The sequence below is a fragment of the Lottia gigantea genome, assembly GCF_000327385.1.
Source record: "Lottia gigantea unplaced genomic scaffold LOTGIsca_75, whole genome shotgun sequence".
In the NCBI taxonomy this organism is placed as follows: Eukaryota; Metazoa; Mollusca; class Gastropoda; family Lottiidae; genus Lottia; species Lottia gigantea.
Window position 1 is genome coordinate 973,118 of NW_008710508.1, and position 72,089 is coordinate 1,045,206.

At 32.2% G+C, this 72,089-nt stretch overlaps 5 protein-coding genes across 5 annotated transcripts in view; 2 read left to right on the top strand and 3 right to left on the bottom strand.

Moving 5' to 3' along the window:
• Window positions 1–2,765, top strand: part of LOTGIDRAFT_196436 (hypothetical protein) — a 3,711-nt gene extending 946 nt beyond the window's left edge. The window contains exons 3-5 of the mRNA XM_009066335.1: window positions 1,054–1,212; window positions 1,633–1,733; window positions 2,041–2,765. Of these exons, the coding sequence (XP_009064583.1) occupies window positions 1,073–1,212; window positions 1,633–1,733; window positions 2,041–2,198 (399 nt within the window). The 5' untranslated portion in view covers window positions 1,054–1,072 and the 3' untranslated portion in view covers window positions 2,199–2,765. The remainder of the gene's footprint in view (window positions 1–1,053; window positions 1,213–1,632; window positions 1,734–2,040) is intronic.
• A 654-nt stretch (window positions 2,766–3,419) lies between these two features.
• Window positions 3,420–6,890, bottom strand: LOTGIDRAFT_54612 (hypothetical protein; the record flags this gene model as incomplete). The annotated part of the gene is made up of 7 exons (XM_009066267.1): window positions 3,420–3,513; window positions 3,658–3,752; window positions 4,048–4,183; window positions 4,766–4,880; window positions 5,133–5,228; window positions 5,613–5,836; window positions 6,634–6,890. Coding segments are annotated over 7 exons (1,017 nt in total), but the record flags the coding sequence as incomplete, so codon positions are not given.
• Window positions 6,891–7,744: 854 nt separating this feature from the next.
• LOTGIDRAFT_196439 (hypothetical protein) lies at window positions 7,745–12,787 on the top strand. Its single transcript, XM_009066336.1, has 8 exons — window positions 7,745–7,804; window positions 8,216–8,326; window positions 8,736–8,896; window positions 9,151–9,292; window positions 10,184–10,280; window positions 10,689–10,845; window positions 11,009–11,097; window positions 12,244–12,787. Exons 2-8 carry the CDS (start codon window positions 8,224–8,226, stop codon window positions 12,284–12,286), a joined length of 792 nt encoding a protein of 263 aa, XP_009064584.1. The 5' UTR covers window positions 7,745–7,804; window positions 8,216–8,223; the 3' UTR covers window positions 12,287–12,787.
• Window positions 12,788–33,277: 20,490 nt separating this feature from the next.
• Window positions 33,278–33,517, bottom strand: LOTGIDRAFT_80256 (hypothetical protein; the record flags this gene model as incomplete). Its single annotated transcript, XM_009066272.1, has 1 exon — window positions 33,278–33,517. A coding segment is annotated over one exon (240 nt), but the record flags the coding sequence as incomplete, so codon positions are not given.
• A 21,324-nt stretch (window positions 33,518–54,841) lies between these two features.
• On the bottom strand, window positions 54,842–55,015 carry LOTGIDRAFT_80254 (hypothetical protein; the record flags this gene model as incomplete). Its single annotated transcript, XM_009066271.1, has 1 exon — window positions 54,842–55,015. A coding segment is annotated over one exon (174 nt), but the record flags the coding sequence as incomplete, so codon positions are not given.
• Window positions 55,016–72,089: the final 17,074 nt, after the last annotated feature.

A 72,089-nucleotide genomic window follows, 5' to 3' on the forward strand; every position in this document is an offset into this window, starting at 1 on the left:
TAGATTGTCTTTGGGTTGATGAAAATGCCAACCATTGAAAACAAAATTATTTGAAACTATGATTTTACAGAGGGATATTTTCATTTCAAAATGCGTGTCATTTTCACATGAAATTTCTTGGAGAGAAGTGTGTTCATTTCAATTGCAAAATTTTCAAAACTTATATATTCATGGACCCAAAGGCAATTTAAGACAATTGGTATGTACTTGAAAATCATATTTTGAATATTTGTGACATGAGAGAAAAAATTCAATTCAGAGAGTAGACTAGTGTTAGACAATTATGTTTCTCTTGGGGAAAAGTTCTTTAACATCAATATTATGATAGAATGTTGACTACTGTCTTGTCACATTCGTTGGAAAATCAAATTTTGCTGTTTTGAGAATTTTTTGAATTAGGACCACTCTGTTGCATAAATTTTCAACTGTATGCCATTTGTATAAGAATGTCTTCGGGTCCATAGAAATATAAGGTTGAGTGATTCACATTTGAAATAGACACACTTCCCTCCCAGAAAATTCACACAAAAATGACCTACTTTTCAAACCGAAAATCCTGCCTGTTAAATCATGTTTACAAATGATAACTTTTCCAGTGGTTGACAATTTCATCAAAGGCAATCCAAGACTCTCTGTAGTATTTTGTAATTGATATTTCAATTCATATGAAAATGATTGTCAAAATTCAATTCAGCAAACAATGTAGTCAGAGATAAGCCTCTCTTGGTTCAAAATTATTATACTTTTTTTCTAGTGGATGACAAAATTGAAAAGATAACCGACAGTTCAGTTTGCATGTTATGTTATCTTTGGGTCTGAGGGTTGATAATTTTAATATAATTGTGGATAATCACACAATGTGACATATATTCCATTGTGAGATAATATAACTGCAGTGGCCTATTATATCACAGGACACAGACATATTCAATTGTCTGTAGATCTTAGTTGTTTTCATAGATATTATATTACTACAATACCACTACTTTAACATTTGAAAAAATCACATTTATTAGATCATATTCCAAAATATTTATTTTGTATTTCATGTAGGAAATATAGAGAATGAATTATGGCTAGTGTTAAGAAAGAAACAGATAGATTAATAGACCATCTCTCAGTTATAGAAGAAGCTGCAGAAGATATTTTAAGTGATAAACAACAGATAATAGAGTTTGATTTAAGACGTAATAAAACAAGAGAAGCTCTGAGGTCAGACTTATACTTAAGTCGACTAGAACACAATATTTCATCTGCCACTATTTCCTACAAATTTCTGATCTGCAGCATAAGTGTCTTGTTAAAAAGCCCATACTGTGCAACAATTCAGTAAAAATATATATTGTGATAATTAAGACTGTCATCCAGGATGTTTTCAGCATTTACTGAACATCATCATGTTGATACTTTTAAACAGCCTGAAAGTGATGACAACCTAAACTTCTTTCTACAGTAGGTTCTTTTTTTAAATGTAGGAGAACCATATTTCATATTCTAATTCTGAATATTGATACAAATAGCTAGATATTGTTTTCTTTTTCATCAGAAAATATTTAGATGACTGAATAAAAAGGGATTAACTGATCTTTCACTTAGCCGATTGCCCAATATTGTTTTTGTCTGATGTTGCAGGAGTTTACAGAAATCAAACAAAGAAAAGAAAAGCTGGATATGTATTGGTGGTATGTTTATTAAAATGCCTAAAAAAACTGCAGTTAAAATGTTAGAAAAAGGTGAGCAAATTGCAAATATATATGCAAACAGCAAATTTGTTTATGATTCAAATTCTGATTTATTTACATATACAAAGTGTTTATTGTTTGTTTCATTTACAATTGCATACTACATAGTAAAACACATACCCATTTAATAACCTACAATTTTCAGGTTTTTTCTTTATGAAACTATGAAAATTATAATTTAACTGCCAGAATGTAAAATAAAAATAGAAAATATACAATGATTGAAATTCCTCTCTTATCAGACTTGATTTGAAGTTAAAGTACTATTATTTTGTATCATGATCTAATTATATTACAGATTATGATGAATTAGAAAAAGAAATAAATGAAACAAGAACAAAGTTAAAACCAAAAGTGAATAAGTTACGAGATCTACAAAATGAAGATGATATAAAAGGATTTGGTTTAGAACCATTGAGTCAATCTGAAGTTAGGGCTGTAGAAAGATTATTATGATCTGTGATGTAATAAATGTGTATATGGAACCCTTTGACTATTCTTATAATTTGTTAAATTGAAGTGACTTGATACAGTTCTGAACAATAAAAGTATAAGCCACAATGGTTTTTTTGAATTAATATATGCTCACAACCCTTACAAACCTTATAAAAGGCAAGTAACAGAGCTATAGGACTGTCAAGAATGGTTGCAGTTTGTGTGGATTGAAGATTTTTAAAAGCAATGATAACAATAGTTGTGTAAAAATTTTGAGTAGGTCAACTCAAAAGTGACAATAAAATATTAGTGCTTTCAATGAAATGGTAGGAACTAACAAATGATATCTCTACTTTATTTACAAGTTATTTCTCCACTTTTGAGTCTAGGCATCTGTGAACATCTTATACCTGAACTTTGATGCAATTACTAGAACATTACAAGAGACAAAATATTTTTTTAATGGATATTTTATCAGGTACACAAAAATATTTTATTTTGCAGTTTATTAACAGTCTTAATTGATAACCATGATCACATTGGCATAAACCATGTGTCAGCTTTCTTTAAATAAAATCCTGTAGTGTCAGCATATGATTGTATTTAACACATATTTGGTTTTGCACAAAGTCTATAAATTTCAATGTACGGGGGACCAACAGGTGGTCAGGCCTTAACTCCATGTGATATTCTTATTCTTAAACTGACATAGTGCAAAATTTTCATTATCAAAAAAGCCATAAAAAATACCTAAAAATATTTGTTAATTATGCTATTTACATCTATTTATGTACTCGATCAAACTGAATTAATTATCAAAGGGTTAATTAAAAAGGGTATGTACCGATTGTTAAGTAAGCAACTTAAAATAGTTTTAGTGTTTTAGTGTTTTAGTGTTTTAGTGTTTTAGTGTTGCGACTCGTAAAGATTCACTATTTGTAGTTGAAACCTTTAGAGACTTATTTCTGTTCCATTTGGCATTTATTTTACTTAACTAAGAACATTTGTTTCCTTAACCCTCCAAGGAGGGCGATATAAAAATTAACGGCATGATTTTCTTAGTTTAAACTTTCAGACACATTTCTCTAGATTTTGGTACATAAATTAGTGCAAATATTTTGTCCTACAAAAAAAACCAAATGCCACTGTAAGTCTTATTCTTTACATAAAACTGACATATATACACATGTACAACACAACTACAAACTAGATTGTGTCATCTTCTTTCCATCCATCCCATGTTATAAACCAGTCAGGAAGGAAATTATATTGTGGATCTGTTGTTTTCTTTAAAGTAACATCAGAATGTGGACGCCATTCTAACAGATACACAGTCCTTAAAGAAGAAAATTTATATATATACAGTTTTGAATTCTTACTCTTGGGTTATGTTGAAAATCTTAGACATTAAGACGTTTATTGTAAGTTAAGAAGCACTCCAGTAGGTACCAGATAAAGGGAAAGTATTTATATTACTTACTTAGAGTCATTTGTTTTTATAGAACGTTTTATAAATCCTAGGATATCATTCAGGAAGTTCATACATACATTTGGTTTCCAGGGATTGTACAGGATCTGAAATAGCCATTAGACATTTACTTATAATTCCTTATAAAATATCAACTTTTTAAAAAAAAAAACAGTCAGTAATTATAACCAGTATTTGATCTTTTATGATGATTTTATAAAACACAAACATTCTTCTTATGTTAACCATGTAATCAGTCTATAACTTCACATCTGTAACCATGTACAGATGACAATAAATATGTTGGGGTTCAAAAGATACATGAATTCAGTGCTTAAAGCAAAATGATTTTAATGTTATATGAAAGTTTCATAACTTACAAGACCTAAAATAAGCTTTCACCTTTAAATTATTTGGTATCTCTTCTGTCTGGAATTCTTTTAATTCATGAACAATACCATAATCATCTCTAAAACCACATATTATCTTACTGATACCAACAAGGTGACTTTGAGCCCAGTATTTTATCAACTTGTGCCTTAAAAATTCAAACATTTATTGTCATAAGATCCAACAGTTTTCCAGACACTTTTCACCTACCATCCCACTTAATTTGTTGATCAACCAAATATCACAGCATTCCAACTTTTATCATCATCTTGTCAAACCTTTATTTAAGACACACTCCCTGGTCTAATTTTAACATTTTCAACTACTTGATTCAGACACACCAGAAAGGTATAGAATCATCTATGCACCTCATTTATAAGGCTCTATAATATCTTTCACTTTTCAAAATTTAACATTAAGAGGGGTGGGTGTATAAAATTGTAAATATGACCTTGAAATGGTCCCAATATGACCCATTCATGTTACACTTCAAGTACCAAGGGTAGGAAGCTATCAATAATGTATGGTACTAATGTCTATTTCAGACGATTTATCTAGTTATGGTACCACAATAGAGGTTATTGAATAACTTATGCACAAAAAAAGATCAATTCTGTTTTTTTTTTTTGCGTTTGGAACACAGATGATCTTGGGAACCAAGACTTTGATCAAGTGAATTTAAATGTTTGTATAAAACAAGATACATGAAGTGAAATAATGGATCGTTTACCTGTGGAAATTAATATTTTGCTTTTTGTATTCTATTTGTCTAGATGTTTTAAACTCAACATATTTACTGTTACTTTGTAAGGAATCATCTATACCATCTATTTCTCCTCCATATACTGAAATCCAACAAATTGTCAATTATTCATCATTAGGACAGAACTAGGATCTGATTTTTTGTGACATTGTCAATTTGATCCAGATTTTCCCTCTCTATATTCTTAGTCTTTGATTCTCTCATTCATAGATTTAGTCCTATCAGACAAATACATGTTAGCAATTAATTAGTTGACTCTAAATCTCATGTAGTAATATTTGAAATAGGTCTTCTATATTTGCAGACATATAAATTAAAAAAGAACATATTTTACCTAAGGAATGTTCACCTAATCTAGATCTAACAACAGAGCAAAAAGCTTCATTGGTGTTTATAGGTCTATTTATATCTGGAGTACCACCGTTCTCTGCTGTAAATGAAGAGAAACTTCGTAAAAGGGACAGACGGGTTATAGTGATCAACTAAGATAGAATTTTAAACATAAACTATTAGAAAATGTTTAAACAATCAAAAATAGAAATAAAGAAAGTAAGTATAAGGGTATCAGAAAAAAACAAGTACAAGACCACAAAACAAAACCATGACATCCAACATTTAGTTTGGCAATACACTGGTTTCTGCAAAAGAACTTTTAATAGTAGGAAGTGTAGCAATAATAGATGAGGATGCATTTCATAATAAAGAGTATATACAATATTTTTTTTTGATTTTCATCAGAAAACAACAGCTAATAGATTACTCAGTCCTTGAAACATGCATAGCCTAAACAGTGTACTAGGTGTATGAAACTTACAAGAAGTGATATATTGTTCAAACTTCCAACCCCAATAACTCATCTCATCTTGTCTTGGTGTTGTATTGTCAACTTGTTTTTTTCTATCTTCTGTCATAGATTCACACAAAAAATAAGTATTTCTAAAACGAATCACTGCAATCTTCCAATCATCCCGATATTCATATGGTGTACAAACAAGCCTGGTTAATAAACCTCTCCAACACACAAAGTCTGTATTTAAACTTAAATAAATACCATTACCAAATTAGTAATTTACATATATCATGTTAAGTAGTTCTTAATTACTAAGAACAAGGGCAATAACTTATACTTAATATTGTTCGATTTTTCTGATTTTCGATAGAGTTCATCCTCGGGTGATTACAAACACTCAAACCAAGTTTCGTCAAAATCCACCAAGAATTGTGCCTTCTAGAGTGTTTACATGCTAAAAATTGAACACATTTTCAAGAACAAGAGCAATAACTCATGCTAATCATTTTTTGATTTTTCTGATTTTCAATAGGGTTCATCTTTGGGTAATAACAAACGGTCACACCAAGTTTCGCCAAAATCTGTCAATAATTGAATCTCCTAGAGTGTTTACAAGCTATAAATTGAACGTGTTTAAAAGAACAAGGGCAATAACTCATGCTAAATATTTTTCAATTTTCTGATTTTCCATAAGGTTCATCCTTGGGTGATAACAAACACTCAGACCAAGTTTCATCAAAATTCCTCAAGAATTGCGCATTCTAGAGTGTTTACGAGCGGTTCAAGAACAAGGGCAATAACTCATACTAAATATTTTTGGATTTTTCTGATTTTCAATAGAGTTCATCCTTGGGTGATTACAAACAACCATACCAAGTTTTGTCTAAATCAGTCAAGAATTGTGCTTAATAGAGTGTTTACCAACATTTCATGTAGGTGTATAAAAATTAGTATAGGGTACATTTACATTTACTGTTGCATTTTTATCTAAACTGACATTATGTTTACATTATTTTTGAGTACCAACCTTGATAATTTACTTGACAGGTCCTCGAGTGAAGGTTTTTCTGGGTGAAGTTTGAATTTTTCTGGTTTGTGCATTATCCATCTCAACAAATCATTGATTTGCTCAGGAGATATTTCATCTCTCCTGATCATTTCTTTATAGCCTTTATTGAGATCAAACTCAGTTTTAGATGGAAGATTTATAACATACTTCAGTTGTCTTTTATCAGCATGAAATTTTCTTTCAAAGTCTTGTGAGAAGCAACCTATTTCACGTGGATCTCTAAAACTTGGCAACTTTTTATCAAACTTATTAATTGGTTTTAAACAAAACTTGCCACCGTCAACATCTGCTCTTGATTTCTTCACAGTTGGTTCAATCTCTGATTTAGAACCATCTTCAAGAGATGATGATCCACGTTTCATCTTGCTATAATTTTATATAATATATTTATATTTTTATAAATGAATAGTATGAAATTCTGTGTACAAATTTGAAAACAATCATATACAAATACATAGCACAAACAAAGAATAAATGCATCTGTTTCACTCTTTCAACGACAAGAAACTGAGATGGAAAATCAAGTTGTGAGATGGTCAAATAAAATCCTGGGTTGAAATCATGCTTTCGTGATTTGATAACAAGGCAACCAGACTAGAGCCCACTAGAGGTAAAGGCAAGGACATGCTCACATAGCTTTTAATTCCAGCACTAATTTGATTGTGCCGCATAAATTGTTTTTCTAACCGTATGCAGAACTCACAAAATAAGAGGTTTGTTGATATTAATAGTGTTATAACTTTATATTATTTCATCAATAAGGGAATAAAATATACTTCTTGGAATGTTTACTGAATAGACTACTTTTGGTTTCGCAAGTACATGACGTTTGTCATAAACCAATCAGCGATCGGCTGATTAATATTTGTGCATTGAACTTCAATGTTATTGTGATAACGATGAATTATCACGAATAAAAGTTAAGGCTTTCATTAATTCTATTTTTCAAATCTCTATTACAACAAATGGTTTATAGTAAATCTTTAGCTAACTAGAATTACCATTTTTAGGGTATTTTCGATAATTTCCTTTAAGGATTTTAAAATTTCGTTTCGGTAAAATTGCAAATTTGTAAACAATCCTGAGTGACAAGACAAGCAAAATAAAAATGTTGCGACATCAGTTATTAGTCGATTAGAAGTTAAATGTAATCATAACTCTGTGTATATGTTTGATGTATTTATAGACTTCCATATAAATTCAATTTATATTTATTTTGCATTTGATAAGGCTTTTACTTTAGACTAGGCAATTGTGTATAGTAGGCTAGTATAATAAGCTATGAGAACACTGTGTTGGCCTGTGTCTGTGTGTTATTGTTGTGTCATCTGATCACAATGTTTACATAATCAGAATTATCTGTATGGATTGAAATATCAATTCCAAAATAATCCTGAGTCTAAGTCTAAGACTGATTTTGGGTGATTGAAAATGCCAACAACTGAAGTTACAATATTGCTATCTATTGTCGAGTACTATAGAAGTTGGAACCCCCATGTTTTCTCTTTCCATCTTTCAAGTCAATTTTTAACTTGCAGTGTTTTTCTTGACATTTCAGATTTCAGTATGAATCGTAAGCGAAGCTTGTTACCAAAATTTTACAAGTCAAAAAGAAGATGTTTAAATCCAATCAATGGAGATGTCATTGATCATTTTGAAGGAGAAAATGGTGAGTAACCTATTGTAAATGAGGAATTGATTTACACAATTTTAATAGCTGTTATGGATTTTCAGAACATTTAAACAATTGCTTGACATCTTTATTTAGATATATGTATATTGGAATGATATTTGTAGAAGAGAAAACTTTCACATGTTTTTAACTCTTGTAATATGCGGAACAAATGGTATAAGCTTATTGTTAAGTCAGAAATGAAATGAAATGAATGGAGTTTTACGTCCTACTTATTGTTAAGTCAGAATTAAATAATGAAATAATTTTAGTTGGTTGATTGATTAACATAAATATTGGCATAATAATTATACTTGATGATGTCTGGTAAGGACTTACAATTAGGTATTTCCATTTTGATGTTTTGTCAGAGATTCTTTATGACTGTGAGTTGTTTCCCTTTCAGCTTTATCAATAAATGACATGCCAACAGATACATCCTTCTCATTACAATATTTACGTCATCAGTTTCCTGTGGAGAAATTTGAACATCAGATTCCACCAATTATGATGAAGCATCAAGTTTATTCCATGGTTGAAAATCGCACTATTGTTGATAAGCATTTGGTAAATTTTTCTCATATCTTTTTTATTTTCTGTTATGAAATTTGATAAAAAGGGGGGAAAAATGAAAATTGAATGACTAAAATATCTATTGTTTTGAACTAAGATCATTAGAATTTCACCCACTCCAATCTTTATTTTTTTGAAATTAGCAAGAAAATGGCATCACAAGATTCTATGCATATATGACCGACTAAGCTACAGTCCTACTCTAATTGAATACATTTGCCCTTGAATGGAGATTATCTATATTGTAGAATGATTTACGTGAAGAAGGAATGATAAAGATACTAAGACTGGGAGCCAATGCTGATGAACTGTGTATTGTTTATACTGAAGATTATACCAATCATTGTTTAAACATAATGAAAGATAAAAATATAGAGACATCTATTATAGGTAAGTATTTCATGCAAAGGGTTATTTCATTCTGCGGGAGTATTCAAAGCTATTATCAAGATACCAGGCAAGGTAATATACGACCACTGGTAGCTTTGAATTTAAATAAAAATATTTGGCAGTACTGTAACAATTACCAGTATGAAATAATCAACCTTCAAACATACACTTCTTTTGAACTTTTTGAGGCAATACTGTAAAATATTACTGGAGTGTTTACAGGCTAAAACTGTAAGGCTAAGAACAAGGGCAATAACTTATACTAAGTATTTTTCGATTTTTCTGATTTTCAATGTGGTTCATCCTTGGCTAATAACAAACACTCACATCAAGTTTCATCAAAATCCATCAAGAATTTGTGTCTTCTAGAGTGTTTACAGGCTAAAAATTGAACATGTTTTCAAGAATAAAAACAATAACTCCTTTTGAACTTTTTGAGGCGATACTGTATAATATTACCAAGTTTCATCAAAATCTGTCAAGAATTGAACCTTGTAGAGTGTTTACAGACTAAAACTTTAACACAATTTTAAGAACAAGGGCAATAACTCATTCATACTAAATATTTTTCAATTTTTCTGAATTTCAATAGGGTTCATCCTTGGGTGATAACAAACGATCATACCCAGTTTCATCGAAATCAATCAAGAATTGTGCCTTCTAGAGTGTTGGCAATATACGCCCCCCATTTCATGTTGACGTATAAAAATCATGTGAATGATATTTTCTACCTTGTTTGTTGTTACGCATTCAAGATATTACATCCTTTTGTTGAGAATAGACTACAGTTTGTTGAAGGGAAAAGGACTTGGAGTTACTACTTGCTGTTTTTTAATGTACGATTCAGTATAGTATTATGTATCTCTGTGTTAATATATGATAGTATTGTAGATAAATGTAAAGAAACCATTCTAAAGACATGTAAAGATATCAGTGTAGATACAGAAACTTTAATGAAAGATTATCTGTTTACAGACAAAGAAATAACGTTAGTATATTTATTACTGTATAATTTATTAGCTAGTTCATATATTTGTAAGTGATACAAAAATAAAATCAAATGTTTTTATACATTCATATATACATGTTCTTACTAATACATATTCATTGTCATAAAGGTAATCAATTCAATTCACATATTTTAATGATTAGAATAGAAATATTAATTTGAATTAAATACATAGAAAGTATTAACAACTGCTGATTGTATTTTTTGTTGTCAGAATTTAACTCATTGCAGTTACCCCCCCTAGACTGTTATATATTTGAAAAAAGAAACTAGAGCTTTCATTTCCATTTGTCCTGTTTGTGGTATGAAAATATAAAAATAAAAAAGAATTATGTAAAAGTTAATGAGTGGTGATCCTATATTTTTGTATTGTATTCTATATTTCAGCCACTTAGTGATATCTTCAATATTAACTGCTAGAGATATAGGTTCATACTGGATTTCAATACCTAATGCTGGATTCTTTATGAAAACCTTCATGAAAGGAAGAAAGGTTATTTTGACTATGTTGCGTAGATGTAAATATAAACAGATTTTACAAACGGTAAGAGTGATACCAGGTCATAATGTTTGAAGACTTTTGGAACCTGGCTTCCATCAGTTCAGCAGGCTTAATTAGATGTTTTGTGTTTTGAATTTGTATTGCTTTTTCATTTGATACAATCTTTATTAACTATTATATGTGTATTAAATCTGTTCAATTTTAGGAAATGGAACAAAGAAAATGGCCAAAATTAGCTCGTTTAGGGATTATGTATCATATAAGTGATATAATAGGTGGAGATTTAGTTCAAAGGTATGTTACAATGTTGTTTTTTTTTCGTTTAAAACACAATTTAGCTAATTATAAGTTATATTAGGATATGTTTTTATTGAATTTTATAGGAGCAAACAGGAATAGACATTCAGAAAAGAACAGGTGTTAACAAAAAAACTCATCAAAACAATTTTTATACGGCCACATTTCCATTCCATATTGCCATTGCCCCTGTCCGTCTGTCTGTCAACATTTTCTTGTATGCACGATAGAGGCTACAGGTTTTATCTGATCTTGATGAAATTTGCGATGCATGTTTATATTGATGAAATTTATGTCAGGTTCGAAATTGGTAATAATTGGATGAACAGTTTCAGACTTCTTGCCATTGCCAGTAAAACGTGTTAAATTTGGCTTATGCATGATATAGACTAAATTTTTTTTATCCGATCTTGATGAAACTTGGTATGAATGTATATATTGATGAGATCTCAGTCAAGTTTGAATTTGGTAATAATCAGATGATCCATCATAAACGTGCCAAATTTGGCTTGTAGGCACATTAGAGACTGCAGTTTTTATCCGATCTTCATGAAACTTGGTATGCATGTACATGTTCATGAGATCTCAGTAAAGCTTGAAATTAGTAACAATCGGATGAACGGTTTCGCAGTTATTGCCCTTGAGTTTTTAAGAAACGCAGGAAATTTGGCTTGTAGACGCAATCCATGTATATAATGATGAAATCTCAGTCAAGTTTAAAATTGGTAATAAGTGCACAAATGGTTTGGAGTTATTGTTGTTGTGTGTACGTCGATGGGACATTGTTCATGTTTGAATTTGATAATAATTTAATAAACTGTTTTTGAGGTTTTGCCTTTACTTATAAATATTTTTAAGATTATTTGAAAATTTATTATTAAGCCACTAAAGATTTTGTTATCATTTCTGACAGCTGGTTGTGGGCGTGTGTTACCTTGTCTGGCAAGCTATTTTTTTTTAAATTAATTTCCAAACTGACTATCCTGGTTATAGATTTATTATTCTAGGGTCCACAGTTTGATCGGAGCAAAGGATGGAAGAGGCTAAAATGGAAAATTTTCTGTTTGAGAAATTGAAAAACATTTTGCTGTTAAATGTTAAAAGCTTAATGATGACATTAATATATTTCTGTTTTAATTTCAGACATCAGACTACCTCAGGATATTTATTAAGATTAAAAGATTAAAATAAGATCTTTGTTACACTGAAATCTGTGATATTGTATGCTAGTCATTAATATCATAAAATCTTACCAGTATTTACATGGGCAATTTCTCATCTGAGACATTGATAGACCGTGCATAAAGATATATGGAGTTGCTGGAAATCTATGAAATGTCTTGAACTGAGCAAGCCCGTTTCTGATGAAAATTCTGTAAAGGGCATTTATTTATTGTTAGCATGATGACTGAGCTCTAAAAAAGAGTAATTTTTTTTCTGCATTTTTATTTTGATATTATGTATTATTTATTCTGGTTTTATATATTGTTTTTTTTTTGGGTGCCTCCTTCTGTTTTAATTGCTCAAGATATAAAACATATTTCTTGTGGATATAGATAAAAACAAGAGTTTGAGGAACAAATGAACGTAATTGTTTATGAATGCATGGTTGTATAATACTTATAGTGAAATTGGTTATTGGAATGTATTGGTTATAATATTTTTGAAATAAATTTATTTTATGGTTCATCTTTGTTAGTTTCATGAAATTTTAAACAATATTTCCTGTACTTCATCCATCAGTCAGATAGGTGCAATCAATTACATGTATGGTAAAAGACAGTTCTAAAGTTTGGATATGCGTTTGAAAAGTGTCTTCATTTCACTACGCCTTGATTGTAATTTTCTTGACGAAAAAAAAGGTGTATTCTGAGAAGCATTAAATACTGAATCACAGTGTGTTAGAGACGGAAGGCATTTGATTGGCTGGCGGTTTCATTAAACTGACGTATCTTAAAGAAGGAGGTCTTTAGATCCTAACTGGAGTTCAGGAATAGTTGATAGTCAACCAACTTCTTACTTTTTACTTTTCAATCGGTTCCCCCCTGACATTGAAAAAGGCTTCTTGTTGAGGTGAATTACGGTGTCCCTATTGCACTATGAAGAGTTGTTAAGAGGATGTGTAGCCTATTAGGGAGATTGATACTGATAGCATCAATTTTCACTATTCCAATTTAAATTCCACTAAAACTAAGCGTCTAATGACGTAGTAAAGGCACTTAGATCATATTAGCATATGCAGTTTTTGCATTTATATTATAATGTCGGCAACAAATGATTATCGGTCGTTGAAAGTCCAGCGACGTTACTAATCGATTCTCAACTCAAAGTCCGCGACGTCGTCAAACCAAAATAAAAAGCAGGCATGTTGTTTTTTGTTGATAACATAAAATTTCTGATAATGAATTAAACTTAAATTATCATAAGATTAGGCGACTAAAACAATGAGATCCTGATAATTTGTCACACCTTTGATTAATTTTTCTCGAGGACTAGCCTTAGATTCGACACAGAAACAAATGAGGCATGATTTGATTATTTTATTAATAAATTAATTTAACTTTAAACAAGTACATGTTCAATAAATGGGGTTATTAATCGATTATATAATCGATAATGCCTCTCCGATTATTTCGATTGATCGATTATTATTTTCATCAGATTGCCTATCACTAGATATGACGAAACATTGGAATAATAAATATAAGCCAAAATGTCCCCGATGCACACGAACAGCTAGAAAACCTCTATCAATCATGACTCGAAATATCGAATGCCTTAAAATGAGTGTACGTAATTTCTTTCATTAACATGATTAGGTGCAAAAAATGTTCCAGGTAAGACCTAACTTCATTTCATTTTTTTATTTCATACGTTATCATCTGTATACTTCATGCATTGTGTAATAATCTTTAATACAATTAAGAGAAAAATATTTCAAATGTAAGGAAAATTTGAAGTCCCGAGAATTTGAGAAAACAATCATACCCCAAATTTAGCGTTATATGACGTCCGTAGCACAAAGGGTCTATAAGTGGCGTCATCAAACGCTTAATTTATAGAGGAATTGCAGGAACCACAGACGTCTTACTGAAAAATTATACATCGATTCTATCAGTGTTCCCGATACACATAAATGTTTAAAACAAAGAACAAAAACAAAAACTCTTTACAATCCCTTGAACACTTTTCGTATAATAACAGTGATGCATCATTTAAAATTCCAAAAATAAATCTGTCATTTTGACAAACTTTCAAGAAGAAGAAAATACGAAAAATTAAAACACTATTAAGAATTAATAATCTGCTATCAATCTTTTGTAAATTTTACAAATGACAAACTCAATGACATGTTGATTGTTGCATACAAAACAACCTAATGTCTTTTACCAGGTTACGGAATGACCACAGGTCAGCCTACCACCCATTATGACCACGCGTCCATAGTTGTCTCTCGCATTAATGTTCTAACTGTCCGGAGTAGGGATGACCATCGATTGATTAATGAGCAAAGCACAAGTCACCAGTTTATTACAACATGTCATTTTCATATTTACAAGCGTCCTTCATTCATTTAGTAAGCCTCTTATCTTCATTCATTCTTTATTAATAGCCCTTTCTGTATCTAATAGGTGACAGTGTTTCCATCTCTGCGTATATCGGTTCGGAATCAAATTTTTTTTTTACTAAGGATTTCCACACAATTCTACAAAAGGAGTTGTGTATTCTAGATTGCCGCCAGGTCCATGACAATCTGAATATTCTAACGTGCAGTTATTTCTGGTGACGTCTGTAAAATTTTATGATCCAAAAAAATATTCGTCGAGTCAGGCAACAATGTCACCTTAGCCTTTCCATAAAAAAAAACATATTCTATTGCACACATTTTAAGAATTAGAATTTTTTCAAAAATATTTTTCATAGTGTTTCATGTAAGTTTCGAAAACAACAATGTATTTCCAAACCTATTTCTAATCTGAAACTTATGAACATTTGTTATTTTAACGGGTTAAAAAGGTTTTCTAGCATGTGTATTGAGTATTCTGCAGCTTATTTTGCACCAATAAACTAGACTACTTCCAATCTCTTCATTTTGTCAGTTTAAATCAACTCAAATCAACCATGTCTTTCAAAATTCGAAAACTATACATTGTTCACTAATGCCTGCGTTGGTTCAACAAGAAAATAAAGATGGCAAACAAAATTGACCACTGGTCACTCTAATCATGGATAATTTACGTTTAATGACCAACACGTGTCTATAATACTCTGGAACGTGAGTTCGAACGTCACCTCGTAAAACCCAGGTTACTAAACAGCGTGACGTTTAACTATGATATCTGACGTTAGGTAAATAAAAGTGACCATTCCATCACAACCGAGGTCAACTATATTAAAAGACCGAATAAAAGTGGTTACAGAAGCGTGCTGTATGAATAACGCCGATTTATATCATATGGCATGTGACAGTTGATGCCGTACCGAACCATATTTTATAATTCACAATGCAGAAAACCAAAGCACCTGTTTTTAGAATTCAATACTCATTGCCAATACGATCTGAATTTATTATTCAAATCACAAATAGTGTTAAACTTCAATAATCGACATAGAAAAACGAATGGTATACCAAAAGGTTACAATTCTACACAGCAGCAAATTCCATGGCAGCAGTAAACTTTTAACCGTTAAGACTTACAAAATATATGCATATATACTAATATTTAACAAGTTAATCAAAAAATTAGACCCCTTTGAGATTCAATGTAGATCATCATAGGCCTACCAAAATTTCAAATGAAGTGACTTTGAAGGTTGAATATTTCATAGGCTCACTGGTGAGTATTAATGTATCGCCATTTTTTTTTTTTTAAATAAAAGTTGCCAGTGGGCAAGCCATCTTCGCAACTAACCCTTTGACTTGTTAATATAGCCTAGATAAGCATGCTAAGTGTCATCTAAATGGAAACTAAGCCGTACTCTCAATCGAGTTCACAAGCAAATGTGCTAGAACAAGTAGAACCGATAACAAAATACGCTCCTATCCTAATAATGGTTTACAAAGTGATAAGTGTCTAGAAGAGTAAGCATACCGTGCCTGGCGCTACACCCGTCGTTGCTGCTCAACATAAATAACATACAGGCAAAGAAGAAGAAAAAAGCACCACAGTACACTTTCCCTTTGGTCAATTGGTATCTCATTAATTCATGCCCAGTAAGCGGAAGAAAAGTGTGATCACAACAATCCATACAAACATTTAGATTCACCAGAAACGAATTCAACTTTAACTTCAGTAATGTTAACAAGGTTAGTTTTTCACAAAGTAAAGCATGGTAACTTTAAACCATCTTATCGAAACACCTTCAACGTCGAAATCGTCCGAGACCTCATTAATACACACAATTTACAATTTAATTCGACGAAAATTCTAGCTTTTATCGTGCAATCTTCAAGCAAGGGCGACAACTCAACATCATCATTTAAGAGCTCATTTGAGCACACATAATCCACAATAACCTTGCCAAACTCCCGCCTCCTTCAATTAGTCATTGAAAAATTCAAATACGTTTAACGAATGAAATGAACGGCGTTTTACTTTTACGTCCTTTTTATGCACCTTGTGGTCTAATGAAGACGGGAAACGCCATGCAGGGTGCAATGAGGGAAATTTTGCCAGGACGAGACCTCATCATTAATCATAAGCATACCATCAACATCAACAAACAAGACCATTAGATGCGTTCTTGACAATTTAAGGACAATTACTCAATATCCGTTCACTCCAAAATCTAAGGTCTCACCAATCGACATAAGCATGAGAGTTTCAGCCAAATGTCATTTTGACGAAGTTTCGCAAAGTCAAGGACATTAGGGAATAATATAACGTTCATGAAACATAGTCGAATATGCAAGAGAATTGGCAAATAGCAATCTGATTTTGAGGTGTTTTCACTCATTCAAGATATCATTATTCTACAGATTTTTAAACTATATTTTATCACATGAATATGAAAAGGATTTGAAAGCAGGGTTTAGCCTATATAACCCCTCTCTACAAATACAAATCCTCCTATGAAACAATACGATATAAAAAAAAAAACAGTACACAATACACATACTTTAAAACTACTCTAAAAGGGAAGGAATGTTGAAGGAAGTTGTGAACTTTAATTTTTAAAGATTGCTTTAAATTTGACAGGATCCGTAAGTACACCGGAAAGCAAATTAATAATGTTTTACAAACATCTGGTAAAAGATCTTTGGATCTCTTTCCTGCAGTTCAGAATTGATGACCACTAGGCTAACGAGTTTTCTCTACTGTGTCTTAAGGTATTTATGACCATTGAAGTCTGCAGTGGAGATCATATCAATACCAAATGAAAACTCTAATACATGTTTAAAATGAAAACTCTAATAAATATATCTAATTCATGAACATACTAAGAAATTTTGACAATCGGTCGGACAGACAGTGACAACAATCACATAGCCTACGTCCACATTTTCATAAGGGCGTTGAAAACTAAAGTGTATTGTCGTCTCATATTATGTTGTAGGATCTAACTTACTAACATTATAACTACATATTTTAGCTTTATCCCAACAGAGTGCTATATCAAGACTTTATCACGGTTTTAGCAATAGTAGGCTATGGTCTGACATCATCCTTTACTCCGAACTCAAAGCTAGTTGATTTCAGGTTAGTATTTAAAGGGACATCTGCTGAAATAGACAATTAAAACTGTCCGCTCTCCACACCTGGACATGATGACCATCATCTACGCATCTATTACCATCAAGAAATAGGCGTTATAACAAGGGTCATGACCTCCCACTGCTCTCAAACACATCACTATCATAATATCTTCAAGAGTGTGACGTAACGACCAGAAATCGCGCCAAAATTTAAACCGTCGGTCTCTAAGATAGCCGAGTGTTTCTTCGGGGTTATATTTCTAATATGTAAATTAGCTTATTCTTCAAATGCAATACTTTTGGTTGTGAAATCAATCGTTATGTATTCAAGTGCCTTGATGCATCCAACCAGGACGACTTTAGTTGTTGTAAGCGACTCACTCCGCACGCCATAATAAAAAAACTCCTGTGGCAGTGCTTCCGAGAGTCGGCCTTGTGTCAGTCCATACGCCCCTAATACCTAGGTCTTTAAGCAAAACAAGCGTCTTTTTATTTGAGTTCCCAATTAATATTAAATCACGTAATCATGGACCGAATGATCACTCTTTTCCTGCAATTGGAATCATAATCACTGTGTTTGCAATTCCATATGTTCGTATTTGAGGACTCTACTTTTTCTGAATCTCATATATCGTAGTTTGATACTGCACGAAATCATTGTGTTGTATTAATCAGTTTAATGGAATTTAATTAGCAATATTAGATCATGCGTAGGCTACTACTTCATTACTTGATTAATAGACATGGCATTATCAACATTGACACTATTACATTTGTTATATTATGTAAGATGGCATCGACATATTCAAGTGTTGCTATTTTCATGTTGACACTTTCCGACATCTTCTATTGCATGTATAGCTCTACCAATCTTCACTTTGTTAAATTAAACGTCTGAACTAAAAGAGAAACAAAATGAAATGAAAAAAGAATAATGATGACGTCAGTTTGAAGTGGAGTAAAAGAATGTCAAGAGATAATAGAGACTGGGTGACACTGACTAGATTATGCCGCCTAAGCAGTTCGTGCCATTAGAATTTTATACCATTAACCAAGATAGAATTCATTGCATGTATTCTGTTTTTAACAATCTTTATATATTTTACGAAATAACTCCCTATATCTGAGTATAAACGATGTCAATAAATGCCTAATTATTTTCAGGTAGATCAATTTCTGACTCTTGGTACCAACAATTTTGACAACTTGACTTGCTATAGAATAGATTTGAATATTTAATTCAGTCATAATTTGTTGAGCGGAAGCGTAACACTAAATTTTGTAGAAAAATTTATTTTATTTCCTTTTTCACAATGAGTCATCATGTCAACTGATATTTTTTGACTAAAGTATTTAGAATAACAATAAACACGATAGTTCTATAAAATATGATAAATCATTTAAGTTCCATTTTAATTATTAGTTGTATGTTCAAGTGTTGAAAATGACCAGAAATTCATCACCTCCATTATAATTATACCGACTTACTACAATTACTATCACTTCTTTTTACCCTATTCAATTTCACTATCTTTACAAATGACTCTCTCGAATTAAGGCAGACACGCGTCTTGTCTGACCCCATAGTGGTCATTCTCAATACCTCATGGAATTTGTATCTTTTCCACCTGTCTGTATGACCCTACCCAACAGAGTTTAATGATCAAGAAGTTGTATATTTTATGGATAAAGGGAGGAGGGAAGACGATTAAATATCACGTATAGTCAGCTCCTAACAAATTTGATTCTGTATTTTACATAATACATGCAGTGATGATTACATATATCATACATGTTGTTCTTTATATATTCATAAATTCATAGAGTATCATAATATTACCATGTTCATACTGAGATATGGGCATGTTTTACTATATTCGTATTGTATCCCACTGTTATAATCATTATTTCAAATTAATTTGTTGATTTAATGAACACAATATTCAAATATCACGTAGAGTTCAGTGTTAGAACTGAAACAAGGTATGTTAACCTAACAGCGTAAAAAAAAAGATTTTTCTACAACTAAACTTTTACATGTAATTTTTATGAACACTCTTGGACTTTAGTACGGCATATAAAGGAGATATGTTTTAGACAATTTCGATTTTTTATTATCAAATGTATTTTCTAGATTAAGGTTACCATGTTCCAGCATAACATTTAATTAAAATTTCATCCAAAATTAATGTTTATCATAACGTTTTTTCTATTATAAAAGTTGAAAGTAGAAAGTTTATAAAAAGATACATCTAAGAAATGTGACACTTTTAACTATCTTAGGTAAAAGAAATGCCCGCACCTGCTCTATTGTCCTTGATCTGGACGCTGCATAAGAATTGACAGGTCTTCACACATAACAATGCTACACTGACCAAAAGAAATTACACTGGACATTGTATATTGTAGTGAAATATTCAAGTTTGATAAATGAGTATCATATCACATTGTATACTCTGTATTCTACACTAAATACACCCTTACACTCTAATAATGTTTCCAATTTCTTCAAAGTGAAAGTAAAGAATAAAAAATGAGAATGTTTACCATAACATAACGCATAATTTACCATGTTAATTGAAAAACGCCCACTTTCTGCCTTATATCCCTCTGATCTGTCTAATATTCTTCGTTGAATATCAATACTGAATAGCATCAAAGAGTTCTGTTAACTATGTCTTCTGTATGGCTACATTTTATATTGGGAGCATATTATTAAATTTCTGTTAGGAATGGTTGAAGTATGGACGAAGAAGTTTGTTAAATAATTGTAGATAAATTTAGATAACAAAAACATAGGCCGAGAATTGGGTGATTATTTAACGAAAAGAGAGATAACTATCTCAAATCTAATTTTAAAAAGTGAAACACGTACATTTTATATAGAATTGGGGATAGTTACAAGCTCTTGACATCACCTGTGTATTACATAGCAACTGACAACATGCTAGCGATAAGAGATCAGCACAGTACCACTGGAATTCACTTCTTCAAATATTGTTACTACGGGTAAATAGAATTATTTAAAAAATGTTGGGATTATTTGTTCAGATGCCCCATTGTAATGTAAACTGTAAAAATATCGAATTATAACTACAGTAGGTTAAGATGTATGACAGAGAAAATGACAAGCTGACCAGATTCTTTCTGTTACATTCAAATCATTGGTCAGTAACAAGAGAACAATAGTGGCACACCTTCCAAAATTCATGCTAAATTAATGAGCAGTTTGAAGATTCGTCCAGCTATAATCCTTGAAGCTGTTAAAAAAGAATAATGGTTGTTTAGTGCGGAAAAAGAATAAAAGGCTTTATGATACCGGTTGATGAATCGAGTTCGGAGCAAGCCACGCGCTCTGCTCAATGACCTCTCACCCATCTTTTAGTCCAAGATCAGAGGTTAGAAGATTTATGATAGGGACTCACTGAGGGGCTTTTTTCTCAATGCTAATGGGAAGGCATTAAATTTTCCGTGCTAATCTTTTAATGATTTGAAATTTGGAGTAAGAAAAGGCTAGAGATTATATTAATATGAGCCAGCAATTTACATGTTTACATGCAGAGATCGCACAAAAGAATATTGAAATTTGACGTGGAATGAACAACTACATATCTCATTATAAAATATCATCTCTTTAAGACTGTAATTAATAAGCGATTTTGGGCTGAAATATTATTTAATCCTGTCTTCTAATTAACATCTCAATGTATCAAATATTATAAATCTGCATCATCATCAGATTTCAGTGGAAATCAATTTTATGGCAGCATACACAGATGATTAATGGACATTATACACTACATATAGATATTTTCAAAGCAGATGTAAATTTCAAAAATTTATTCTGGTTTATTTTTAATATGGTTCCCTTTCAATACTCAATGAATTTGTGCAAAAATGCATATAGATCTGTAAACTTGCAAAGAACATCTGAAAGATTCTAATCATGAAAATTTTGATAGGATCCAGCCTACTACATTACAATGGTGTAACCTATATTCGTGCACACACTGCATTTCTTCAAAATAAAAAATTACAATATACGCCCATCTTACGTGTGGGCGTATAAAAAATGGAAAATTGACTGTCTTAGATGTTTCTTCAGATATTCTATAAAATAATTAATATTGGTTTGTTCCGATTTTCTTTGTGAATCCCCCACTTTGACCCATATTGCATGAGTAACCAACTCGACACCTATTTCCGTGTAAAATGTCTGATCTATAAATAAGTCAAGAAAAACAAATTGTATGGATATCCAGTGGTATAATTGTCATTCATTAGTACTTATCTTTAATATCAATTCATAATAACTAATGACAATTAGTTACAAAAGCGTAATTTATTACTAAAATCCATTGAAACAACTTAAGAATATGGCCTACATAGCATTTTTCTGCTCACATGGAACTGACATGTTCACTGGGGGAATATATAATAAAAATAATAAACATAAAGAAATTTGAAATTATATAGTAAACTATATTTACAACAGTTGAACAATAAGTAAGTTATTTACAATAATGACTATCTGAGAGGCATGGGCCTACAGTCCATGTAAATAGCAATGGAGTACAGTGTTATTTCGTGTGTTTCACACAGGTCATGGAAATTTCTGCGACATGAGTATGAACTTATAAATATACCAGGGATATATTCAGATCTTAAATCTTTATTTTCATAACATTCAAAAAATACACGAAAAATATCTTCAATTACTGCTTTACAATAAGAACAGAACTGGAATTTATTCTAGAAGACGACAGACGACAATCGGAATTCCGATTACAGCTTGGGATTTTAAGGAAACTAACCAGCAGTTTTTGGTAATATAGCAGACAGTCTGGGAAAGCTTCGGGAAAATCTATTGAAAATTAAGAGATAAATAACCAATATTCGTGGACAAAGTCTCAAATCGAAAAGATGCAAAATGATTTTAGAATCGCAATGCACTTATAGTCTCACTGATGGCGTCAAGTAATACTGGTTTTTAATGAAGCTTTCATTATTATCTAGTCTTAGTTTTTGTTAGGGAATTGCGAATTACACCAGAAATGACAAGTAACGTTTCTTGATACACATTTCTTTTTTATGCCAACAAGCATATTTCCGTTTCCCATGTCACCAATGCGGTAGCAAGTTCACATGTTCTGCCAACTTATTCAGCTAGTTAATAGCTAAAATTTGTTGAATTGTTAACTACGGGAAACAAATGTGTAAGTTTGGCATATATGCTTGTTGGTGGGGTCATTTATTTTACCCTTGTTACAAACTATGGCCTTTTTACAATTAGGCTACATTCAATGACTAATGCATGGTTTGCGACTTTGTTTTCCGAAACTCTCGATCCTTTACCAAAACTATAAAATGTCTTGAACAATGTTCATGAGTCCAATGACCAAGTTGAGAATTTTACTTTTCCTTAACGATCAATAAAATATTAAGAAAAATGTTTTGAAGTGATACTATGCTCATATTTATTCCCACCCTCTAGCACCATTGACTAACTTTATGTTATAAAGCGACATATTTATTACTTGTTAAATGTCCTCCCACTACTAACTATAACAAATGTCTTGTACAAGTAATAAAATTATCATAGTAAAATGTAACTATTATAAATACCTAGTTCACGCTGACCTCACTATTGGTTATAGTTTCAGGTAGAGTATAATGACCATCTCGTATTATAGTTGACCATTTCGACCTCGCCCCTTCTCATCTCCCTCGAGCTGTTTATCTCTAGTACTGGAAAGAAGTTATAAGAAAAGGAGCTGTTCTGGCTCTATTGTCTTCAGACTCTGAGTATAAAAACCACCTGCCCGTGGGAGGGGGTAAATAGCTTTGAGTTGAAAGTAGCGTGAAATACGGGTGATTCTTCCCTCTCAATTACAATCTTCAATTCTAAAGATGCTGTTAAAAATCTCACTTTCTGTGATTTATACTTGACATTTTCAATAGAACGACTAATTCCTTAAGGCTGACCAATTTTAACGATTAACATGTATTTTTAACGCTTCAATTTTCAAATAGTGTTTTCGTCTGTAATGAGCAACGCCCATTCTCTTAAATAATCCAAGATTACTCAAACCTACTTCAATGTTTCACTGGTTAATTAAAAGAATTGAGAATGTTGCGTATTGAAAAGTCTACACCATAATCTTTTTACATTGAAGTGTCAAGTTGGATACCCCCTAATAAAAATCATGGCGTAATAATCGGTTAACTAATAATATTAAATCAACTTCTTGATGGCACACACCTCATTAAAGTGATCTTGGGGATTTCGTTGACTGTAGAAAGGTAACAACCAAACGACAATTTGATCTCTGCCCTGTATGTCACTGCTTAACTTTTAAAATGAAACTGTCACCTTCAAAGATTAATTAAAGACCCTATTCTTTCCACCAAAACCTAAAATTTCGTGAACTTTACGAATTATTATTTTCTATTTAGTTATAAGGCAGCGTATATCTCAAAAAATGTAACTTCATAAGAATAATAAATATAAGCTTCCTTGTTGTCCTTTTTGCAGTATATTTGATTTAAAATATTTCTAGGTGGAAGCTTCATGAAATCTGTAAAAGGTATACTGAACATAAACAATATATCTTGAAGAAGATCAAAATAATTTGGCTACCAATTCGTGCTATCTGCTGCAGAAAACTGTTTAAATCTTTATCAAAATATTGCTGAAGGCAGAGATTTACTTCTTGTCCCGTTTGTGGACATATTTCCACCGAAAGAATGGAATAAATCTTTACAAATTGTTATCATTAATATTTAGTTCTAAATAGTTCTAACAAGTTCTAACGACCCCTAATATCAATAGTAAAGGATTACAGTTAAAGAGAAGAGGGATTTATCAATAATACTATAATGTTCATATACTTAATCTTGCACCATCGTCGCCTCATTAAAAATGTAAGTGATCTTGAAAAATCTTTGAACGATGACCATTTGTATCGGGCTGCACTTTGATGTTATTGATTTTAAAGCCCGGCTCTATTAACTTCAGTTGACTGGGCATCACAGTACATTACTGGTAGAAGCGGAAAGATGAAAGATTGAACTATATTTACTGTAATAATAATTAGCTTTGTGAATAACAATTAGAATGTTCATTATGAGTTTAGTGACGCTACAGTTACATTCACTGCCCAAAATAGAAACTAGAAAATTTAATTTGGATATCTTTATTTTCCTTTTACTCATATTTCCTCTTCAATTCATCCGTTTGATTTATCGGAAACTTAGCGGTAAATGTGTAAAGGAACCGATTATTGGTTATGGATATATGATGAATTCAGACCGCCTAAAGTTTTCTACGGTAGATTTTGTCACATGAACATATGTTTATATTTCTCTATCAATTATAACAAACTAAATGTCAAAATGCACCTTTTATTTCTTATTTTAACTTACAAATAGTGGTACACATGTAATTAAATAACTCATTGGAGAAGTTAATTTCAATTTACATAGAAACAGGTTGAATAGTGTTAGCACCAAAGTTGGGAAAATGGAACTAAGGTTGTAAAGTACACAAATACACCTCCTTCAGCATTAACATGATCTGTTTTTTTCTCACGGTCAATGGTAAATAAACGATTGACACTGGACAACGTGCCAGTAGTCCTACCTGATTGTACTTTATTGGTAAGAACACAGTCTTAAGACTAAATTAGTTTTAACACCGTGGGTATAGACAGAGTGTTGTAATTGTAACGAACTTTGATGTAAAGTATGTGATGGTGACAGATCTATCATCTAGTCTATAGAATAATCTAATCCAATCTGTACCAATTATCACTCTGTGAATGTTGGCATTATTGTAGCTGATTTTGCTCATCGGTAATTTAAATCAATTTATACGTCGAGACGCTATGATATATGAAGGAAACGTATTTTGTGAAACGGACTTATAAAGTCAAGCTTGCTTTAATATACCTTTGAAGTAAAAATCATAGATATTCTCGGTAACAGTCGGTCGTTAAACTTTATATAAATAAAATTTATGTGCATATTTTTTACATCACATGAAAAATTCATATTGACTCCACATATTTAAGTGTAGTTGAAATTGCAAGAAATGATCAAAATAATGAAATAAATGTGATTAAATATAAGCTTATAAGCTTTTTGGATGGGTAATGTTACTTGTAATGACTCCAAGTATAAAGCGCTAAGATCTGAAGATTTAGAAGGTGCTGATAGCATATTGATATACAGTATGTGATACAGTCTCACAAGATTGGAGGCAAATAAATTTAACACCATGTACAGAGTGTTAAGACGAGTGTAACGTTTGTGGTGGTGACAGATTTATCATTAAGTCTACAGAATAATTTAATCCAATCTGTACCAATTATCACTTTCTAAACATTGACACTGAAATGTTCGATATTGTAACTAAACAATGATAGGTCGACTCGGTACCAATTTAAATGTCGAGACTTTTGCTGGCGAAATGATCAATTTTATCATAGTGCAAATATATATATATATATATTGATAAAATATTCATCCAAAACAAACTTGAAATCATTAAAGCAAAATTCGAGAGGTGCGATGGATTAAGTCCAAGTATTCGAGTATATTATTGACCAACGTTTTATCAAATTCATTGGAAACAATAATAAATATTCATTAGTTGGGGCGTACTTTATTTCAGAAACTATAACTCACATCTGTCATCGCAAGTTTTTGGTATATAAAATTTTACCGATCATTTCATGAGAATTGAAATGTCAGCTTCAAAATAGTAATGTCAGTATTAAAATGGGAAGGGTGTATCTATATAATTGATATATTGACATATTCATCAACACTAAATCATTCTTAGAAATTTTGAAATCAAATAGGTCTGATAGATATTTTCAACTATATGTAACGCATATTACATGACAATATTAATCCTGTAGGTGTAGCATTAGATTATTAGATTTCTAGAACCATTCGATGAAAAGAAACGTTATGGGACTGGATTAACTGGAAACCTTTCACCAATAGTGCCCATATATAGCATCGTACAGCTTTGTGGTATAATTGAGTGACGTAGGCATAATATTACCCATTAGGAAGGTGTAAATTTCAGCCAGCACGTGCGCGCTACCCCGAGGGTGACCATCCCCAGTCCTGCTAACAACTATCCGCAAATTTGTGAAGTAAAGTAGTTAATTGCTAGCCTTCCATCTATATTTTCTGGTTGACTTAAATTCTCTTTAAAACTGAAGAGCTATTCAATTTTTTCACGCGATCGGTTTGCACGTGGTGGTGTATAATTGGTTATCTTTGTTTAAAAGTTTGATTTGATTCCGAGATAGTTAAACCTATAATAATATGACCAGGAATAGAGAACACAGTGCGGGTTTGTTTCAGTTATTTCATCATTAACCAAGAAAGAATTGCAAGATATGTTATACCTGTATAGGGGGCAACCCTATTCTAGATATTATTTTATATGAAACATATAAAACAGAAATACTATATCTTGTTTTTATCTCCAGAGGGCAAACCAGGGAGTCAGATGGTAGTGGAGCTATCGCCATATTCTCGATATGTCAAATGACATTATTTGATATAGATAAAAAGCTACCTTGTTTCAGGTGTGTTTGGCATGTTTCGTGAAAATATAATGAAATGATACGTATTTGCAGAGGCTATCGATATGTCATAAATATTCTCTTATTATCTTTCCAGACTAAAATACCAGATTTTCCCTATGTAGTTGTACTACTAATGAAAACCTGTGATTCTTTCAAGAGTGGAGTGATCAAACTTTCTTATTGTAATTCATCGTATGTACAAAAAAGATGATAAATATTTCATCTCACCCACAGTAAAGATGCGGAGGCTCCTTGTAAGTCTGTATTTATATCAAACAACACCAGATTATGACAATATAATGATACCGTAACTGATATCCAACTAGCTATTGTTATCGATCATTTAAAACTGAGATAATTATAATGGAATTATATTTTAAACTGTCCAAGTGGACACTCAGAAAAGACGTAAAATATTCTCCGACTTTGATCTTTAAATGTGGAATAGTTCATATAAAATTAAATGGAATAAGAGAACTTTGGTGTTTCCACACGAAAAATGCTGGCTGTCAATCAAATCAGATAGATTAAGAGGAAGGTAGACGTTGTTATCTAGCTTTGATGAAATGACCGACACACGAGTTTATAGCCCGGGGGAGAGAAGTTATGTCTATTTAAGGATCTAGTTTATATCAGAGATTCAATCAAGCATCAGTTTACTGCTCTTCTATTCACCTCGCTATACTAGTTCCTCTTGTCTATTATATGAACTTTGACAATTGGTTTCAGATATAAGGCCTATATATGGTTAATTATTATCAAAGCTTCAGATTAAAGGGTCTTGATATACGTGGCAGAGTGTTACAAGCCGTGTCGTGAATTGTACTTCAGGGACTCCTATTAATTCCGTAATTTATTTATTTCTTGTCTTTTCTGGTATATATCATTCCATATCACATTCTCTACATGTGCACATCACGTGTCTATTTATATATAACACTCTCAATGTTGATTATAACTTAAATAGATGCGCACATTTCTACCATTTCCAACACATAAAACACACTGACTAATTAACATCAAAGGAAGTAGTAAATAACTGCTCTTTGTTCCAACACAGTATCAGTTTGTCCTAAATAGCAATGCGTGTGTATAGCACGCGACAACACTTTACTGCAGTTCAAAATCCGGGAATTGTAATAAATAAAGCTATTGAAGCTAACTTTGATAACAATTAAAACCCACAAAAAATTTAGTCCTCACATTATGGCTGGAAATACTATTTATTGAGGTGCGTGATGTACTCAAATCAGTTGCTACTATTTTTTATCAAATTAGTCCGTGATTGTATTTTTAATTATGTGGGTTATATATTTCACTTTTAGTTTGAAGTATAAATAGACACGAGGCCTGATAGAAAATGAATTTTTCTTTAAAGATATCAGATTTTAATAATTCAAAGGTTCAAAGAAATAAGGCACAAGGTGACTTCATTAGATCCTTTTTTATTTTGAAAGTAACCAGTATATCTTTCATTAATTTACGGAAATTGTGACCAGTTTTTAATTTGCAACATCAAAGAACACAAACTACTGGTGCCGTATTTTCAAAGATTGGTGAAAGATTTGACGATAAAAAACCTTTCGCATAAATATCAAGAGTCAATTATCGCCTGCATTCTCAACAGATAGGACACACGTTCAAATATTTTGCTCTTAAAATTAAAATGCACTCTAATTCATTCTTGTAACTAAATAGTGTTTAGTAAAAGAGTATCAACTGGTTATCGGGTTGAAGTGAAATAAAAGTGATTGACAGCCATTCAATAAATTGAAAGTTGACAAAAGCAAATCTATTGTGTGCATGCTTTATCTTTTAGAATATATTTCAGTTTAATTTGCAGCTATATATTAGATACACTGGTTACAGTTTACCGTTACAAATTTCACGTCACAGATAGGCAGTGCAGTAATTTACCCTTTTGTCTCAATTCTACAGACAATTATCGGCAAGATGAAAGGAAGTGAATATTGTTGAAATTGAAGAGTAGAAGGGTGAAGAATGCAGGTATATTGTAACAGTACCATCCGTCACGTTTTAAGACTAGAAGTAAAGAAGGTTTAACTATCATCTCTTCAACGCCATCTGTCAATCTTTTTCCGTATAATAAGCACGCATGCGCACTAATAGCAATGTGACAATAATCTTTAAGAAAACGATGTTAATTATGAGTTTCTTTTCATATTCCTTTCGTCATTTATTTTAGAATGCTACTAATGTATAATGCTTTGGGCTATGCCATGACTTATTTTGCCACACGTTGCAATATTTAACATCCAGGCAACGATATCTATAGGTTCCAAACTGACTGTCAACCATACAGCTTGTTTCTGTACAAATAGTTGCACGCAAATGTCAAATGTTTAACGTCAAATAAGTTAAGCAAATTCAAACATATTTTTATTAAGGATGAATTAAAAGCGATAGATTTATGTTGTTAAAATATGACAAGGTAGAATATAATGGTACATAAATTATAATGTAGTTGTAATAAATGGCTTAGGAAATAGTATAAGATTATCATAGCTTAATCCATTATAGCTTAATAATAACAAACTGATATCTACTTAAAATACTGATATATACATCACATCATTCTGAACAATGATAACTTACACCTGAATTTATCTTGGAGAAAGATCTAACTTTTGACCAGTGATCAAACTACTAAAACACCTTGATATCGTCAAGTCGTAAAAAACTTACACCAAACAATATAATATACCTCTAATTACTAATTACATATTGTTACAAACTGTAATAAACAAGAATATTAATTATTTCTCAATTGGATTTAATTAATTTAAAAAGATCAAAGATTCTACATTCAACAGTTTTTTTTTATATCAGTCATGTACAGCGTAATAGTATATTTGTTCATGCTTGTTCTCTTTTAAATTCAAAGATTCAATATTTGTAAATATAAGATTTTGTAATACTCATCTGACAACAATATGTTATAATCAAAGCATATGAAAAAGGAAAACAATCTGCAGGAAATTTAAAAATCAAAGTAACAGTCTTTAATCTGAATAGTGAAACTAAGTACAAAGTAGATTTAAAAATCATTAATTATTTTACTCGTGTCTTTGTATTTACAACCTAAAGTCAATGATAAATATCCACTTTTACCTGGTTTTATGCTTTGATTAATGTGAATTTAACATCTTTTGTGTGTTTTCAGTATCATTTTCAGTCAAATACCAATTTATTCGGGGAACTAGTAACTAATTATCATCGTAGTAGCTGGCCTTTATGAAACGAAAATAATGTTAATTTTTAAAAACACCAGCCTAGGAACTGGCATTGTTGTTCTCAAGCTTAGATTAGAACCCCTCAATAACAGAAAAAACCTTCATTAGATTCATTCGCACCGTACAAATAAAATTGGGAGAAAATACAAAACAATACAACAATAAAAAAAAATCAAGGACCATCGAACCCCTTCCATATGAAAAGTTTATTGTGGCTGGTCAAAGTCAAATCCAGTTCCAAGAAAACGACCAGCATAATTACAAAAGATTGTTTAACCATTTCATTGCAAATTTTTTTAAGTATTGAACATTTTCAATCATACAGGCTTTTTTTATTATTGGGAAAAATAATGTTATAAGGTGTACGACAGTGCTTCGTTATAAAGTCTATCTTATTAGTCTTTTTTAAATGAATCTTTCCCATGTATGAATGTTTCGGTGGACTATCCTTTATTGTACATGGATTTAGAATAAAGTCAGAAGAGGTCATGGCAAGCAGATGATAGGCGAAAGTGCAGTTTTAAATGCTGAACAATAGAAGACCATATCTATATCGTTGACACTCTATCATAATAAATAAAATTGACATGTCTTATTGAACCTCTTATTATTTCAATGGACAAGTTATAATAGAAAGAAAGAAACAGGAAAAAAATCCAAGAGCAATTCAGTGGATGGAGAGATGTCAAGTGGCTTTGAATAACACACAGAGTAAATTAGTTTACTACCTTACAATAGAATAAGTGTATAAGCTAATGATATAAGTCTAAGTGGTATTTTTCTTGTTCACTGAATTAGAAGATGTAAGAAGTGTGACTCGGTAGTGAAAAAGATGCATCAGTGATTCTTTTAACGATATTTCTGCTCCACTACTCGATTTCATCTGTATATGAATTAATGTTTACCTTCACTATGATGATATACATGTGCTGCACCACTTCATCTGTTGTATTATCATATACTGCTCAAACTATCATATGTCACAAAAATTTGGATAAATTTACAGAATAAATTGTACCAACTTTCTAAAAATTTGATAATTTTTAAGATAAAATTCACACCTCAGGAGTGAATGCTACGATTTTTTCCTACATAGACATGTTTTAATGGGTGGGACAAATCCCTTCTAGATATTTATGATAATATTTAAAAGTATTCTGAACAGTCCCAAACTTTGCAATGTTAGGAAATTGGATCGATCATGCAGTTAGTAATGCCATTTGTAGTTTCCTCACATCAAATATAAGAAATGTATTACGACCATGGCGACTTTACATTATATAATGTTTTGTTGGATTACATGAAGGTATAAATAAATGAATAGCGTTGTATTAGTGATGACTATTTATTATTGATGATACATTGATTCTTATTGATTACCATTCATCATTATACAACTTTGATTATCTTGGAATGTAAACGTGTGTTTGTCACCAATATATGGGCCTATAGCTTGTATTTGTAATCAACGTTATTGGAATTATTGCTGATTTGTCCACATCTATGAACAGAGAAAAAAGAAAATATATACTTTTTAATTTTGAATCGTGGAATCGTGGCTTCCGCAGTACTATGTTAAATATCCTATATTATCAGCGTTATATATCTATATTTATAATGTGCCTGTTTAAATGGATATTCAGAAACATGCTTGCACATCATGCGATTAAGCTTCTATCTAACATCCATTGCGTTGATCATTTAGTCCGAACTCAATGAAATGTCTGATGCATATCTATTAACTATTAAACAATTATGGTTTGCATCGTGCATCGTTGCAATTACAGTATTAGTATCCAAATGGATTTAAACCCCGAGATTTTCATGATCAACATGTAACAAAAGGACTAAAATGTATTCTCTCAAGGACGTCGGGATTGCTTTTGGAATTTTCAGCTGATTTAGAAGTAATTCGTTTGAAGTAGTCATCATAAAACTAAAAACATGGAGTATTTTTTTTCAAAATTCAAATGATAAGAATATTTTCAATTTTATAATTTATTATAAATAAATAACAAATGTAAAATAAATAAACAAATCGGTAAACAATATATAGTAAGAGAGGTAGGTAGAAGAGTTCTTATAAAAATAATGTTCATTCATATCATTCACATTTTCACATAATAACAATAGGCACAATGAGTAACCTTGGTGAATTCTTTAAAATAGTTTATAGTTTCACATTCATTCGAGTTCAGATTCATTCATATTTCACATTTTATCACATTGTACTTTTTCTTCAGATCTCTGGTCGAATGTTCTTAGATGATGTTAACAAAATCTTGATAACTTTGGTTGGATGGAAATGGATACATATTTTTGTTCACGTTGTTATAAGGCATTTGTGTCATATAATTTCCCTGCATAGAATCTGCTGGGTATACCTGTCCTTGATAATGGGGTGAATACACTGGACTGTCAATAAATTGAGAATCATATTGTGAACTATAGTCTGAGGTATCACTACCTGGGGAGGCAAGTTGTGGTGATGAACACATTGAACTGAACGTTGACAATAGATCAGGAGTTTCATTTGTTAAGAAATTTGCCCTGGATACCACACAGTTTTCACCATTCAAACTATCCATCTTCATAAACGGAATCTTTTCAGGTTCGTTATCCAACATTTTCACAGTTTGACTCAAAGCCCAGATATAATTATAGGCTGTACGAAGTGTCTCGATTTTTGTCATTTTACCATCGGCGCCATTGGGAAGGATTTCTCTCAAAGTTTCCAGAGCATCATTTAAACTGTGCATCCTATTTCTTTCTCTATCATTGGCTCTGTCTCGTCGATTCTTCTTCATCTTTACAACGTAATCAGCACTTTTCACTCGCGGTTTTCTTTTACGTTTCCTTTCAACCGGTTGTTCAGCTATATTTTCCTGGCTGATTTCGGCTTTTACGGGAATTTCAGATTTGACAGCATCAAGGTTCACTGGTAATTCTGCCATGTTGAATCTTTGGTAAATTTTAATACTGCTATGTAGAAACTGTTAAACTCCGAGGTGAACTTAGTCACTAAAGTGTAAACAAGGTAATGAAACTTGGTTTAAAAGTCGATGTAAACGAAGCAAAATGCTTGGGATGAATGAGTGTCCAAAATATCCATTTGCCCTTTTATACAATTTTCGACCGGGTGCCTATTGTTTAACAATGATAGACATTTCACAACGGCTACTTTGACAGTTCATAGTCACGTGACTTGGTTTGGAAGTGGGAGGGGCTATTGACACCCATTGTTGTTAGTGGAATAAGGTGAAAGCGGTCCAGACCGTCTTCGGTTGGGATTTTTCATTAATAATTAAATAAACTTTATTGATTTCATTCATATTTTGGACTGTGTTTTGAAATATCGAGTAAATAGGGAATTGACATTTATTTGATTTATTTTGACATAATTGACGCTAATATTTCCAAAGAAATTTTATAAATTAATTGCAATAAATTAACATTTTGTACTATTTTTAAAAAAACAATCACATTAGCATTTCGTTTAAATTCGTGCAGGAAAATCGTTTAAAGGAAGTAAAAGAATTGAGAAAAAATATTAAAATTTAAAGGGTGTGTGGTCAGTGCTGTCAATCTTATTTTTATTGTTTAAATTTCTTGTATTCTATTGGTACGGCCAACTGGCGCGTGCAGGTAGGTTTTCCACGCGACCTTGGTCCCCGAGAGCAAATCTATTGTATTTTAACAAAAGGGTAATTTTTGCGCCTTGGGAAGAAGCTCGTATAACAAGAAATTCTACGCCTCGGCGTTCGGGTATTTTTTCTAGTATTATGATTGGTTGTCTGAACTGACCAATCATATACAATAAGCGTGTCTGTCGCGTGCAGGCCTGGAGATTATAGTAAATTGGTTTGCCAACTTGACGATTTACCGTTGACGGTGAAGTGATTGGTAGACTTAGTGATAATAATCACATAGGCAACTTCCACTTACTGTATGATCTAACTGTTGACTCCTTAAATTGTCTAGTTGAAGTAGAAAATACTTGAATAAATAGATAACAATAATAACATTGGTTCGCTATATCAGATTTAAACACCTTACCTTATCTTTTCAAATTGACGACGCGACATTCTGATCATAGGACGACACATGGTATATTTCTATGTCCATATGACCTAACCATATTTCATCATTAATTTCATGCAACTTTACATGTTTTGTATTGATAATATTTATCAATGGCGACATGTCCCCTGATAAAACTATAACGACCAACTGTTATTTCTTAAAACAATGTCTTTGTTTCTATGTTGTGGTGTGTTTACAATATGTTAATGATCAGAAGAATTCTATTCTTCAATTAATCTATAGTGCAGCTAGTACATTCTAATGCTGTCGCAAAGTCATTGAAATCAACTTGTTCGTTATTACTGTGAAACGTATCACTGAAGTAGTTTCCAAAACCGGGATTAGACGTCCATTTAGTAATAGTATCTCAAACATTTACGTATAACAACCACTGAGAGCAAGACAACTGTTTCTCCACATTATCATTAGCGAACCATCAACTCTTTGCCAATGGTTGTAAAGTGCTCGATAATACAATAATATTTCTTGTGCATATATTCCTTAGACGATCAAAAGAATTGTCAAATTAGATTGACAAAAGAGTATATAGAAACTCACGGATTTCACATTAATGGCGTCATGGTATAGAAATCTTTGATATTTGAAATTAAAAAAGTAGAAAGCGGATCAAATGTCGAATGAAAGAGTTATTAATTACAATTTGATTAAATATGATGACAATGATGATTATCTATTCAGGTAAAACGTAGAAACAAACTGACCGTACTTAAACTACTTTGATTTGACCGCTCTGCTTTTGTCATATCACAGTCGGATTTCACGCTGCTGTCCGAATCAGTGTTTAAATTTTCGACTACTCCATAATTATTTTGATTGATGCCCAGTTGGAAAAGTGAGTTTTCACTCTAATTCTGATAGATACTTGGTGTGTAATTGAAGTCTGGGTGATGGCCCTACCTGGGGGTTTGAGGGTTGGGTCATTCATCACGAGATCTCTATATGAATACAGGTCATCTCAACACAATGTTTGTACAGAACACTATAAAACATGTATTTGTAAATTAACAATAGAAATATTAGAATAAATATATTCACAATCATTTTTCTTTCATTCTTTTAAACTCTTCCGTGTCTCTACACGATAGGTAGTAGTGGTCTGTGGAAGTCAGCGGAATAAAAAAAAAAACACAAAAGCATTTGGGACACGGACAAGACAACTGAAATCGTGTGTAAAGCTGTCTTTAAGATGGCGCTGGTAGCTTGTAGGACAAACTTGTGTAGAATTGACTATCCAGGTTCTTTCTGAAATATTTTAGTGTTTTAAATAAGTGTATTAAAAGTAAAACAGGTAGATTTGTTATTTATAACCTCAATTCTTGGAATGGTAATATAATGTTTTTATAATAATAATGAAATTTTATTCGTGTTTTACTCAAACAATATAATTTTTGAATATTTGGTAGGCCCTAGCAATATTTCATATTTGACAGAGGTTTATTACAGGGTTCAATTTAAGCGATATCGTATCGAGTCAAAATAACCCCTTGTGTGGTCTGCCTAAACTGAAAATCACGACGATCTGCTAATCACATCATGTTGTATATTTTTCGTGTGAAATTCCTGCCAAATTTAGAAATATACGGCAACACTTGGTGACCTCTTTAGCTTTAAGGAAGGTTTTTGGCTAGATTGATCTGAAATCTACAGAGACAACACTTTACAAATTTTTATAAAATGCGAATCAACATCTGACTTCATTACCCAAAACTGAAATGTTATAAAACTGTGGATTATAACTTTAGTTTCATACAATTGCCTGTTGTTAAGATTGATGTTTTCTCGATTGTCGGTGGTGGTTAATCTGGACCAAACGTTCGAATGCCATCAGAAACACATTATAGACCTTGACACTTGTTGTTTATTATTGAAGTGATAATCTTGGTTGTTTGCTCGATTTGAATCTATTCGTCTACATGCTTAGAAATTATTGGCAAGAAGACATGAAGACCAAGTGTCGCCACACGCTTGTCGAGTTGCAAGAGGATTACAATCGTATTAGAACAGATGAAAGAATGATTAAAAATGATCACTGAAATTCAGCCCCAATTACCAATTTAATACTTTCCTTACTTCTAAAAGAATAAAAAGAGATTTTAGTTTGACAAGTTGACAAGCGGTAAATCCACTCTACAAAGACTTGCTTAACGAAAATTATTGGAAGTTTTTCATCGACACACGAAGCATGATGAGTCGTTGATTAAAATAAACCAGGCGTATCTCGACTGGAGTGATGTCTATATTCGCCACCTTTGTTGTTGTGTAAAAATCAAGTTCAATAAGCATTGTGGCGAGACATGAAGCGTGATGGCTATATTTAATACTTTAAAATTGTGTAAAAATTAAATTTTTAACTGATGAAAATTAAAATATAAACACTGAAAGATGTCATTATACCGACAAACATTATTCAGTTTTGTATAATTGATAATATTTACCATTGTCGATGAATTTATGTTTTAAAACTCTCTATCTCGTATAATTAAAATCCGTATGAGCAAGACAATTCCGACAATCAAAAATCTCGTTATCTAAAGGGGCTAAAGGGATTGCAAAGAGGTTTTCTAATATTGTTTAATCATATATCGGGAACACTTTGCATCATTCAAAGTTGATTTGTCACATAGACTAAGATCCTTCGCAATTAATTATGTCAAGTTTTAGTGAAATTGTAGAAACCATTGACGTCTGATTGAAAATTGGAATGGTGGCAATTGATGCTATTTGCAACCATATGCAACTGGTAATCGGTATGATACCTTAAGATGAGCGTAATATACTGAATAGTCAACTCAGCTATAAAAACTAAAATTATTCAGAAACAGTCAACTTGAAACAATATAAAACGGATATATGCGTTTAAATGTTTTCTCTACCAGATAGTCAGGCTGTTATGATAATCTCGTGGGCGGTATAGGCGTACGGACCTGTTGGAGGGCAGGCTGATTTGCCCGATATTTCCCCACGAATTTTACCAGTATTTTTATTTGTTTTCGGGCAACGATTTTTTTTCAGTCGCTGCTCGAAAAGATTATATTTTCCGGTGACTCTTGATCATGATATTAGTAATATTTGCACATGAGCTCATCGTTCTGAAAATTGGAAGAGACGGCAGTTCACTAAAGTGTGTTTAATATTAATCATCCTAAATATAAACCATATTTGATCCATTCCCCATAAGGTGCAATTGGTAATGTTTTGGGGTTTTTTCCCATGTGAAATTGGAACGTATATTGGTGTTGCTCGTGTCCGTCGGCCCATTCGTAACGCTCAAGAATTCTCAATTCTCAATCCTTGACGAAACCCGACTCAACTGGGTAAACGTTTGTATTATTAACCCAAGGACGAATTCTATCAAAACTCAAACAGTCCAGACATATTTGATGTGGATTATTGCCTTTGTTAATTCGAAACGCGGTCAATTTTTAGATCGTGAATACTCTATATTTTGACCGAAGTGTGTATTGCCACGCAGGAGGAAGTCTAACCTTAAAAAAACGAGAAATATTTGATATAAGTTATTGTTTTTGTAAGCATACTCTACAAGGCAAAATTCTAATGGATTTTGACGAAACTTGGTGAATTTGTTCATTATCATCCAAGGATAAACCCTGCGGAAAATCCCTAAATGTATATAAAAATCTTTGATTTGTGCTATTGCCCATGTTTGGCCCGTTTAAATTTTTGTTTTGGCTGAATTAATGAAAAAACTTAATTAATCAAGGTCTATCACTTTCTTTCATAATATAAAATCTGTCCTTGTTTTATAAAAATCAATTTTTCCTATCACAATTCACCTTAGACCTATAAAACCTATTTTTTACCATACACAATGGTGAGTAACAGAATTCAAATCTTGTGCATTAAAAACAAAACTTGTATGAAATATTTTGACTCTAGAAAATACGCTTAATTCTCAAAAAAAAAACCGCTTTTAGTTTTTGTCTGCGATAAGACCTTATTTTTCCGGAAGTATCAAAGAATGATCAATTAGCCAATTGTTTGTAAGGTGTATGATAACATCACCTACATTTTTTTCTTTCTATTCTTTGAAGCCTCGAGCGAAATGGTGACAGGAATACATGCATTTTAACTTAATTAGAAATACAAATGTTATAAAGTGTATATATAAGGAAAATGGGGAAACTAACATTTTAATTTTTCCTGTTTTCATTGATAAACACGTGCCCATCATCTGATTAAGCAAACCAGCTATTTTGAAAACGCGTGGCGACCATTAGTAATTTCTGGTCCCGCTCTATTGTCACGTGGTCAGTTACACATGAACAAACCTAAAAGAGATGAAAATTGCTCTTCTTTCTTCATCTTCACAGATGAAATCATAAAAGTTGACAACATGGAAAACCGTTTCGTCTCACTTCAGTGTTTACTTTAGTTCGCGTTTATCTCATCACATCCAACTTTGTCACGTGCTATCGTCTAGGCTATGTACATTTTCTGAATGCATGTAGAAGACAATGATAATGGTAATGGGATTTTCGAATTAAAAGAAATGTACACGTTCAACTATTGTTATATAAAACTGGTACTGTTATTTTAAGTCTAAGTTCAACCTCTCTATAACAACACTCTATTGAAGATCAGGTTTTAGTGATCATCACCTTGCCTGGATCATTTCTTATTCCAACTTAAAATCAAGGCTTTTAAAAGGGAGATAATTCTAATTACAGAAATTCGACTTCACACTTCTACATTTGATTAGCAAATCAATAGAATGGGTTTAAGTTAAAAAAAAGTTGAAAAAATTCCTCACGTATTATTTTATCTGCACAACTGCTCTCGGTTTCTGAAGTGACACTATACTGGAATAATGAATTTACAAGAAGCAAGATCGATGATTACTAATTATGAGCACATGTTATTTTAGAAGATACTTCTTTTTTCCCCTAGATTATAATTATTGCAAACGTTGAAGAAAGTTGATTTTTTGTCAAGATTTAGCATAGTGGTCGAATTATATTGTGTGTAAATATCACCTTTTACCTTGAGGGAGTTGGTATTATACTTGTATTGTTGTTCTTGGAAGAATTTATTAATCAACATCAAGATCAATTTCACCTCACGTGTTCACCTGCTGCCCTAGGCCACAAACCCTTTCCCTGCTGCCAAATACATCAGATTAACGTTTAAGAGAGTGGTTTTCAGTCTAACGGAAATATTCCCAATGGTCTCTTTCCACTCGTTGATTGTGGTAATTTTACCTTCACGCTTTTTTATTCCTAAATTAATTGTCTTATGCCGGGTGGCACTGGTATTTGTTCTTTTCCATTATCTCGCTGTGCTCCTTTATACGCTTCTTGTTAACACGCACAAAGGTGATGACGATAACGTTACCCTAACGTCTTTGAAATACAATCCTTCCTATCCCAATTTAAATATCTCTCATCCACCTTTTCACTATTATTCTTCCACAAAATATTCCAAATCATTTAACTATAATCATCTCTTTGATGAGGAGAAAAAGAAAAAGTCCACGGGTTTAACAAACTATTCATTTGATAAAGATCTCCCAACAACAAGTTTGGTGCTTTCTCATTTTCACTCTAATATTGCTGAAATAATGTTCTTTATTATAAATCTAATTAAAATAACATATTTTATCATCAGATTTCACACTTATTGTATAGAACATCGTCATAATTTAGCTGAATCAAAGTTGTGTTATGGTTGGTGAACAATATCTTCACACCAAACCGTTATGATATTCTTATTCAAATTACAAATAAATGTAATTATTGGCGAATGAAAAGTGAATATAACGTTAATCTTGTTATGCATTACATTATTTTACAAAATACATAATAGACTAGCCTGTCCAGATATGTGAATGAAAACGTCAAACTACCGAACTCAGTATGGAGTCAATGGATACAATGGGTTGTCTACCCTGTAATCTGATGTATTTTAATGACAAGGTGATGTAAATATTGACTTAAACCTCCTTATATCTCATCAAATTATCATTAATAATACAATAGTACAGTAACAACTAGTTTTTATGTATATAAGTAGTCGGCCATGTCGATATATTCTTATCTAAGTACCTTTTCAAACCCTGTCATTACGCCACACGTGGTTAACTCCACTGAAACTCTTACCCCCTAGATTCAATTGCGTTCTTTTTGAAGCAACGTTACTTTTCAATGAAATTTTTAAAACATCATTTTCGATGTGATTATCTGAAGTTATGAAATATCATTTTGTAGTTGCGTTCATCTCTGCAACTGATGTTGATTCACGAACTTATCGCAGAACAATATATTTTGCTAACTAAATGAAAATCTTAAAAACTTGTTATATTTTTTCAAACTTAATACATTTTGGACTAAAATTTCCTGTTGGCTGTAAATACACAATGCATTCACATTTGCCACTTTCTGTGAACTTAACATGCGATAAATACGTTATCATGGTTGTTCGGTAAATTTTACATGACTAAGATGGACACGACACAAATTTCATCTTCTTTGGTTTGGATGTCCTCGCTACTGCATATAGTATTAGGCAATTAGGTAATTTGCAGAAAAGGATGGTGTGGAACAGCACAGTAAAGCATGTTGAATAGAGAAATTGAAGGTTGCTAATGACACTCTAGTTTTTAACTCTATCAGGAACCTTATCTACTCGCAATTCAAATTCATTAAAATGCCAAAAACAAACACCTCGTGGGTTTGCAGTCATTAACTTTCTTACTTTTTAAAACCTATAATTATCCGATGTCTTTTACACATTATCGGTGCCTTATCGCCTTATATGTTCAAAGATTAAGCCAACTCTAACACTTCTAGTAATAGGTTGTAGAGAGAGTGGGGTAATTATGTTGTCAATGATGTGTCAATGTTAAGATAACTGCTGATAGTCAATCTGATCAACTCAGATCGATCTAATCTCATCAACTAATGTATGTAAATATTGAAGCGTGACTGTCAAGTACCTAATGCATGTCGCCATTTTAACTCTCCTGACATGGAGGTAACAATAGTTTAAGACAGTATCGACCACGTGCCCCGATCAAGATGGAGGGCAATTGAAAAGACCACTGGTTGGCAGGTTGCCGCCCACAAGTCAATTTGTTTAACAAATTTCATGTAATTTGCGTCTTTAATCAACATTTTTGTCACTTTAATGAGTTGAATGAATAAATGAATTTTATGAAGTCATTTGTTTGTAAAGAATAAACTGGTCTCTTGTCCTGTCATCAACATGGCATGTAGCTAATGTCCTTGCAGGGAAAATGAAATAAAGTCATTATTTTCACAGCAAAACACCACTAATAGCTCATTGCATAAAGTTACAGAAAGATTTTGTCATTTTTATTTTATTTGAAAAAATTGATTAATTGGTTGTTTGGAATGTTTTGAAAGGATTGTAAAGAGGTTTCCTAAATGTGTGTGTGTATCAGGGTTCCTGCTTTTCCGCTTTAACTAACTGTTTTGGTGACTAATTGCAAAAGGCCTAATGTGATGTTAGCATTTTTCGCGATTAGTGACGTCATCAAACACTTAGTTCGAGCGGAATTGCAGGAATTACATGCAAAGTTTAGAAAACCTCTTTACAATCCCCTAAAAATCCACCCTTTCAGTGCAGACGTGACTGAGAATTAATAACATGAATAAATAGGTAAATTATGAACAAAATCGCAAGTTCAGTCATTTGCAACGAGGTTCTTTCACGAAGAATGATTATAAATCATAAGATTAAAGTTAAGGTCGTGTATTGGTTTAATTTGCATGTAATACGATGTATTTTGCACCTTGTATACTATAATTATAGCAATTGAAAATCTACCTGTATTTAATTTGCCTATAGTATATACAATGTTTGATCTGTAGCGATTGTTTTTGATTGTTGATTATACGCCGAGTAAGCAAGGATTGTATTCAGCACGAATCTAACAGCTCTTGTAATTAAATTGTTGTAGCTAATTAATTGTTATAATTATTCTGTACATGTATTTAACGAACCTATATCACTACAGTCCTCTACTTTGACCATCTGTTCCTCTGAAGCCAAGAAGTTTCAATAACAGCAGTTTATTATAGGGATTTCTTATTTGTGATTTTGCTTAACATATTCAATGTACAAAAAATTGATATGATATTGGTTGATATTCGTGAAATGGCCGCCATCTTGGATTTTCAATGGGCCAATGGCATTACTTTGGAGAACAAGTGTGCAAAGTTTGATGCTAGTAGGCCTATCAATATATGCACGATTCCTATGAAAATATCATGTTATCTCTTCTACTACAGGGTGTTTTGAAATTAGACCCCCTCCCCCTCCTCAACAGCATGATTCAGAACCGATACATTAGAGTTTCTCTAACCGATACATATTAGAGTTTCTTTAGCCGATACATATTAGAGGTTCTCTAACCGATACATATTAGAGGTTCTCTAACCGATACATATTAGAGGTTCTCTAACCGATACATATTAGAGGTTCTCTAACCGATACATATTAGAGGTTCTCTAACCGATACATATTAGAGTTTCTCTTGGAGGTCAATATTTTGTGTGCTCTCACTCTACCCGTATTTAATAGTATTTCTTTTTTTCTCAATTATTGAAACTTTGTGGCTTTTGTATGATAATGCATTTGAAACAGTGATATCGATTTCATGTCGTCAAGTGAATTTCCAGGTAGCTCCCATATAGTGTCTTGAATATCAATATCTTGAAGAACGCAATTCTCAGCTTTTTGAAATACAGTACAATCTGGTACAAATAGATATACTTGATCATACAGGCCACACAAAATATTATTGATACTCAGAGAAAAAATTCAATTTAGCACCTTAGAACTTTAATTATTATTCACATCTAGTCTGATTTATGTAGTGAAGAGACGTAGTTATTTGGGATATCGTGTATTTGTTTTAGTAATCCTACCTTAAGTGGCTGTCACTACTATTATATCATCCGCATCCTAATTTACATGTATACCTTTACATTCGTCATTATTTAAGATATCTAGTCTTTCATTTAAGACACAATTCAAAACAAAGAATTTAAGTTAAACATATGGAGGAAATTACGTTACCAGAGGTGTTTTCGTCAATTTTTAGTTTATTTAAAAGATGCTGTTAAAAGAGATTTGACGACTGAACTGATATGTATACCCCCACACACAGGAACAACAGACAATATCTTAGTCCGAAATACCTGCCCCTGTTACGGCTTCTGGGGACTTCAGTTGGAAACTGTCAGTCGACATACGCCAGGTGGAGCTGTCAGAGACTGTGATAGGAAAGGATATTTCGGGCTTACATTATTATGAACTAATGATTATATTGAATACCAGTGGACCCTACGATTATTCATTCATTTATTCACTTGTTTGTTATTATTATTTATATTACGATATTGCTTATACCACGAGGCGGATTAATATAAGCTACTTAGCTTGTTTCTGTATCGTTTGTAAATTATATCATGTCATTGCAAATGCTTTCATTGTAATAAATATTGTTTAAATCAAAGACAAACATGCAAATCATTTCATTTTCAGTTTGTTTTTCATTAGCGAAATGAGACACCTGAAGGATTTTGTTTTCACAATGATCATTATTCTGCATTTATATCAGAATCTCTATTCAGTTAAGAATCTCTATTCATTGGCGTCTTGTTATTATCATATTTTTAATATTTTCTTCAAGACTTTTAGGCGATATCAATGATTCAGATTGTACAAAATCCCAATATCAGAAGAAATGTTCAATGGTCGCCACCTTTTCAGATGACCTAATTTACTACCAACATCAAAGGTTACTGAACAATAGCACTTCCCCGTATCATTGCTATTGTTTGATAGTTTTTCTTCATTTAGTTACCTCTTTAACGAATTGGAATGGTTATTAAGGTTCAATACATTTAAAAAGACTGGTTGGGCCAAGCGTATTTGGGTAATTTTTTTTATTGTAATGGTCAAATCTTAGAGGACTAAGAAACACCTGCCCCCATTAAATTGCTAGTAGTTTCGATTCTAACGGTAGTTAATATCATTTCAATGTCATTATCAATACTGTCCCAAATTATTATAAGTACTCACAGTCACGATTTACTTCAATTAAATAATAATAGTGGTCATAAAAATGATTACTGTAAATTGCGAACAATTGGCTTTCCGTTTAAGATGAAATTTCTTTGATTTTTTAAAATTGATATGATAAAATCTAAATTAAACAATTAAAATTTTTATGATTTATGGAGTAATTTTCATCAGATTACAACATTCAATAACGTCCTTAATAATGCTCGTTCGTATATTTAGAATGAAATGAACACAGTAAATTTTAAAGCAGAATCTTTAGTATAGTAGTTCCTGTTACTGATAATGAATGGTGAATATGAACTTGATAAAATGATAAAAACCACAGATTTGAGCGTTGCCCTCATGCAGGTGTGTTGAAGGTTATTTCGAGGTAAAGTAAAATGAAACGAAAATGGTTGAAAACAATATATTTTATTATGTTTGTTTTCTATAACTAATTTAACTAGAAGATATTAAACTCCTTAAGGATTTATAACACATTTAAATGAACATCGGTTTTTGGTGTCATTATTTTCTTTTATTTCCTTTGTTATTTATGCATACCTAATGAGATATTAGAGGTAGAAGTTTTCAGGTGAAAGGTAATAAAATTGAAGTACCGTCAAGAAGATGGAATGAATGGCAACCATTACAAATCACTCTCCATAACATTATTAATAATCTACTGTTAAAAAACGAGGTGTTTTTTGTGTAATATTATGCAGAACAACTTGTAACAGTATTCAATAAGAAGTGAGTAATATTCGTATTAAAATTGCGCCTGTTAAATAAGAGGGTCGGCACTATTATAATAATAATAATTCGCTACAATGATTCTCAATAAGCACCAGTAACAATCGAAATAAAATTCGTAATATCAATTTATGAAATGTTGGCATTTATCATTTTATTTCTTTTTTGTGGTATCGGTCACAATAAAACTTTATGAAGAAAAGAATAATATCAGAACTTAAAGCAAAATTAAGCTGAAATTGTGAGTAATAAAATGTGAACATAATAGGTTTATTATAGCTTTTGTGGTTTTTTTTAAACTGGTAAATTTGGAAGACATTTCGATGCCAATCAAATTATTTAAGTTTATCTATAGCGGGCCAATGTCTTAGAGATTTTGTTGGGACTTTTGACTTGGCTACTGTTGATAGTGATGTTCAGAAATAAGATAATATAATAAATACTGGTTAAAGTTGTGAATTTATTTATTAAAATTATTGTCACAAGTTGATCAAACAATTATTCTATTAACGTACTCGAAACAATGGAGAATTAAAAAAATCCATGCCGCCAAAGAAATAAATTAATTCGAACTGTCAGGAACAATTTGATTTGGCCTGAATTAAGGACTTAACCACGATTGCCGTTTCTTTTGCTTCTTTTCAGCCGATCATTCCCTGGGCGTCGTGCAATTTATTCACTGAAGCATAGACACCAGTTGATGTTAAAATAACGCAACTTTCCTTTGATCTTTGAGTATTTTCTATCATTTGATTAAAGGTTTAAATACATTTAATTCACTAAGCTTTTTGTTAGCAATTATAAAGATGTAAAAAGTGGATATTACAAATGGACAAAACGTTATAGGAAATTATGAAGAGTGAACAAAAAGGCTATGTATTTATCAGATTAGAACGTAGTTTTTCAGCCTTTATCATCCAACTCGTGTTATTATGTGTATTCAACCTATAATTATAGCATATGCTATATTCTAACTTAATTTGTTTGCAAACAAATGATAAAATCTTAGGAGAATAATTAGCCTTATTATTGCATAAAAAATCGTCGATAATATCAAAACCATTTGTCGGCTCTCTTCAACCATTCGAATTCTTAACTTAGTCTGCACATGTATTAGTAAGTATGCAAAATTCAACACAATCAGTATGCAAAATATTATGTTAAAGCTAACAAAAAGAAAGACATATACACATATGTATATTATTTTTGACACACGCAATGACTTAATTATGTAAATTAATTGGTTATAGACTGTCAAGATTTGAAGACTCTACTTGAGAAGATTGAAAATTTATTCTCAACTGTAAGTTATACTATAAATTAGTCTTACTGACCATTTATTTGAGGAAAGTTGAAGAGTTCAGTGAAGTATATCGGGTACAATTGAAATCGGGTATAAAGAAACTGTCTGGATTGATCTCTAGTCTTTCTAACACCTGTCACTAGTAATACGACTACCACACACGGACACGTAATCGTATCTTAAATGGCGATAAGAAAGAAAGGTTTGTTGCAAGAATATGGTTCAGTTTGGATCGGTCTTCAGTTTTCATGGTCGTCGATGTAACTAAAATCTTCTGTTAGACGTCCAAATTTTTTACTTCAATATGAATAATCACTGATGGCAACAGTTATATTTCTGTCATTTGCATAGAAGAGTGCAGGAGACAGGTGGAAAGTTTGACAAGAGGCAAAGGTTAAGCATCGTTTTACAACTTGTAGCCGTGAATTTAATCTCCTTTCCTTAACTGTTAATCCCCTATAAGGTGTCCCCGTCACTAACGGTCAAGTCTTGTACGATCCGTCCACGCCCCAAATCTCTTTTCAATGTTTGTAGTCTGCTACTTTATGTTCATGACTTCAATACAATCCGCGTTTGCCGCTTAAGATAAAAGAACATTATATTTTGTCAACTTGATAATAATGCTAATTAGAACAAAATGATGTATGAAATAGATTTTTATCTTTATTTCGTCATTATGATGGCCAAAAATCGGTGACCAAAGATGTTGATAACATAACACCAGAAAAAGGACCACAAATTTATGCGAGTTCACGAAGTTTTCTTCTTTTTTTTTTGGAATTTTTTGTCGGTTCTTAAATAGAACGAAAAATTGTATTTCTCAGTAGCACACAGAGAATTGCACCCAAAAGGCAGGGTCTTGTTTGAGTGTAACATTCTAATATAATAAATTAGATAAATGATAAACCTGTGTATCTGGTACACTATATGCTTAATAGCTATGAGTATAATGTGAGTTATAGTGAGAATTCCTACTGTTCCGAAATGTAATTAACATGAAATTCTAGATGCGGGGAGAAAAATATTGTTTTTACTGACGTGACAGTAAATTAACATCGACGTAATCGAATCGTGACATCTTTTCTACCTTCTGTGTTGAAGAGTAATGAGTGGTAAAAAGTAACTGTTGGTGAATAAAAATGTTACAGTTGTTTCTTGTAACATCTAATTATGATCATTACCATCTTTTCTCCTAGAAATCATGTTTACCTTCAATTTCTAAAGAAATAGTATATGGGTTGGGAGGTTACACAGCAGGATACCCACAATGATGTCGCCTAAATCAGGGTTTTCTTCCCGCAAGCTAGTGTCGGTCATTGGGTGGTATGTTTCTATTGTAGTCCATACTGGGTAATCATGTGGGTCACTGTCATTGGATATTCTTTATTCGTGTAAATTCTGTCTCGTGTAAAATGAGCTGAGATTGAAGGGAAGAAGAACAATGGTCTGAATTTTAAAGGACAAAACTCGGGATAGTGGGAAACTACTCATTACGTTACACTATGTAAGAATCGACCCAATCCCGTGTAATTCTTTTCAGAAATGGTCTCAAAAAGTCATTAAGTTTCATCCCTGGGGATTTTCTTGCTTCACCCATTCAAAGAACCACAGCGACAGTAGAAAACCCCGTCTATTCATTACAGAAAAACACAAGACAATTATTAATTTTAAATTGTAGGAGTGAAGTTTGTAATGACAGCCCATTTAATGGAAGCATATTAAATCTGGTAAAAAATAATCTGAGATCGAACTACAAGTGGTTTTATTGTCAAGTGTAAAAGAAATGCTAAAACTTGACCTAATTTTATCCCGTTATATACCGTTTAGTCTAACAATGGTATCAAGAAAAATTGAGAAAAGATGTCGGGGTAAAAACTAGTCGGACAATGAAATATGGAGATTTTTTACATGACGTCATAAAAGAAAAGGCAGTTTGTATGCATTGGTAGGAGAAAGCCTTGCTGTCAAGTCTGTTTTATAATTCCAACTATTACAAAATAATGATGTCACCATATGCCCATTTTTATACTGTTAACTCGTCATTTATATTCTATATACTGCTTTTCTAAAAATATCGTTAGTATATGTTTTTTTTTTCATTCTTCGAGATTTAACAAAAATGTGTTTAAAAGAGTGTACATATGGGATATATATTGATCTCTCTAATATATTTTTTATTTTTGCGATCAAAACATAATATTTATATTGACAGTACTTTACTTAATCACCCAACTAAATCAAACACCACCACGAGCCGTATAAACCAGAGGCACTTTCTTATAAAAATAAATATATATATTGTGTATAGATATCAAAATAATATTAGATATAGAGATAAATAACCCACAAATAAAGGTGACAGGTATACATTGACATCTCATTTTTCATATTATGTATCCTAGCAACACATTAATAAAGACATTTTAAGGAAAAAACTAATCTTAACACAAAAAGTAATTAAAGATAAAATGTAGATATAATTGTTTATTATAAATTTTAGTACAGAAAATAAAAGTCCATGTTATGACGAGATACGAAAGTCAGAGACACAAAACAGAGTTATTTCTTTTCAAGTCAATGAAATAGAGAAAGATAAAAATAAAGTGTAAAATATGCGGTACGTGACACACCTGTAAATATCTAATCTTAATATTGTAGATACAAGATGGTTTGTAGACAAGGGCGATAACTATGTCAGTAGGTGAACTCTGTACCCTCTATAAAATATATCAGGTGTAGAGCTTCAGGTTGAGGTTCGGGTTATTGATAACTTCAAGATGATCTGCACCTTAAAACCTTCATTTTACTTCACTACAAACAACTTATTTTCATTTCATTTCATTCACAGACACGTGAACAACTCTCATTCAATCCGAGAATTGGCGAGAGTCACGTGTCTTCATTGGCCTAAGTGAATTATATTCCGCCATTAATCGTGTTGGTCACGTGTTATGTTGGTAAAGTAAAGGAAATAGCATCAGGTTGATGTAGTACTGTGTAAGGTGACAACAAATGCCATCTTTGTTGTCAATAAACAAATATTTTTAATGAGATGACTTTCCTTTCCCTCCCAAGGATTATTTTCACGACTCATTTGTCTTGACGTGTGTTTACTATATTTAATAAATTGAGATTAATTTTAATTGACAGATTCAATATTTTTACTGGTCAATATTTGTTTATAGTTATTGAATCTCAAGATTTATTAATATTGTCAAAGAATATGATTTAAACTTTGTGACAGGTAAAGCCAAAATAAGAGCTAAACTAAAAAAGGATTGGCGAGAAAGACGGTGTGTCTTTTGGTTGAGCAAGTATTAAGTAATCCAAACTAATCTCTTTGTAAACATTTTTCAGTGAAATAAAGGATTTTAGACTAAGTTAAATGTTTTGTCACCTGAAAATATTGTGCTTTGTCCAGAAACCAAGTCGATCATTTGAATAGTAGATTCGTGGAGAAGGTACATTCAGTGACGTCTCTGTGAATCATTAGGGGAGGGGGGTTTAATTGATAAGGGACAACAGAATTTTCCAGATGAGCTCAAAGACAATTATGTATAAAGATCAGAAATTTGAAAGTAGGGTAATATATTATTTATATACAAAGAGATCAATTCCTGGAACAGATTGCTAAAAACGACTTGCGACACAAATATTTTTTTTCATCAATATATACTTGACTGACAGCGAGTTAAGCGCTTGTTTTCTACCTTGAACCCAGGGTCACGTTCAATCGTAGAGTTATGAACAGATTCTGTTCATTTCAATTCTGGCCTCAATAAAACGGTACAGAAGCGGATATGTCACATTCAAAATTATCCCATCTATTTCTTTCAACACCATTTTGAATACCGTGTTCACACGTCGAACGCCTTCTGAACTCTGTGCAAACATGTTTAATTGAACGTCCGGTTGATTCCATGAATTCCCAATGTGCATTATTCACCAAGCGAGCGACCCCATGTGGTGTACAATAGATCTGCATATTACCTCCTGATTTCAATTATCAGCTTCATAAAAAAGTAATGAAGATCAGATATCGTTAGTCATCAGAAGCAGACTCCAAAAAAGCGTAAACATTGAATCTCATTCATCTATTCATTTAATGTCTATAAGCTATAGTGCCCTGTATTATGTATTCTCTAAATCCAAATTGAGATCAAGAAAGATTTGAAAATTATTCAGGGGACATAACTCCAACACGATTATTTCCACCACGAAAGCTAAGAGATTAGGGTGATTGAAGAGTAACCAGTTACTATTCAATATAAGGCACTGGCACAGGGTTAAAGTTATGTTTACAATAATTGTGATGCTAATATGCAATGAACTAAATCAAAGAAGATCATGACGGTTATCCTATAAATCTTCTTGGACCTAATAAAGAAAGCTAACTTAATCATTCTCTATGTACTGAATGATAATACTGTTCCACGGACTAATCAATTGAAGTTTTAGTTTTTCCAGGACGCAAAGTATTGTATTGACGTAACGAAAGTTACTAACGAAGTCCTACGACAGAATGTTGACCTGCTTTCCACTATGTTACAATTAAACTCGCAATCCTGCGTTCCAAAAAGGCTTGGTCATAAGTGTATTGCATAAGTTTGGACTTCGCAAGGATATGCATAATTCAATATTGTAAAATTCGTCGTACAAAAGTCATCGAAGAGTGTGTTTGTCCGAACGTGACAGAGAGGTGGCAAAATCGGGGGAAAATATGAATAAAGCCCTCGAAAAAATGAACATGCGTTCCTCCTCCATGAGACCATTAAATATTCGACGCTTATAGAAGGCTTTATGGTTCATGTAGATGACACTACAAAGGGAGTTGGTATATCGGAAAGGAAATTTTTCCAAAGGATATTTCCAAACGCCCAAAACCTTTGCACAAAGGTAACCCTGGATAATCGGCAGTTTGTCACAGCGAGTAACATTTATTTAAAGGTTCAAAGCTTCAAAACTATTTTTGGCAAGAATGACATGTAATGAAATAAATATCAGGCACGCAGATTGTTATTCTGAGGAGGAGGATTTTCTATATGAGGATGGACAACGAAGTTTAAGTTATATGAAAGTATGAATATAAGATAGCTTGCCAGGCAAGTAATATGCACCCACTGGCAGCTTTGATTTTGAATAGAAATATTTGGCAGTACAGAAATAATTACCAGTATGAAATATTCAACCTTCAGACATACACTTCTTTTGAACTTTTTGAGGTGATACTGAATAATATTCCCAAGTTTCATCAAAATCTGTCAAGAATTGGGCCCTTTAGAGCGTTTACAGGGTAAAACTTGAACGCATTTTTAAAGAACAAGGGCAATAACTCATACTAAATATTTTTCGATTTTTCTGATTTCGATAAGGTTCATCCATGAGTGACAACAAACACTCAAACCAAGTTTTGTCAACATTTGTCAATAATTGAACCTTCTAGAGCGTTTACAAGCTAAAAATTGAACGCGTTTTCAAGAACAAGGGCAATAACTCATACTAATTATTTTTCGATTCTTCTGATTTTCAATAGGGTTCCTTGGGTGATAACTGACACACATACCAAGTCAAGATTTATGCCTTCTGGAGTGTTCATGAGCTAAAAATTGAACGCATTTTCAAGAACAAGGGCAATAACTATTCCATTTTGAAAAGTAACACAGGAAGGAATATAGTTTTATGACTTCGGTTCACTTTGCAAGATTGGAAATGAAATAAAATGAACGGAGTTTTACGTACTACTATTTGCAATGTTGGAAACAACAATTATCAAAATATCTTTATAGCCCAATGTCAACCCAACTCAAGATCGAAACACACACAGAAACTGTATCGAATAATTGCGTGCACAATTTTGATTAAAACAATTCTCTTTAATCACCACATAAAATATTAAATCACGTGAAGAATTCAAAGTACGAATTATTCAGAGTTTATAGGCAGTGATTAGTTAGGGAAGGGTAGTCAGCATTGTCATTATATAGGTTTCTATTGTTAATTATACATTAATAGTGCATATACAGTCAGCATATTACATTGCCGCCACAATTATTGGTCATTGCAATCTTCTATTAATTAACTTTTACAATTAATTATTCATTGTAAGAAGATGAAAGAATTCCGACTGTGTGTTAATCACTGTCATTTATTGCGTTTTAAGTTTAATCATAGAGTATGGTCATGCTGCTGATAATATATGGTTTATTATTCGCGATCTGTATGTCTGATTCTCCATAGAGAAACCATGACCTACATTGGTGATCCCAAAAATATATACCCTTGTCTATGGCTATTTTTTGACTCAGAAAGTGAGTATATTCTAAAACCAATCAATACTGCTAGAGGATATAACTAGCTTTCATCCAAAACTTACTCCTGAAAAATCTTTTTACTTGTAAGTCAATTTCATATCAATTTAATTAAACCTCGAAAGAACTTACTAAATTCTGATATTTGGTTAACAATATGAGAGATATCAGTAAAGATGATGATGACCAGCGATTTCAAACAAACAGTTCGTCGCTTTACGTAGTCATTCGAAGACTTTGTGTATTGTTTTTAAGTAAAAACAGACATATACAAGCATTGTCGGGCAATAAGTAATACCCATAATCGTCTTAACATTTGTTTCGGGTCCAATCTCAAGCATTCATAGTAGGCATGATATTTGGGGTGGAAGTGCAACATTTGGTTCGGCAACCTTCCAAAATATATAGAGACGGGGTGGGACGGCTTTTTCTAATAATCCCTAGAAACATAGACTAATGTCACAATCAGAGGTACAGTTTATTGTAAAAGAATCGTATTTTGGCTTTTCAAATGAGTAATAATGATTATTCCATGCTAATGATAGTTATTTGAAAGTTTGAAATGTAATGTAAACTATGTAAACCCACGGAATCTCTAATGTACAATTTGAATGTATAATAGTACCACAAAGCTATTGTTTAGGCATATGAGATAATATGCAATATAACATGTAATGTAAATTCAATATTGTGATAAAAGTATATACCCATTATATACGAACGTTTATATTCAGTACTGAAAATCACATGTATCAATATAGTGCATATTCTTGCATCTTTTGTGTTAGCTCGCGAAACCCCCGCCTGCATAATGCCTATTTGAATATGCATATTCTAATAAATGACTTCTAAATGAATAATTATTTCCTCACATATCATTTATGATTTGAATGAAGGACATGGGTTATGCACATTTTCAACAGCAAATGAATGAAGTAAAAGTAAGAGTTATGGAGTCAAACTGTCGGCCTTTTATGATGATGAAAAGCAGTTCTTAACTCAACTGCACTCTTTATTGAAATTTGATGAAGCAAGTTGAATGGGGTACACATGCAATAAACTGCTTCAGGAATATCAATGAATTTTATTTTCTCTGACAAAAAATGAAGAGTCAGTCAGTGTATCTATAGACTATAAAACATTCTACTGTATTCCCATGAATAAAACGAAATATTAACAGTAAAATTTACATTTAATTTCAGGTTTAGTATCAAATTTCATATTTAATAGTATAAAAGTACAAAATGATGAGTAAATGTAATAATAAGATATGGAAAACTTACACGAGTACACAAAATAGATATATCCAAAAATATTTTATGTTGCATATTTTATATCCGAAATTTCACCAAGATCACACAAAAGAACGCAAAATTTTTAAAAATGGGGAGTCAAGAGTACCCTTCATTAAACATATATAAAGATTGATGTTTAAGATGTCCAGTTTCAGAAACGACCAGATTATTGTCACTGGGTCCTTGAGCACAGGATTGTTCACTTGATGGCAATAAATTACACATTTTAAAGTTAGAAAACGAATTATTACAGAAACTATCGAAATTAAAATTAGCTTTGTTGGCCATCATCATGTTTCCGAATAAACTATCCATGCTATTAGAATTATAAAAGTTGTCCTTTTCAGTGGAATTTAATCCCTGAGTAAATTGAGTCAATGCCCAGATGTAATTATGAGCCAGTCTTAAGGTTTCAATTTTGGTCAATTTAGCATCTTCAGGATAGGTTGGCAACGCTTTACGTAACGATTCTAAAGCATCATTTAACGAATGCATTCGACTTCTTTCTCTATCATTTGCTTTACTCCGCCGACATTTTTTCATGAGTAAAACTTGATGAGGATTTTTCTTCTTCTTACATTTTATTCCTTTCTTTATCTTGACTTTATCCTTGAATTCATTTAGAAATTTCCCACAATCTAACGCTATTTCACTTTTATATTGAGTATCCTTAGAATTATCTCCCTTGTTAACAGATTGGTTAGGTTCGTGATTCTTGGCCTCGATGTCTAACCTACATGACGGTAAATTACACTCGAGAAAATTATTACAAGTTAATTTGCTTCCCGTATCATTCATAATGATAGTTTATAAAGATTTATTCCTCATGGGACACTGCCGGCCATTATCTTACCATCTTTTTCTCTCTGCTTTTTATAGTGTTGGCCTCGTGTAGGGCTTGCTTGCAACTCGTTATTTGTGTTTCATGACAATAGAAGGTTAAGTGAATGAAAAACAATGATTAGATTATTCAGCCAATAGAATGTGTTGGCACCAGTCTAAAGGAAAAGGGTGGAACCGGTAGTCATCTTACAAACTTCATCAATATTTAAAAACAGTCAGCTTTATAGAGTAAGCACGTTAACCTATCATGAAGTTTTCTCAAATATTTTCAATGATAGATGTTTTTTTTTCAAGAAACATTGCTACATATTCCATATAGGCATGGCAGTTAACGAAAATAATTAATTATTATCTTTTATTAATACCTTATCTTGTATATAAAATTTATTTCAATACGACATATCCTTGGTAGATTTGTAAAAGTGTGAGGAAGGATGGTTTGTTCTTTTCTTATGGATGATGGAAGGACCAAGGCTGCTCGAGGAAAACCAATATATTCATGGATAACAACTTAAATTTCGGTCAAAGTTTTCAGGTTTTCAGTGCCCATTTGTATAGGCTGAATAAACTGATATTAACCAATTGATATCAGAAACAAAACAAGAATTTATAGACAAATATGCACATAATATGTATATACACGATAAGTTTGAAAAAAGTAGCACTAAGGATTGATTTGCGTGACAGGATAGATACATAATTTATCATTAGCATAGTAAATCAAAACAATAAATGGTTCATAAAGAATAAGTGATAGTAACCAGGCGGTTTGCAAATTAATCACACAAACTTGTAAGCTATTTTTAAGCTAATTTTTAGTTTTGAATCGAAATACATTGTGGAGCTGGAGGGTATTTTTCATGATATTAAACGCTTTTTTAATTGTTCTATATGTCTAAGTATGCAAGTATCAAGGTCAAAAAACAATTGTATTCTAAATGGGAATTTTATTCTCTTATGAATAACAACATCGTATGTTCTCTTCTATTATACCCATCATTTAAAAGGCTTGATTTTACACAAAAAGAAGTTTTGATTACATTGATAAATTAAAAAGGTGTTATTTTTTGTTGTTTTTATGTTTATTTTCGTTATGAGTTGACATCAAAAGAAAATCAGTCAAGTGATAGGCCTTCATCAGAGCAGAAACAGTGAGGAGTAGACTACAACTAATATTGCGCCTGTCAGGCTAAAACAATCATCAATTTGTTGATTTCAATCTGATATTTTGATACGTCTTTCAGCATATATATAATTTGACATTGTGTTTAAGCATTTAGAGCTTGACACATATGAAAGTGTCAATTTTTTCTGTAGCTTAAGTAAAATAGAAATCTCTTGAAATATATACAGATTCGTTTAATCTGTATCGTTCAGTATAAGCTTCAATCAATACTTTGGCAAGGTATTAAAATATTTAAGCTACTGAAAAATCTGGCAAAACAATCATAAGATTTGAAAGTATTTAACAATATGCACCGAGATGACACCAGTAAAGTGTATAGACTGTTCAATTAATCTCAAAGTAAGGTTCAAGTTGATCATTCAGTAGAACTAAAAGCTGATATTCTTCGTTCATCTCCATCACTACTTTTAACATATTTCATTTTTTTTCTGTTAAAAACTATTACGTTACAACATTTTTAAATATAGAAAAAAAACAATATCATTAAGGTGTATAGGGTTGATTTCGAGTCCTGAATAAGAATAATTTACTTATCCAAGTTCTTTGAAAATCAATCAGTTATATCTAGCGCGGTTCAAATAATGAATGTTTCATATCACTGAATTCAACAAAGCAAAGAGTTGTCAAAATACAATTGCCAATTTTAAATTTGACTTTTAAACTATAAAAAGGTAGCCTAAATTAAGAAAATGGAATGAATCTATACTTGGTTGGATTAGTTTTAGAAATGATATAGCCCACGCGACTCTACCGTGTCAATGTCATAATGGCACAGCTTCTACCTTAGAGTTAATACTGCCATTGTTTACATTCATGCGCATGCGTCAGTATTACTCAATAGCGCGTATTTTAAAACTTTTCAGAACTTTTCTAAACTTTCTTGCAAGTCTTGCGCGCTTGTATTACCTGGATTTTTGTGTTGTTTTGTGAATTAAGACCAGGTGAAATTAATTTTTCCATAATTTTCAGATGAGTTGAAGCATATTTATCGACTTTTTGGCTAAAAACAGCCGTTCCCTCTTAGCTTTTTAGACGAAAAACAAATGATGTGTAAGGGGACTGGTGGCAATACACTGCTCCCAGCTGGTCTTACATTTGCGTTGGCACCGCTAAATACCCTCCTTTCATGTCTATTAAATTCTAAATGTAATTGGTACTACTTTAGATACATCAATCATTGATATGGCGCGGCGTTCTGCTTTCACCTGTTCAGTTCAACTGAGAGTTATTGTTCCTCAAACGCGTGGCTTACACAAAATTACCGTTGGATGATAATTTTGGCAGGCCCTTTGGCAGACACATTGCATGCTTATTTACCATTGATTGGCAATTGCATGTGATAAAATCAGGAACTAAGACGGTCTTGAAAACCCACGTGCACAAGGCATTTGGAGAAGTTTGTATGGCCTCCCCCTCTGTTCATTTTATCACTACACCCGTCAGTTTTTGCTATAAGATAGCCTGTACTGAGATGTATTTTCAAGTACTTCCCGCTGATTATCTTTTTAGTTTCTCCAAGTATAATTACATCTGCTTTACAATCCATTAGCAACCCCAAAACGTCCGTACAGTTGACAGACACCCGGCTACAATACTTGTTCAATTTCTAAATAGCACATCAAGTAACACACTTTAATCTCTTTCATGTATTTCAGGTTCAAACCCTTGAATTGTCTTCAATTAATTAAGTTTTCAAATGGGACATTTTATATGCATAGAGTCAACGATTATTGAGGCGGCTGCAAATAAAACACGTAGATGAGAGGGGATAAAACAACCATACATATAAATCATGTCTTAAACAATAATCAAGAGAACAGATTGAAAAACTAATGAAATAAAGAAAAATGAGATTGGTTAAGAGTTGTGAAATAAGAATCTAATAATGATGTTATTATTTGAGTAGAGAATAGAAGTATAAAATATATCACAGATGTAGAAGTAGTAAACATCATTAACAATTCGCAATACACATTAATTAGAATCCATTTCCGCCAACAGACACAGTGTTAACAACTTTTATGAATAGTGAGTGCTTGCTTTTTAGCAATTAAACGTGTGGCACCAACAAATCCTATGACTTTGCTCTTAATATTAACTAGAAGTGTATAATTAATAACAATAATCATTTCATGCTTATAATTCTGATAAATCTATATAATATTCTAATAGTTTCCTATCACGTGACCTATACTCCTAATCCCTCTACAGGTACCTGTGCAGGAATAATGATATAAAATTGAACAATCTTTTTTAAAACAGATGGTATTTTCAGAGCCAACGTGACAGAGAAACACATTATAAAACAATATATTTACAAGTATGATGCACTTTATAGATATGGTCTGTGATGTACTTCGATGCATGTAATGGTTACTGATAATGTCATTCTAATCTATATCAGATATCACCCATATTATGTTTTCAAAAGTATCAAATCTATTAATAAGTCTTGTGCACCACTTTGATGTCGATTATTTTCAAAAGCGACTTATTTCCAATAAAATCTTGTTCACAATATTTGCACATACAGATATCATGTATGAGGAAGTCTTATTCGCCTTGTATTTTTGTAATCTAATTTCTGATATTAAAAAGTCTCCTACATAGAAATTTACTTAAGCAATACGACAAAGTTCAATTATATACAGCTGATTTCCCCACTCTTAACCGATTTTAGGACAGTACCTCACCGGGCAATTGATTACCAGATAGATAGGGCAATTGCTTGCCACAACTTTATAACATGTTTCTTTTCTGTTCATATTTAATTTTTAACATGTATGTAATTAAGCTAGCCAAGAAAGGCTTGATCATATTGCAGTGCGTGATACAGCAGTCGCTTGGGTGAAAGGAGCTGTTTTAACAGGTAAAAAAGATGTCTGTTCTGTGGTAACTTTAAACTACTACTGGTGAAGTAGCAGCGGAAGTAGCCAAGATGCGGTCTAAGTCACACGACACAGCCAATGCTTCACAAGTAAGACCCATGCACATCCTGTCGCAGGCTCTTCTGGACAGCATCAACGAAGAAGCGATAAACACTTCCTGCTTCCCTGTAATAAAGGTCATTAAAAATAAGAAGGATCTTTTGTTAATGATTCCCTGTTATAACAAGCATGAAAGGGACAGTTGGGCCATTTCGGGGAGTGTTGAATACATGTAAATAATCTTCAGAAAGACTTGAAATGTACGAAAATCGCATAATTTCTTCAAAAATATCTCGAGATAATTCTATAGATATCTTTTCTCTATAGCAGTGTCTCGTCTTTTAAACCTTCAAACGTGGACAATTCTGGACAAGCTCAATTGAGACTAGGGTACGACTGTTAAAAAATTTGCGCATGTGTCCTTTAAACACATAAATTTTTGGTGAGCAATTGTCCTATTTATCATTTCTTTGATGAGTAATTGTCCGGTGAGCATTTGGCCGGCGAGCAACTGTCCGAACCACAGTTGTATCACATTAGAAATAAGTCTAGTACCCCATATCAATGTCCTTTTATATCTATTAATTTTCAGAAAGACAGATTTCAATTACGACAATATTTGAAAAGTAAACCACATAATGTAGACTAAGCACATAGTACCCCATATTTATATAGACTGATATCCCATACTAGAAATCTTGTATTCCATATTTATATCTTTCCATATATCAACTGATTACCAATATTAGAAAGTTAAGTAAACAATTATTTACGTCGATTTACCACATTTGAAAGTCTAATATCGCATATTCATCATATTAAAGAGCCTAGTCCATCACGTATACTGATTGACCTAACAAGAAAGTCTGGTGCAACATATTAATATAAACTCTATATCACCATATTCATATATTTGATATCTCATATTTTCCATATTAGAAAGTCTTGATCATCATATTTATTACCGATTTTCCATCTCTTATAAGAAAGTCTTTGTAGGCCTGCATTGAATTTACATACGAGAAAACTGCTTCTGCATTAAGACTGGTTTGTCTTATCAGAAAGTATTAGTACATAGTTACATATTCTTGGAACATTATTTTTACATAAACTAATTTTTGATTGCCCTTGGTATTTTTCGACATCCTCTTCGAATTTCAGATGTGAAATTTCAGTGTTTTCTGTACAGGTAGATTTTTATATTCAACAGGTAGTCTAATTTCGCTTTGCCTATTTTAACTTTCATGGTCATGATATGTGGAATTTTCGACGATATTACAAGTTGTAGCCAGGCTTTCATGTGGAATGTTAAAGAAGTTCGAATTAAGTTCGTGATTTAAAATGGAAAGAGATGGCACATGAATTACTGCAGTAAATCCAAATCGCTCAAGAATACGGGTCAATTACTGGAATATCCTATTTATGTATTGTTTTTTTGTTAGTATTAGGACTCTTTTGTTTTATAATAAAGACCTACACGAATCTTTTACGCAATTTCATTGCAGTCTGTCTGGTTTGGACACAATTCGCAACCTGGATAACCGATTGCTGGAGTAAACCACAGAAATGTCCAAAATGAGATATTTTTCACGTTTGCCTTCACTCAATGATGCTATTGTTAAATAACGTCATGCAATAATAACCTGGTAAAATATAAGTCATACAATCATAATTTTGTCCCAGTACGTGTAGCTTTCTAGGATCTGATGTACTCAACACATTTTCCCAAAAGGAAATTTGATAGTAGTTGGTATTGTTACAAGACTTTATATTCGATAAACATTTAGTATTTTATTTCTTTATATTAGTTATGTGAACTATGTTTAACATGTATGTGCAATTAAACGAAATCACTAACCAAAACTTCGGCCCGCCCATTTATCTGTTTTGATATGAATTATCAGACAGGCGTGCATGGATACACAATTTCTGTTGATAGAGAAATGTAGAAAATTGTCCATTATTGTCTTTTTGAGAAATAAGTTTGTTTTGATATATGCTACAGGGAGGCATTCTAAAATGATACTAAAGAGTTTCAAGTTTGTTTGTATTGCCCCGGGCTTTAGTAATCTTTAGTGTTCACTGTACACATTTTACATCAGATTGTCAAATACCTTGTAAAAATAACATTTTAAGAAAAAGTTATGAACAGATGAAAACAAGTCATGATAATGGCTTGATGGAAGATTAATTAAGATTGAATATAAACATTCATTGCCAATGTAAACATCTTAAAAAATAATTCACAATGAAACTAACTTTTCTTTGGTATCAAATCACAATAATCTTAAGGAGCGCAGTGTCATTCGAAATTATAATAATAAAAAAGAAAGTCCAAGTTTTTAGCCTGTGGCTCCAGTATGGTCACATCACCATAGAAAGTGAAGTAAAATGATTATGAATGATGTGATAAGACTAGCCTATTATTAAGAACAGATGCCATGAAGAAAAAATTGTATACGGCCTTCGTTAACTATGTTTGGTCAGAACGTGTGTCCATTAATGTTTTTTTTTGTTGGACATTTTAATAACTATAAGAATCCTGCTTGTACTTGGTTGTAAAATTAGATTTCTCAAGGATTTATGACACAAAAGCCAATGACTTGTTACACCATATCTAATGTTGTATAGTAGTCGTTTTGTACCAATCATATCCTAACGATTTGTATGTATCGCCAAGTGCATTTGCACACAAGTAAGAATCCCAACAATACCCCAGAGTATCAATACACGATCTATTCCTAATCATAACTCGAACCGCTGGCCTGCACTACATTGTACACGGTCTATAGGTTATCTCAGATATAAAATCCTCACTTATGCATACTGCAACCGAAGTATCTGTCAGAGGAGATGACTCTACAATGCTCATTTTAACTGGGTCATAGAGAGGCGTGTCTTTTAATTATTCTAATTTATATGTTTCGTCTTCCAAATGACCGTTTCAAAATTTGTATTTGAGCCAAAACCATGTTCTTGACTACCAATTCTTACAATGTTATTGTGATGGTTGAAAAATCGTTTTTGGGGAAAACCTTAATAACACATAATATCCAAATCATTTCTTCAGTCAAATAATTACTCAAATTGTAATTTAAATCGTCCTCTCTTCTACTAACTTTTAAATTTCTACGACATTCCACTTGGAAGCTGGTTCCGTATCCAGAAATATTTGCCAAGAGAGCCTGAGCAATTTCATGGTAACATTGAGCTTCGAAGATTTACGGACAATATATCCATACCCAAAAAACACTGAAAATGGACTCTCATATTTTCCCAATAATTTATAAATATTAGGAAGTTTGAAAGCATGGACTGGCCTAAAGTATCGCTAGATTACGATAATCTCCTCTTTTCGATTGATTACCCAAAGATTGTGGGTTGTTCTCATGAATAGGTTTCATACTTACAAAAATAAGCTTCGGGAAAATTATACAAGGAGTCCATCTTACTTCATGAAAACAGATTTTTCAAATGTTTCAAACATATTGTGTTGTTGAAAATGCTTGAGTATGGTGGATTAATCGGGACATTTTGGAAATCAAAAGCCTATCATCTGTCTAGTGAATAGTGAACTTTAACCAAAACCTTTGTCCTAATCATTCATCAAGAAACACAGTTAGATGTTGCAAGCAAAAAAAAAGAATGTACGAGATAAACAGATTGAAAAAAAAAACCCCACACACACACACATCAAAGTGGTTTTTAAAGTGTAAGGGCATGTTAGCGCCGAATGTGCAACATATTGTCAGTGCTGCTAAAGAACATAACACAAGTTAATTAAGATGTGCCACGGGAGTCGATATTTAAATTGATATTACTGAGCAAATTTCACATCTCAAGGGAAGTAGCTGAGCCAAAAGTACTTAACAGATCATGCAGAACACGTATTCCGAAAGTTTGTGAACACGGAATATGAAAACTACAGAACTGCTGTTATGTAAGAGAAAGCTCATTGTTGAGGAAATTTGACGAGACCGGAGGTACAAATTGGGGGCAGACTTTATTTGGGTATACTCTCCAGGTTGAGATTCTAAACGCGACAGCTCTATGGAAGTTTAAATAAGCGCAAACCAGTCGTGGAGCGTCTGAAAGAGTTTTAAAAAATAGAATAGAATTGTTGCATTCTGACACTGTGATATTGTAATGTCGATCATAAAACTTTTCTATGTCGACGATATATAAGCATGTTTTAAAGTTAATCCTTATATGAAAAAAAAAATTACATTCCCTTTTGTCCCTTTTGTTGTTACATGCCTCTTTTGGTCTAGACTTTGTTGGAAATTGTCATTTTGTTCAGATTGTGGTAAATAAATATGAAAAATTAAGTGAAAAGTATTGGCCAGGCTTTCATGTGACTTAAAGAAAACGAAGGTTTTCAATTAAATTTCCGGAAAAAGTTAAAGAAAGTTGAATTTCTTGATTTAACATGGAACGACATCATATTTGATTTATTGGATCGGGTCCATATAGTTTAACAGATCGTTAATGACGAATTTCTTTTCACGTGCAAGTCACGGCAATTGTTTTAGACATGTTCAATACAAACGACAAGATTCGGCAATCTATTCTGAAACGCCTTGAAAAGATCGTTAGACATGTGTCGTAATAGCCCCGCCACACCGGAATGCAATCATTTGAACAGCTAGGTATATTAGATTAAGGACAGTGGCAATGGTATCTTTTTGACTGTAATGTTTTGAATTTCAAAGCGGGTAGAGCAAAGTGTCTGGATCTATTTCCCATCTGAACCGCAAGAAACTTTGTCTATATCGGACCCTTCGATCTGCATCTCTGAGAGGAGGAATATTAATTATTGTTATAAGATAAGGGAACGTTCATACTTTCTTACTCTGATTATTCTATAACCGATATGATTTATGCATTAGTGAATTTTTAATAATTGACTAAATTCGATAAAATTTAATTTTTTTGAAAGTTAAGCGGTGGAATTAGAACGAAAGCTGAAAATAGTGTTTGGTTTTATGTTGTTACATAATGCCTTAAATAGTGAAAATTAAAAATTCGCCCCGAATCCGTTAAATTTCAACGTACTGGATATTCATTTAAATGAATAAAACCACGTCAGCAATAGCTCTAGATATAATTCTACTTGGGTTGAGGTAATTTGTTGGCAGTAGAATGTAGTGAAGATAATGTTATTCTTTGTGCTGGCAGGTGACAATATCCTCAATTTACTGTATTATCTTTATAAATAATATGTCCATTGATTCTTTGTACTGGGCAGACAGGGTAATAGGACAATCATTTTCTACCTTCAACTAATCCCCACGTGGACGGTTTATGACAGGCGCGTGTAGGGCAGTGTAGTATACAAAACCTTGACTTGAAGTTGAAAAAAAAACATCAATATTCTCTTGTCATATGTTGTCATGAAATGACAGGTCTAATCAACAGAGAGGATTTTACTTGGTAAAGTTACAATACAGCATCAAATCAAAACATCAGTTGGTGAAAAGAGAAACATTGAACGTTTACTGGACGATGATAAAGAGGGTTAAGTTACATCAAACAGTGGTTTGTTAAACCGGGCATTAAATAATACAATAGATGACATACATCCATAGATCATACACAACAATATTTTAATGTATAGATCATATACTTTTCTCGAAGCTAGCGTGAAATTGGATCATATTGTCAAAAACAAGAAAATATTGTCATTAGTCAGTAGGCCTAATTTGTGGTAAAAAATATATCTAGAAAAATGTTTCAAACTGACCAAAAATAGTCGAATGGCACTACGCTCGTTTCATTCATTGATCAATTTATAGACAATTTATATGCACAACTATCTTCATTGGTGTAACCCATTTTGTGTTAGTTTGTCAATTTGACATTCCTTTCATGATAGTTCATCCAAGTGACTTTATTTTTGACCTTTAAATGCAGGCTATTAATAGATACAAAAATATGATTCAGGATTTAGGAATTTATTCACAATCACAAAGTAAGGCAGAAACATGGCTGATATTTGCTGATACCCTAAGTAATTGGGACCATTATGCTTTTAAAGATTTCATAACGTTCATTCATCATCAGTTTTTAAAATTATAAGTTGTGTGTGTCACGCTAATTGGAAAATTCACATCATATGGTTATCTTGCGATTGTGAAACGTCTTAATATCAACCTGTCAGATTTTGAGATGGGCAGACAACGTAACCCAACGAGCCCCTTCTTCGTCACCGAACGCACATTTATATATCTACTTTGCCATCTCAAAGTACCAACGTTAAGTATTTTAGTAACTGAAAGTAATTATATAGAGATGTAGACAAGTCGCCGGTCGCCTGAATCAACCAACTTATTTCTCATAACACAGTAATAGGTTTTTAACAAGAAGTCTGCAGATGTACTGAAACAGCAAGATACCAATGACTGGTGTCTGTCTTTTTCATATACCCACAACCTTTCACTCATTGTTACTACACAAATAAAAAGACCATCCTAACTTTATCAAATTTTAATTGGAACCAGAAATGAAATTGCTCTTTGACAAATTATGGGTTTTCATTCAATTAAAGTTGCTAATTAAAATGAAATTAATCATCAGTTTTTGACACATCATTTTTCATAGGTGATGTGTCACTTCTAAAAAAGTTGTCATGAGACACAGGCCACCAGTTCTGTACTTATCAGTCCATATCCAAGTCTCTACACTCTACTAATATAATTATAGAGTGGATGGGTGCTGGAAACGTGCGATCAGCACAAACCGCTAATCACACTTTAACTACTTCGCTTCTCTGATTGACAAAGCGCGTGCAGAATATGTTCAGTATTTCCATTCCGTAGCACGCATCACGGTTGGCGCTACGACCAACACATGTAGGGTATCGGTGATCGGAACACGAGTGTTTAATCCTAGTGCGACTTGGATATTGCAGATCAATAGAGTCCATACAACCTCTTCATATTGTTTTTATGTAGATGGAAGTGTGTCCAAAGATAACAATCAACTTCAACCAGGGCTAGAAATCAACCAGATGTTGTATAATATTGCATGAACAACAAGAATATCGAGATTAGACGTTCAGTGACGTGGTGAGAGGTGGACAGATAACACGAGACGGTTTTTGATGTAACACGCGTACATATGACAAGTTATACGTGTAGATAGTCTTACAATGGATCCTTCTCGGATAATATATTAGTATGTGGTATCTTTAAAAAAAAAATATATTTTAGATAAATTGTTCGTTTTCCATAGTACTTCTATTCTTTTCTGATTTATAAATAGAATCGATTTGTGAATATCATGGTCGTTTAGTAAATTTAGTTGTTGATAGATATATAATTATGTTAAATTGGTTTCAAGTTAACACTGGCATAACACTGATTTAGCAATATGCAGCAGTTAGTTTTCATTTCCGAAATAAAACTTACTTCCTCATATTTATATCACATAATAACAAGTCATGGATATCAATTTTTGTCGCAGATTCATTATTCGAATTATTAACAAAACCAAACATTTTTAACACAAAATAAATAATACTTAAGGGTAAAACTATTTGCGGTATCACCCTTTTCTATTAACACAACAGGACCACTTGGAAAAATGTAATTGACTATCCCGAGAAAACATTACTCTACCAGCATGTTCATACTCGAGTTGAGTATTCTTGAGACAGATAGATAGTAAATTGGAATCTCCATGATTGACAAGTAAACCAGAGTTTGTTCAAGAATGATCAAAAAACAACCAATAAACTCTGAATGGAATCGTTTTCTCTATTGTTAAAGGAACAGAAACCTGTATAGAATTGTAGCATTGTAGATTATCTATCATAATACATATACATATTAAGGGGATATACATAATTTATTATAATAGTATGTTAATTTATGTTTGTCTGTTGTTAATGGCACTGTTGACAAATATTATGTTCAATGCGATAAAATAGATTAATATTCAAAATATTAAATATCAAATCATTATTTTGTCGTATTTGCCCACGCCTCAATGATCATAAAACATTTTAGAAAAGTCTAATGGACATTACATGCTTGATCAAACTTTATGAGTTTTTTGAAGTGCCGAAAAAAGGGAGTAGAGACAAGCGGGAGTCCATTTTTATCACAAATTGTTGATTTTAACTAATAAATATAACCTAACAATAGATATTAAGGTATAATAGAATAGAAAAATATCTAAACTGAGACTCGTTTGATTGTGAATATCGAGATATTGATGGCAAATCTTATTAATATACATAAAGTAGATTTAATGAACCTTGAAAAAATGTAACCACCTGCGCTATAATTTGGCACTTAAAAATGATTTTAACTTTAATATCTATGATATTCTGATAGAATTATTGTTATTTTAATAAGGTAGGACGTAAAATAATCATCACCATAGCTTGATCGTATTATTCTTGTTCTGTTTTTATCTCATAGCAAATAATACCTTAAATTTATTATAAAACAGCTAAAGAAAAGGACGTTAATTTACACCAAGCATGAAATCTAAATGACCGAAAACTTATAAACTTTCTAACTATGATGTGAAAAAAGAGTACTTATTACCGTTATTGGCGTCGGTCATTTGACATTTCTGCTATTTCTCATGGTATAATTATAATATGGTCGTATATTGTCGTCGCCCCTGTCCGTCCGTCGGTCGGTCGATCCGTCCGTCCACTAATTGGCTTGTGAACGCAATAGAGACAACAGTTTTTATCTGATTTGATTTGTGTGATCATTTATGTTAATGAGATCTCAGACGAGTTCGAATTTGACGACCTTTCGATGAACGTTTTTGAGTTATTGCCCTTGATTTATGAAAAACGAGTCAAAATTTGTTTGTGAACACAATAGAGAGTACAGTTTTCAGATTTTTGGTATGATTTGACACATATAGGTGACTGCCCTTGACATACTGAAAATGTATCAGGAAAGTGGGCGTATTTTGCCAGGCAACCACTTGGTTTTTTTCTAGTTATGATACAATATTACAAAATAAACTTAATAGAAAAAAGAAGTGGCATTCGGCAATCCTCGGCAGTTTCCGTAAAGCTTAATCTGCCTCGGTAATGAATGGTAGATTTCTTTGAGTATTCTTGGGCGAGATTTTTTACTTCCAACATTTTACAATTGAAACCTGAATATAGTCTTTAGATTAATTGCCTATAGGGGATAATTCTGACACTTACTAATGCATATTATTATAGTATTACTATCTGTTTACCAATGATGCATTTCGTTTTGATTTTAAAATCATATTTTACAAAGTTTTTCTTTTATTTACTTACTATACATTTCTATGCCGTTAACAGAACGATCGCAGTATACCGCGATAGTGGAATACGGTCGAATACGCTGACTTCGGCATGTGGTTTCATAAAAAATCAGTTGAAAACCATAAGACCTATTATAAAATCAGTTGAAAACAAAAGGACCTATAGCATTTTTTATACTTCCATGTAATTGCACGAAAACATTCTTGAAGTCACAATTCTTGACTTGTTTGTAATCACTCAAGGAAAAAGCCTATTGAAAATAAGTAAAATCAAAAATATTTAGTTTAAGTTATTGCCCTTGTTCTTGAAATCCTCGTAAACACTCGAAGGCGCAATTCTTGAGAGGTTTTGACAAAACTTGATAAGAGTGTTTGTTACCACCCAAGGATGAACCTTATTGAAAATCAGAAGAATCGATATATATTTAGTATGAGTTTGCCCTTGTTCTTGAAAACGCGTTCAATTTTTAGCTCTTTAACACTATTGAAGGCACAATCTCGACGGATTTTGACAAAAATTGGTGAATTTGTTTTTTATCACCCATGGATGAACCCTATTGAAAATCAAAAAGTGTTTTATAGGAGTTATTGACCTTGTTTTTGAAAAAGTTTTCAATTTCTAGCTTGTAAACACTAAAAGGCACGTTTCTTGTCGGTTTTGACAAAACTTTTATTCATTATCGCTTTCATACTGGTGATCGTCACTGTACTGCCAAATACTTTTATTCAAAATCAAAGATGTCAGTGAGCGTTTATTACCTTGCCTGGCAAGCTATCTTTATAAAATCAGTAGAAAATCATTGGACTTTCTGCTTTTTCAATATTAGAGATCACATTCGGTTACGTTAAACCTGTTCGAATTGAAACATGTTGTTCAATTTATGATATACCATTGTGAGTTTTGTGAAAGTTGGTTATAAATAATTATAGAGCTGAGCTTTCAATACTAAGAATCACAGTGATTAATGAACTGCCAATGGAATTGGTGACCATATACCATCATACCAAAAATTTAAAAATGAGAAGTTAAGTTGTTACAAGAATCAATATCACGGTTAATATTTGGAAAGCGCTTAAATTTGAAAATGATCAAAATTAGATAAAAAGAAAATGTAGATGCTAGAGTGTTTCTGAGTAAATGTGAGCGAACCGACATACACAGTAATATACGTCAACATATAGCGAGATGTGGGCGCATAAAAACTGGAACTACATTTCAGACTAGACATAATATACAAAGTAAGAATCAAAGACATTACCTAAAAAATGTCTTATAATATAAAGCTATAGATCACAGAGACACTAACAGCCTTCTATTATGAAACTAAGGTTTATTTTTTTGTTTTAGAGAAAAAGGATTTATTGTCATTTATGGATTGAATCATCTTTATGCTAGACACACGAAGGAATAAAGTTGACATCACTGGAACACTATGCACCTTAAAGTATATAATAGTCAAATATTTCAATAAGCGAGTAGAATTGAAACATTTCTATCGCTTTTAGTGCCAAGCCCATAGCAGCAAAGGAAAGCATGTTTAATAGTAACTACATCCGCATAAGCCGAGAGTGTTTTTTAATAATATTTTGCGCTAGTGTGTGCCATTTCTTGTCAAACATTGAAATGACCAGCTTTCATTATGCCACCGAGATTAAACCAGATTAGTTTGGCATGTAGAGTATAAACCACGTGTATTATAATATAATTCTAAATAATATCGCCAATAAAAATCTTATTAAGACCGAGCAACGTGAGGATTAATTGAACAATCCACTGGTTTTAAATTCAACTCACGGTCAATTTCCTTGCTAACGCCATAAATTTTTAATGGATTAATTTACATGTCAATTGTTGATGGCATATTCTTTATATGATGTTAAATTAGATGAAAATCGTAGGATGTCAAAAAATTAATTTTATTTTGACCACAATATAAATGATAATATGATGTGGTTTGGTCATAACACGTGCAATGGTATATGGTCATTGAACAATATGAATATAGTAGTCAGGCCAACTACTGGTCAGACAAAATATATTTAAAACAATGAGCTTTAGAACAGATCAAACTTTACTTTCATTTTTGACATTTTACATCAAAATTTTCGCTTGCCAATAATGTTTTTACTATACTAAATTACCTTAGAATTTGCACTCAGAAGTATTGTCTTGTTTAGGTGTGTAGGCTTGTTTTCAACAATTCAAGAGAAATTGAATTGATTTGGTGCATTATGAAACATACCTAACGATGAAAACGTATAAAAATCTTATTTTTTTAAATTTTGTTAAGAATTAAGGGGGGGGTATAATTGGGAGTGCGAACCTTTTAATGATCTACCTGAATATTACGAGCAACAAAGTCTTATTGTTTTAAGAATATCTCTATATACTGATGGTCGTTCCTTTATAGAGACTTTTTAACATCACCTCACTCTAAATAATAGGAATTTGTTAAAAATAACATTCAAGTCATTGTGATAGTAACGTCAAAATGTGGTTATGGCTTTCTGCAATTGCGTAAACCACTTCAAGTTCTCTAAATATAATTTTGAACAACTGATACGTAGCAAAGACCTTGTCTTAAAAAATATTTTGAAAGGATTTTCATCATTCATTTTAAAGTGTTCAAATCACCCGGAATATTTACGAATTGTACAAACAAGTGTCTTTTGAAGATACTTTAGTGAGTAAAATGTTAGAACATCGAAGTAAATGACCTTACTGAGCGTCTCGTTAAGTTCTCTTAGCGGCATCTTTCTATTATTACTTGTCTAGAGCACACAAAACATAACATTGAGAAGCTCGTAATATCCCTTCTCCTTACTCTTCATTATACACATCAGTGATTTTACTTCAACTTCCTCAAAAAATCATGTAAATCAAAGGAAACTTCTAAACAAAATAATAAAAAGGGAAAATTTACAAAGACACCGGTTTTGTGAATTAAGGCATCAGTGTGGATTTTTTTTTTATCTTAAATAAGCATTGCTTCTTATCTTCTGATAGCTAACGGAGGAAAATAATAATTTGAACAATGATAAGGATTATTTACCTCTATCTATCTTTATCCTATATATTTCTAATTCATTTTCAGTGGCTCAATTACTAAATGAGTGGAGGCATGTGTTGGTTTGGGTTCCTCTCCTGGAAATTTTCATTTTAACACATGCCCTCCTGAGAATCCTCTGTCGATTTAATGCCTGTTTAAGGAGGATTTAAAGATTTTCAGTTAGTAAATGTTATTTCACTCCTTTATATATAATTGTAGTTGTTGGTATTTTTTGTAATTTTTATTCTGTAGTGTCTGGTGGTTGAGCCGCTGTTCTTTTTCTGTTATTGAAAAGTCTTGTATGTTCGCCGTGAAAAAAGGAATTAAAAATACATAGGATACAG

Coding starts and splice junctions, on each gene's coding strand:
- LOTGIDRAFT_196439 (XM_009066336.1), top strand. CDS start 8,224: ATGAATCGTAAGCGAAGCTTGTTACCAAAATTTTACAAGTCAAAAAGA. Junction 8,897..9,150: donor CTATTGTTGATAAGCATTTG/GTAAATTTTTCT, acceptor TCTATATTGTAG/AATGATTTACGTGAAGAAGG. Junction 10,846..11,008: donor ATAAACAGATTTTACAAACG/GTAAGAGTGATA, acceptor GTTCAATTTTAG/GAAATGGAACAAAGAAAATG.